Source organism: Pempheris klunzingeri, chromosome 17 (genome assembly GCF_042242105.1).
Source record: "Pempheris klunzingeri isolate RE-2024b chromosome 17, fPemKlu1.hap1, whole genome shotgun sequence".
In the NCBI taxonomy this organism is placed as follows: domain Eukaryota; kingdom Metazoa; phylum Chordata; class Actinopteri; order Acropomatiformes; family Pempheridae; genus Pempheris; species Pempheris klunzingeri.
In genome coordinates, this window is record NC_092028.1 from 11770572 (window position 1) to 11842660 (window position 72089).

A 72089-nucleotide genomic window follows, 5' to 3' on the forward strand; every position below is an offset into this window, starting at 1 on the left:
CTTTTAACTCATGAACGTGTAAATCTGACGTGCTTGTTAAAGTGCGTTTTGCTATACTTTTGCGAGGGTTATGCTTTATTATTTATACCACTATAATATTTGAGTTGATTAGCTCCACCCTGCAATACATGACATGTTTTCTGAACGGTGCTCCAGCTGGTGAGGACACTGGCTTTATACCTGGGGCATGTGGCTGTGCGTTCAGCTTTTTAGCATTAGCCTACACCATATAGACAGGCATATGTGAAACCCTGCCTGGAAACAGGGGAAAGGTGGAGATAAGAGGTTTCAAGAGTTAGCGTTAGCTGTGCTAAATCTGCTAATGATATTTTGCCATCATTACAATTTCATTGTAATACTTGATTTTTATATCCATATGCCTATGAGCAAATTCCTTGATTTTGTGTGTGTGTGTGTCAGTCGGGGATGATTACCTTTCCTCCCTGAGTAGTCACAGGCTGATTATGTAATGTGTTGTGGCAATGTTTTTTTTTTTTTTCTTTACACAGCAGCTCATTGGCCCCATCGTTCCAGCAGCTCCCCCAGTTTATGGTGAGTTGCCATAACAACAGAGTTGCAGACCCATTGTCAACCTTGGGTGTCTGTTACCTCTACTATGTCTTCACAGTTAACCACAGGCTCATATAACTAGAAATGAGCCATTTAGACGGAGAGAGGGAGAGCTGGAGGGAAAGATAGAAGGTGGTGTAAGTGACGGGTGCGGAGCAGGGAGGTATGGAGGAAGGGATAAAGGGGACACGGAGGAGAGCGAGCATTAAAAGAGGCAGAACTAAATTGGGGCATAATGCTTTAAGCCATGAGGTAATGCAGTTTTTATGGGTGTTGGTGCTACATTTTGCCGTGAAACTCAGCCCCATTCAAAGCGTGTGTGTTAATGTCGTTCTTCACCTCCCAGGTCTGTCTACGAGCCTCGCTCTGAATCCCCGGTAACCATGGAGACCAAGTTTGGAGAGAGACCAAATACAGATGCCTCCATCTGGGGATGCCACCCCAGCCCTCAGAGTGAAGCGGTGGCCAATGAGCTGAGCGAGCTGTCCCTGCAGCCTGACCCCAACCTGCTGCCGGTCAGAGAGAGGAGGAACAGTAAGTGGCAGTTTTTACACTTGAACTAAACGACGCAGCTTTTACGTAAGCAGAGACACGCTCTGTCCATCAAATGGCAAAATAACTACAACAGAGGAGCAAGAAAAACTCACACTTGGATGCAAACATGCAAATAAAACCAGATCATGGTCCCATTTGACTGAATTTATCTGTTGAACACGACTGGGGACTATTTTCTTTGTGCGTCAAGCTGTTTAAAGATGCAAAGAGGCAAACATTGCTAGAGGGAGAGAGGGTGTTTGCGCGTCACGGTTTTTCCAGTATTTGCAGAGCCGCTAGCTGCTGCTGGAGTTTACATTTCTGACATACTAGGTCTCCCCTCGCATTACCCCATTATAAACAGCGAGCGTCACCTTCCAAATGCGCAGACCCTAAAACCAGTGCAAAATATTTCAGTCAAGTGCACTTCTCAAACAACAAAGCTGACTTTAGACTTGTCCCAAGCACTAAACTTGCGTTGGAAGTTTGGGTGGAAGTTTAAACACATCATTTACTTGAGGAGGTTCTTAAAGGCACAGCTCGTAGGATGATGCTTTTTTCTGTCTGCTCCTGCTGTGTCTCTAAGACAGGCTGTGCAGAACATCTGGTTGGTGGGTTTTGCATGATGACATAAGGTAACCATAGTTACATATCGACTTTCATGTCTTTTTATATATAAACTATATATCATGTCTGTATTTCTCACCTATATACATACAGATAGATCAGAAGGTTCCCCTGGTTAGCTGGAGACAAGCCAGAAGAAGAACATACATTATCACTAATAAGACTGCTTTCAACTCCCGACAAAGACGATGTAGTCATGTGGAGTTACATACATCCATACCATGTAGCAGATGTATTCACATTGCACTTCTGAAACACAAACACAAAACACAAGATCCCTTTGCTGTGTCCCTCTGAGGAAAAGAGAAGGAGAGAAAGAGGGTGTTTTTCTTGTGGATAAAGCTTTATCCGTTCAGTGGAAAATGATTTACACTTAAGGCACCGTGACCTTTGTCTTTTTATCATGATTTATCTGGATCTCTCAGCATAAATTAAATATTTATTTCGGCTGCAGAGTTTACTTTAATTGGTCAAATGCTCACATGTAAAACTGAATGGAAAAAGCAGAAGAACGGAGCTATAAATATCACAAAGACTCTTGCGTCTAACTCATTTCTTGCTACCTAACATGGGGCTACTTTTTCATCAATTTCAATATAGATGCATCAGTCAGGACTCCAAATAACGGAACAGTTTCGATCTTAAAAGCGACTCGCGTTTAAATATACACAGTGTTTTTGATGGCACTCATCTGTAGCTCAGTTGCAAATGTAATACCCAGCATTCTCTGCAGTACTGCACCGCGTCAAATCCAAGCACCCACAACAAGACACTCAGCTAAATGCCTCCAGCTAGAGAAATCTGCATTTCATCTGTGAAAACAGCACAGCAACCATAGCTTCTACGTTTAGGATGCCAACATTTTTGTGGAGTTACAGCAATCATGCCAGTGGCAAATGTGCAAATACTGTACATATCATATGTACCATTCCAATGTGCAAAAACATCTCATATTAGATGCATATCATTTAGCTGGGTACTGGTTGAGTTCTCTAAAGCTTAAACATTCACAGAGATTCAAAGACCAACACTGTCATAAACACCAAAACTTTATTTGCTCTACTGTTTGCAGCAGAATCCGACAAACAGTCGGCGATTTGGTTTTGGACGGTATGTGCTGGCTCTAAGGGCGCAAATACTGTCTGATGGCTCTACTTGTCAACTCCCAATGGCTCTGTCTTTCTTCTCCTGATGGAAAAATATTATAGTCAAGTTAGTTGCAAGTCATTCGGGCTGAACGCTGCTTCTGAACGTGTGGCTGAGATTCCAGGAAGAGAAAGGCTATGGGTTCAATTAGACCGTCTGTTTACACCTGCGTAACTGCATTGTGATCAGACTGTGATCGGATCAGACAGACCACATCTGGATACCTTTTGATTCCAGGTGTGAATGACTCCTTACATCTGAGCCCAATTTTTCATAATCACGACTGTTCAAAGAGAGACTTTTACCCAGAGTAGAAGAAGAATTAAATTCAGAATCTGCCCTGACACACCCAGCTTATTAGGGATATATTTGGGTGAAAATGTTCAGTATGGGCCTTTGGGTCAGCACATATGTGTACCCAAGTATTGTTCTGACTACTGCACATGCACACACATGCCACAGATAGTTTGCTGGTAGCCCATCGTCATAGTTATGGGGAACATAAACCAGATCTTTAACATCTTCCAGCATCGTGAAAAGTCTCTTGTGTGGGAAAATTGTGGTTTCTCAGCTAACTACAACGACGACAGGCTAAGACAGGCGAATCAGACGAAGGCAATGTGCTGCTTGCCACCCGATGCCATGTCTCGCTTACAATTTAGGCCGAGCCAAAGCAACAACAAACTCCTTTTGGTGGCTTTGTAGCTGCGGATATGCAGTCAAACTCCGTTGTAGAGAACACAACTTGTAAATACATGTTGAAAGAAATAGCCGCGTTACAAAGTTCCCGCTCGTCCGCATTTTTCTGCCAGCAAGTCATACCAGCTCTTTCTAAACAAGCACAAGCTATTGTCTTCCATGACTACAAAACAGTTAAAGTACTACTAATTTGCTAACTTTCTTGAATGAATATTCATTTTGCCACACTTTTTATTTGTTATAGAGAATATTTATTTTGATTTACTTTTAGATAACTTTTACTTTTTTATTTTTAGTAGATTGCAGCCAGTAGAAAGAGCCATAGTTTGATCTGTAAACCATCGTTAAATTTACAAAAAAAAAAAGAAGCAATTTTATATTTATTTTTTTCCCTGCTGTCCCGAAAACATACCGACCATAAGCCTAAAAGCTGTGATACGTATTGAGCCATATTTTTTTCCTGTAGTGTGACACCCCAGTCTGCTACAGTGAGTAAACAGCTGAGTCAGTAATGTGATAAATAGGAATGCATGATGCAGCCCTCTATTTTAAAATTCTGCATGTCCCCACCTTCTGGCTAATACAAGTACTTCAACTAGACTAAAGTGAACCCCCCACGTCTGGTTATAACAATTCATGCCATCTGATGGACTCAAGTTCAGTTTCAAATCTCATTAATCAGCCATGAATAACCCCTCTGTATATGTGTGTGTGTGTGTGTGTGTGTGAGGCGTGTGCAGCCTTCGCCCCAGTGTGCACAGATAAAGAGGTTCTGGATTTAGCGATGTGGCCACCTGGTCCTGCTACTTAAACCAGTTGGAGTGTGTACAGAGGTTAAGAGGAAAGAGAGATGTAATATCAGAGGAGGGTCGGCTGGTTGGGTGGGGGTTGATTCTGAAGCGAAGAAAAGGGAACGGCTGCGGAAATGGAGAAACTGCAGGGAATAAAATAGAAGGTTAAAAGAAGAGTTCAAATGAAGGCCAAAGGCAGAGAGGCTCATGGGACAAAGCACACGGTTAAAATCTATTGAATAAACTTTGGGTTTTTTTGACACACAGTAACCCAGAACACATGAATTGTGCTTCCGCTGCTGCAGAGGAATCAAAATATAGTCCCATTATTTTTAATAGTTTGCAGGCAAAGTGAGACCTAACTCACTCTGGCTTTGGTTTTCACGCTGACTTCAGTTTGGCTGACACGCCAATCAATAGTTAATAACTTAGTTAATGATAGTTAATAACATTTTTTAAGTGGCCTGTTGGGGAAAAAAAGATGATGTGAAGGGGATAGTGAGGAGATGATTGAGTCAACAGCTAATCTAAAAGAACTGTGCTCTCTGTATGGAGCCTGAACATAGTGAATGCCACAGTCCCAATAGCTTTAAAAAAAATAGTGATATGCTTTCTTAGATGGAGATTTTATGTTGAAATAAGGAGAAAATAAAGAGGACAGAGACATGATTTTTTTTTAATATGATATATATAAGTAGTTGTTGCAAAGGGGGCGTTATGTTGTGCATGTGTTTGTGTGTGTGTAAGTGTGCATGTCTGATAATGAAACAATAAGAGAAAGTGAAAGAGGGAGGACTGGGCAAATAAAAACAAATCAATAAAATAATAGGCGCAGTTATGACAGCATTGAGGTTAGCATCCGCCACGGACACCATCCACGGCCCCAGGGTGGCGGGTGGTGGTGCCTTACAGTTACATGCAGGGCAACTCCACCAGGGGGAGGAGGAGATAGGTCTGCAGTTAATTTGACACTTGTTTACAGCTTTGTCTTGTTTTAGGAAGAGCTAAGGTGATGAAACTGAAGATGAGGCTGCTGTGTAGCAATAAACAACAATGAGAATGAATGAAAATAACATGCACTGCCATAGCTTAGTCATTAGAAAATGAAATGCACTGGGGCTAATTTTAATGCTTTACCCATTGAAAAAAAAAAAGTTATTTGTGACACAAAACATAAAGTCTAAAAAACCTTAATGAATTTTCAAACTGTTTCTCCTCTAACATTAGATCTGTGGTCTTGACATAGTAAATAAAGTGTATCCAGCTCCCAGTGGCATTAGCTTAATGTTTTGATGCTGTGTAACCATTCCTCCTCATACTGCTGCCTTGCTTTGATTTCCTGCGTATCGCTGAGCAGAGGGTCGTTGGGGCTCTCTCTGAAGTATTGAGTCAAGTTTTTAATGAACACACACTGACACATTAGTTTACAGCAGCTACTTTTGGCAATGACTTTTGACCTCTAGTCTCATCATTCTGTCTCAGTGACATAACAGCAAATCCTTTTAATAGATCCACTGACTCACTCCTCGGAGATGACAGTGAGACAGCGATGAACACAGAGCCAGACGCTCTGCAGGCTAAAGAGGTCAAGCCCAAGTGTCAAGCAGAAAATGATTCAGAATTTAAACCTGGTCCTTGAAGTTTCAAAGCTCCAATTTGGTCCAGGCTGAAATATCTCAGCATCTATTGGATGGATCGCTGTGAAATTCGATGCAGACATTCAAGGATGAATCTTGCTGACTTTAGTGATACCCTGACTTTTCCTCAAGTGCCACCATGACATTGATATTTTGGTAATTAGCAAAGTGTCTCGACAAATATGGGATAGGTGTCAGTTTTTAAGTTTTGCAGAGCTCTCACTCACGTTCATCGCTCTGCTGGCTCCCTGTGTACAAACACCTGTTTTCAGGTGGTAGTGAAGGCTGGGTTAGCTGTGCCTCCCCCAACGCCATCCCCCCTCCTCTGTCATATAGCAGCTGAAGAGAAATTTAAGTAGTTGTACAGATATGAGAGGAAATACCACTTTCACCTGCTCAGGACCAGAGCAACCGCACCTGAAAACAGAAGGCGATTTGGAAGTTCAGCATTTAACTACAGTATTGACCTTAAAGGTCCCCTATTATGCAAAATTCAACAGACACATATGTCCCTGGTCTGCCTGGATTGCCAACCTCTGAGAAAAGACCATTTGCTCTGCTCCATTTTTCAGTAAATGTGTGCGAAAACATGTTGTTTAGATTTTGCTCCTCTTATGATGTTGATCATGTGACCTCCTCCAGGCCTTCAGCAGGCCGACTGTCGCTGCAACTGTAAACCTCCCGACTCCACCTCCCTGTCCGCCATTGACCCCCCCCCTCCCCCCCGCTAACTCCAGAGCAAAACGCGCAGATTGTTCTGTTGTTCTAAAACGGAGCGTTCAGACTGACAGCTGCAGCAGCCATGTTTGCTATGGCAAAAACAGTGTGTCTCTAACATTACACCATGCAAACCTGTTCCAGTAGGACCTCCGAACACAAATACAAGCTTTAAAATGAGCAGAATATGGGACCTTTTGAATAATCCAAACCTTTTGATGGCTTCTGAAGCGTTACTGCTACAACCTGCAACTTCCTTTTTGTTTATTAATAAACTGTGATTAATATCTGCCTCAGCTGATACAGCAAGACCGAGCTCTGTGTGTGGGAGAGAGACAGAGAGAGAGAGAGACAGAGAGAGATTTACAGTCCACTTGGAGCTTTTAGCAATTTGTGGGCTTTTATCTCAGCATTTACGACTGATATGAGCCCACATTTTATGAGGCTTAAGTGAGTCAGATACATACAAATAAAGACGTGCGAACACATCTTTAGATACATTGATACTCTCGCTGATGCATAAATGAAACAGATATGCTAGTGATGCACAGAGGTGAACACATTGTCACACGTTGATGTGCTGTTTCTGAGAATAAACAACCGCACACATGCACACAAATATACACACACACACACACACACACACACACACACCCAGCAAAGTGGGATTATCCCTGCCAGCGTTTTGGTTGGGGCCTTATCTGGAGTAATGGCGGATCAGAGTCCTGATTCGTTTTCCCCTCTCTTGTCAGACTGAAGAGTTCTTTGCCTGGGGACACCACATTTGCATATTAACACCCTCTGATATACAAAATGCGCCCACAGACACGGCATCCTGCATATTTAACACGTGCACACAAACACACAGACTCTTGTTTGTGTGCATCAGCTCACTTAACAATCCGTTATGCCCCTAATAGAGTCACTGATAACCAAATAATTTACAAAAGCATGCACTTCACCGTGAGCTCACCACTTTTTTTGTTTTGTTTTTGAAGCACTGCCACCGCTACACCATGTGTTTTCATCACCACAATGTGAACATGACAGGCACCGCTGGTTCATTGTGAAGCTAAGCGACAGATGAGAGGAGAGCGCTTAGTTTTTTTTTCACCTTGAAAGGGCCCTCTCACCTTTAATGTCATGTCATATAATCTGATGTCATCAGGGACAGAGGCTTAATAATGGAGATGAATGAAACTGTCACTGGACGAGAGCAGGTGTTTTATACCGACACACAGGCAGGGAGAGGAGAAGACAGTGAAGCTGAAAGAGAGAGATAAAGGCAGGTGTATTTTATTGACCTGCAGAGAGAGGACAGATCAGCTGGTAAATACAGTTATACCTTTTCTTTTTTTTGTTCAAAACCACAATGGCTAAGTACAGCAGTGACCTGTGGTCTTTCTCAAAAAAGGCTCTTAATATTGAATTTAATTTCTTCTTATGTGTGTACCCTACATTAAAAATCATTGTACCATTTTGAAGGAATAAAGACTTAAACTTTATACGTTAGGGCGTGTTTGCTTCGTTCTGATCTTCTGGCTCTCGTTACGAATGTTTCTTTTAGAAGACAGTAGGTGATAGACGGGGAAAAAAATTATTATGACAGGTTGAATGGAAGTAAAAAGGTGCTGAAAGTCTATAAAAAAAACATCCATTTCATTTGCTAATGAGCATGCGTACATGGTGCAAACTGCTGACATGCTGCTTTCACTTTGTCACCTCTTAGCGTCATTTCTTAGTAATATTGGTTCTCATAATGAACCACGGCACAGTTTGCTCGACAGAAGGTGAATGTCTGCATTTCAGAAGGCCTGACAGCCTTTGGTGCTGCCCAAGTTGTAACAACAGTGTGCTAAACTGCACGAGACCAGTCTGAACAGCCTCCTGCGAACATTGTACAAGAAGCAGGTGGAAAAAAAAAAAAAAAAAAAAGAGGCAGACAGTTTGGCAGAAAGACAGCCAAACGAAAAAAGTAGAAAGCGCACAGAAAACATTGTGGGCATGCAGAGTGGCAGCATGTGTTTGTTTGTGTGTAATGATTTTAGGCCTGAGGGCATAACGGCAGAGAGGTGCTCTCGCAGGTGTATATCACTGACACCACACTGAGCTCAGATCAGAAGTGCTAAGTGGGAGGAAATTGGTGAGAAGGAAAGGGGGCTGTGCTTAAAACGTGTGTGTGTGTGTGTGTCCTCGTGTGCGCCTGTTTGTGTCTGTCAGCGGCTGAATGACTGAGTACAACAACAGCTGTGACAGTGTGACAGCTGTGCTTGATCACGGATTCGCTGACATTTGACACACACATGAACACACACACACACGTCTCAGTCAGTCCTGTAGCTGCAGCAAATGCAGCAGAGGCTCTTCTAAAGCCGTGCAGTAGCTCTCACACAGCAGCTTTGCACACACTTTTGTTTTTTCATCTCACTACTTTGATGCATTTAAGGAGAACTTTTTTTCAAAACAAGCGATGGGAAATTTTGTTTTTCATAGTCTCTGATTTGAGAAATTTTGCACATTATTTCTTTTCATAACTATATCCAGCAACTTGTCAAAGAGGATTAAGTCCTCTTTTTTTTTTGTGGATGTACAGACGTGTGACCGCTGCACAAATCCAACACCTGGACTACTAAGCTGTAGCTGACCTCCCGCTCCTTGTTTTCTTTGAGCCTGTTTCACGGAGCCTCATTCAGACTAATTAGTTTGACTGATTACAGTTTAGTCCGCCATGCTGGAACACCTGCCTTGTGTCCGCATTGACCCTGCCCCTCTCAGGCCTCCGCCAATCAGCAGGAACATGGATGAGACGGCCATACGGTTTGAATTAAAACGCCAGGCCTGTCAGAGTCTCAGACAAGGTGGGACACCTGTTATGTTTCCAGTGTGCGTACAGAACGTGCAGATTTATATGTGCACCACATGCAGTGCTTTGAAAATATAGCTAGCTTCCTGGCTTAATGCTTTGATGTCATTGGTTGTTGCAAAATGCAGTAATAGGTGAAAAATGTCCACTCTGGCAATATTTGCAAGTGTCTGTCCATTTAAAAGACTGTGTCGGCTGTTTTAAGTGCGCAGGCCTGGTTTATTTTTTAGGCTCAGGTGTTAAGTGGATCAAATACTCCTCAAGCGGCTGGATTACAGTTGGGGCTCAGCCAGGCCGGGCACTGCACACACACTTTGGCTTGAGTACATTGAACTCAGCAACCTGTTGACTGTAGCGGCGTGGGTTAAAGTGGCTGGACTGAGAGCAGTCTGGGCTGATTTAGGAAAGGGCAAACTCTGCGAACCCCAAGAAACTTCCAGAGAAGTCTAACTGTTTAATGACAGATTGATCCAAAATAAGATTTAAAGGTTTTTTTTTAATTCCGTTTGTTAAAGCTGACATTTATACTTTTTGTGGTAATATGCCTGAAATAGGTGCTTGTCAAACAGGATTTTGATTGTTACAGATACAGTATGTACTACACTGTGATTTTCTTTTAACTTCTTTCCACAGAGAGACACATTAGAGTGAATAATGCAATAAGAATTAGCGTAATGACAGAATTACACCTCTCACATCTCCTCTGTGTGTGTGTGTGTGTGTGTGTGTGTGTGTGTGTGTGTGTGTGTGTGTGTGTGTGTGTGTGTGTGTGTGTGTGTGTGTGTGTGTTATGGCAATTTACAGTAATGTTCATTTTAATTCAGCTGGCCATCTAGAGGGATTGGGTTCCAAAAGGTTACAACCAGGACTCAAATAGAAAGCTGAGTGAGCGAGTGAGGGGCAAGAGTAATGAGTATCACAGGTGAGGGATAGAAATAGAGGCCATAGAGTACAGGAAGTGCTCCACTACAGCGTGAGGTGAGAACTGAAACGCTGACACAAAACAAAAAAAAAAATCCAACACAGAAACAGGCAGCAAAGGAAGTACATTTGACTTTTATAGCACTTTTATAGCATGATTTAAATAATGGGACCATGAAAATTTAAACTAACAGATTCAGTAAATCCACATGGGTCAGAGGAGATGTGACAAATTCTAGTCCACAGAAAAGTGCTTAAAATCCATTTGAAGCAGTGTTTTGAAAGACGGCACTGATATCACCAGGCTCAGCTCATCGTGCGTCTCCCAGGAGAGGAGGGGGAAAGGAAACTAAAGGAAAAACTGCAGCCACAGAGAGATGCAGCTGAGAGAAAGACGTCAGTGATGAGGATGAAAAGAGTCGAAGCTTGAAAAGATGGAGCCTGAACATGGAGGCGAGTTGAAATATTGCTTGAGGGAGGAAAACATTTTGAACAGTTCACGGAAGAGATTTTCAGTTCAGTTGTCTAAAACACGTCTGTGCACACTCTTGTGCAACATGTGTTTCATAGCAGTAAGCCTGGTGTGTCGACCCAATACATGCTGTATACACCTGTCTTATCCCCGCTTGGTAGTTTTCAGCATAAGACCAGTGTCGGACCTTTTATTAATGCATTTTGTCAAGGTGATTTACTGCGTCCTGTATGAAAGAAATGTGTAGGATTAAAGAAATCGCTGCCAAGCTAATTAAACTAACGCTAACTTCAGGAGTTGGTTGAAAACGTGGTGGCTGGGCCGACTGTTACTGATGGTCGTAGTAAAACGAGAAGAAGTTTTGAATATGCACGCGATGGGTAAATGATTTCTCGGGCAGAAAGTCAGCATTTCACTAGCCGATGATCCAGAGAAGACACGGAAATAAAAGTTCTTGATCTGCAGCGTGGAGTTATTTAGTCCTAGTGTCAAAAATATGACGAGGAAAAACGTGGCGGTCTCATTCATACCTCCCTGCTCAGCTGCCTGGCTCTGAAAATAAAGAATCAGTAAAGCATAAATCTTGCTTTGTCCATGTATCTAACACCATGTCTCACGTTTAATGTTGATTATAATAACACTGTCTCAGAAAAACAAGATTACATCACGAGACGGAATGACACAGAGCCGCTAAAGCGTAAGGTGTGGATGTGGATGTGCTAGTTTAATGGAACCTGTGACCCAACAAAACAACACTAATGTAATATGGGATGCTCCTTGGCCTTGGAGGTAAAGCTTGCTCACTATTGGAGGAAGTATGCAGCTTGTAGATGTTGGCCTGCAGTTTAGCCACAAATCAAAGCGCCTAAGAATAAGAATTTTTAGCTGCTTTGAAATGAATTTTTCCATTCAGCTCAATGTTATCCAGTAATTGTTATTGTGGATTCAATTGATATACTTTTTCACATTCTTACATTGTTTTTTTTTTTTTAAACTTCTGTGCATGCAATCTAAGATTCCTGTATGTAGGACAATTATGGTCTTAGATGTGTGCATTAAACTGTTGTTGAGTGAACCTTCACTTGCTGTTATGCAGAGGCATTTGAGCAATGAGCACACTTTCCCAGAATAGATTCTGTATCAGCACATTGCATCACTTGCCTGTCATCTGTTGGCACAAATCATCTGAGCGTGCGTGGGCCTGTTTTTAATAATTTCGTTTGCGTGTTCACACCACGCAGCTGTAAGTGGAGGCATTAAGATATGTGTGTTTATTTGTGCGCCTTTTAATGTGAACCCCTGTGTCTGTTTGCAAATATTGTGCATGCTTGTAATGACTATCCGTGCTAGTGTTTGTTTTGTTAGTCTGCCCGTGTTTGCCTGCAGAAGCCAGTTAAATCTTTCCTGCTGCCAACGGGAGAAACCGCACCATCCTGCGTCAGCCACGTCCTCATCACAGAAATCAAAGGAGTATGAATGTTTTTATCTCGGGCTACTGTAGGACACACTGAGCGACTGTCTGAGGATTCTGCCTGCAGTTGGTCACAGCGGCAGAGCCCGCTCTCATTATTACCAACTTGAAGTACGCAGTGCTGAAACACCAAAAGACACAGATCTTTTCTACTGTGCAGAAAAACACACATTTGAAATACAGAGTGTATAGTTATGCAGACTTGAGATAACAGAAAAAGAGGAACAAGAAGGGCAGATGCACGAGAGAGATAAGTGCTCTTCATGCTGTTGTGCGAGTAAGTGAGATTTAAGGGGCATGTGGGGAGAAATTAATGAAAGAGCAGGCCAGCTTTTTTTTTTAGTTGACTTGACAGCAAAGAAGAGAGTCATGCTTTTGCTATCTGAGAGGTGATATCTCTTTGTGTAAAGATGGAAAGAGGACCAGAGGATGAAATAAGAAGATGAGAAGTTCAAGTGCAGGTTCTCAGAAAAAAAAAAAAAGAGTCAAATTGAGATTTTGCTCAGTTCCACACATACTGCCGAGTGCATTCATAGTATCAGTTTAATATAATTCCAACTTTGGGACTCACCGGGCAATCAGCTTGTCTCATCCTTAATGTGGACAATTAAGAAATTATAAGCTCATTAGTAATTATTAACTGAGCTGTTAATACCCAAACATGACCTCGAAGCGATGAACAGTATTTTGGGCAATGGATAATAGGAGACAGAAAATTGTAACTCAGCTCAACAGAGCTTTAGTGTATCTTTCAGGTTATTCTGTTGGTTTTCCAAAAGAATGCAAAATGCTTTAATCAGAGTTTCTGGTCGTAGCTGTTCTCAGCTAAAAAGCTCTGAAAGACCCACTGCTCAGTACCTGTCCAGCACAAAACAGCAAACAAATTTAGCGACTGAAAAGTGGAGTATTTAGCTGATTAAGAGTATATATATCAATATATATATATATATATTGCTTTAGGAACTGGTGGAGACCAAAACAGAGCTACAAGAGAGCGAATGTTGGACTCACAACTACAATGAATGCCAGTGTTGCTCCCAAGTTGCCAAAACGGGTTGGTAGATCATGCTAGATCACACAGAAGCACTGCTTAAAAAGAATGTAATAACGGTGCCTTTGTATGCATATATGTTGTCTTTTATAAAAATGTAATTCTAGAACAGTTTTTGGTTTAATGAAGTTGACTGCTGATCAGGTGTCCCACTGTGGGGTTTCAGCCCACGGTGTAGAAACGCTGTGCCGAGGAAAGCTGATCTACAGTTTGAATGTCACCGGGGAGGTTGACTTCTGCCCAGACGGGGCAGCAGTAAATTTTGACTTTATGGATTTGTCCTTTCGCATCAGCTCTGATCAGACTGAAATGACCTGGCTTATGACGCGACGTGAGACATAAAAACATAAAGGTCCTTACAACAGAGTCAGAAATTGGCCCACTTAGCTGTGCATGAGTACAAAATTAGTATCTGTAATGTTGTTGAATATAAAAATATATATATAAACATGCAACATACGGTTTACACCCTGAGGAAGGTCATCAGATTCTTATTACTGGTAGTTGTCACAACATGTAACCTGCTGTGCCACAACTCGGCCCTGCGGTGCTGTGGTGTGAGCTAATTTCTAACTGCGGATGGGTGTTAAAAAAAAACAAAAAAAAAAACAACCTCTACCAAAAACAGTTTTTTGCTTTTTTGTTACACTTCAGTGCTGATTTCATGACCCAGATGTACAGCCGTTGCTGATCTGCAGAAGATAATTTCCTGGCAATTCTTATTTTCATCTTGGGAGTTCGGTCCTGACAACTTTTTGCAGTTATGTTTTTCATCTGAGAAAATGGCGAATCAGAACAAGTTTGATTGCTTTTCTGAGCGCACGAACATGGAGGCATGACCTCAAAATGTAAATACTCTCAGGAGCTCAGTGATGCTTCTGTGTTGAACCCTGCCGGTTGAAGGTACAATAAACGTATGAATGTAGAATGCTCTGTGGTAATGGCATGAGAAACGCAGCAGTAAAGTGTGCGCGCTGCTATTTAATCAAACAGGAAACTGTTGGTGTGGTTGTTCCTGTTTGTGTGTGCTCACGTATGTGTGCTTCTTTTCCCTTTGTAGTGTTTGACACAACGGTTGTACATCTTGTCACAGAGGATCATCAGCAGCTAACAGATAAAAACCTCTGTAGAGCACATAAGATGTAACCGTATACCATTACATACATTCATGAATAGAAACCCTTTTTATTTCATGTTTTCTTGAGCTTGAGTGTGAGTAATGTTGCTACTTTGTGGTTTTCTGTGGGCTGGGAAGTGAGGTAGAAGGTGATGTAAGAGGATTTGACGATGCTATCTATTCATTCTGCAGTGACAGACTTTTGTTTCATCTTCTTCTTCTTCTTCCTTTTGCCTTGTCTCTGTCTTGATGTTCAGTTCTCCAGCTGAAGCTACAGCAGAGACGGTCCAGAGAAGAGTTGGTCAACCAGGGGATCATGCCGCGTAAGTAGACAGCAATTTATTTTGGAGGACAATGTTGGTTCATGCTTTGAAAAAGTCATTATTTCCATTTTTGAGTACATTAAGAGTCACAAATAACTGTTCACATTGTCACCCTTGCATGGCTCATTAATAGATTTTGTTTGTAAAATGTTACTAAATAGTAAGAAATGCCTGTAAAGTGGTGCTTGTTCAATTCAACACACACAATATTCAGTTTACTATGACAAACTAAACCATCAAATCCTCATGTGTATGACTCCTGAACAAGGGAATGTTTAATTTTTTTGCGCAAAAATTCACTCAGATTATCAGCAATAATTGCAGATGTCCATCCATCCACTAGTGGACAATAAAATACAACTTTATTGTCCATCAGAATGAGCCAAATAAATAATCTTTGGCTCATTAGAACATGAAAACAGCACAAAAGCTTGTAACTAACATGGTACAAGTGTAGAGCAAATGTGACTGATCATGTAACCCTCCTGAAGGCCGGATTGTATTAGACTGCATTGGTTTTAGCTAAAAAAAAACAACTATCCATCCATCCATCCATCGTCTATACCGCTTATCCTTAAGGGTCGTGGGGGGGCTGGAGCCAATCCCAGCTGACTTTGGGCGAGAGGCGGGGTACAGCCTGGTCTGGTCGCCAGCCAATCACAGGGACACACAGACAACCATTCACGCTCACACATACGAGCAATTTAGAGTCCCCAACTAACCTAACCTGCATGTCTTTGGACTGTGGGTGGAAAAACCCATGCAAACACTGGGAGAAGATGCAAACTCCCCACAGAAACGCCCCAGGGTAAAAGAAAAAAAATAGTCACTGATATATACAATTCCTTTTCATTCAGTCGGCACTTTAGTCGCTTTAGTTTTAGCCTCATTGCTTTCCACACAGCAGTTCTCTGAACTGATTTGGATTGTGGTTACGACGGTGCCATAGTTTCCTGACAGACAGCAGTTTCAGTCATCAAAGTAAGGTAAATAAAGGTCATACTTTAACTGCCACCACGAACATCCGCCTGCTGTCGTTTATCTGCTTTTCATCAAATTAAGAGATTTCCCATGCACCGTCAAACTCAGAATGTTTAGATGCTTTCAATTGCAGCTTGTTAGTGCCGCCTATGTGCTTTTGGCTCCTCTTTTTAGATTCATTCAATAGAACATGCTTAAAAACCATCATTTTTCTTCAGGCAGCGTATCAGACTGCATCCCTTTTATACTGCTGTTCAACACACGTATGAATAGCAGTGTGTCCTGATGTTAATAATCACTAGGAACATACATTTCTGTATAAAAGAATAACCTAAAGAACCTGCACATCAAGGCTAATAATTCCATTTCACCTTGTGCTCGAGGCAGCTAGCTAGTAGAGATTATTTTCACAGACACTGAAGTTCATGCTCTTCCTTTTGACAGCGAATTTCATAGTAATCTAACACGTTGCCACACAGGAAGTGTGTTGCAGAGTGTGTCTTATCCGCTAGCTCATCTGGTAAATGCTTGAATTAGCTGCCTGAAAACTATTCATTTGCACCATTGTATGCATTCACCTTGCTGTTGCAGGGAAGATATTCTGTTCTGCGCCACAAAAACATGCACACACTATTTCCCCTTTATTATACTATATATAGCCGTTACAACACAATAACCAGTTCTTATCTTTGTAGACAGACAGCATGAATAATGAGCATGGCTCATAGTAGCACTCCACCAGCTCTCCACAATTATTATTCGAATTAGGATTTAGCATTTTTAATAACGAGAGGACAAACGATGCCGTTGGGTTTCTTATTGTCTGCGTTGCGAGCGTCTTCGTTTAAAAAGCGAGAGACACACAAAGTGTGACCTGAAGAGTTTGCGCTATCACAGCTATTGTCTGTCTTGACTTGCAGTTTCTTCCTCCCTGATTGGCTGGGACGAAGGTCACAATGCCTTCTTTTTCCACACGGTTTCTTCCAATTAGCACCCAGCCTCTCTGTGCTCCTTGACCCGAGGCCCGTTGCTTGATGAGGTTCTTGTTTCGTCCCCGTGTCATGTCACAAATAAGGCCTGCCGTTAGTTTTTGGAATCTGAACAGAACAGAGATGCTTATGTGGAGACGCTACAAGGGTTAATACGATGACTAGCAAAGGCTTTATTTGATTAAGAAAGTACTGTGGCTGCTGGACCCTGTGGTATGATGGCTGTTTTTATGTTGTCAGTGACCTCAGGTTTGAATGACAACCCACTTCTTCTATATTAGGCTTTTTTTTTAAAACTCGTTTCCTCTTTTTTGCTCTTTTTTTGACTGACCTTTCTTCAAAAAGAAAGCTACCAAACACCCTCATGTTTGAGCTCTTTCCTTTTGTCCATTTCATAAAACATCAGATTCGACCTCAGAGTAAGCTTTCCTCTCTAATCCCGGGTTAATGGTCAACAAACAGCCACTTGATCTTTCAGCAGCTGTGGTCGTTCCCTCTCTCTCTCCGTCCAGCCTCAGTCTTCAAAATCTCTCAATCATTCACTCTCTCTTCATTCTCCCTCCCACTATCCCACCAGCCAAAAATAAGCTTTGTGTATAGAAAACTTCTTTTTCTGCCAAACACAACAATGTCTGAATACTCTGAGTTTGAATACTCCTTGCCTGGGGAGTGACAGCACTGTGGGGCATTTGTTCATTTGCTTTTTCATTTGCATTTTGCCTTCTTTTTTAGTGTTTTTTTATTTGTTTATAATAATCATGCAGAATAAGAATTGCATGAATCCAACGAATGTAGCTTTATTGATCAGAGCAGGCCTAATATGTGTCATATTAGTGCTTCCACTTTTTATTTTAACTCTGAACCTTCGTTCGTATGTGGGGGAAATTAAATATTCAAACTTTAAGGACCTGTTTGAAGACTGTTTGAAGTAGTTTATCTAACGGTCCAGCAGAGGACGCTCTTTAAATTCAATATTACATTCCCTATTATCAACCTGTCACTGAGCTAAGCCAATAGATAAAAATGGAGGAAGACACTAGCGAGCAAAGCAACTCATAAAAAGCAGCTCAACAACAACAACAACAAATCAGACCTGACCTACTAGCTTCCCATTCAGGCGAGGCAGAACCAGAAATAATAGGAGCAACATCAACTGTACAACCTCGTCTGACTGCCTGCTTTTCACCACATTCAGGACCCCTGCCAAACGCTTGGCTCATAAAAAGGCAGCAAGATTTTTATGAAAGAATGTGCCACTTATTGCACTCATATCAGATCACAGTATGAAATTCCAAGTTGCTCCACAGTCTGAAGACACAGTGAAGCTGTATGACACCACACAGGAAAATATATGTATTGGCCCCTGGTGTATAGACTTTCTGAAAAAGTGGCAGCCCTTGTGGGTGCATGTGTTGCATGTTTGCGTCGCTTGAAACCGCAGCGTGTGATACGCTGAGCTCGTTTGAGCTTCTTTAATAAGCCTACAATGTGCCCCCCCCACACACACACACCTAGCATGTTATTTATACACTTCTCAGATGTGTCAAACTGCTTCTCGGTTCACGCTCATCTATACCTGCCGCTAAAGCTAAACCTGAATTCGCTGGTGAAGATTTTATTATAGCAATAATGAATATATAGCAATAAAAAGACAAAGCCGGTAGTTAGATATAGCAAATATACAGAGTTTCTTAAGCACAAGCCAACCGGTTAACACAGAAGGAAAAACAAGAACTAGTCAGCAGCAGACTCAACATAAAAAGACAGCCACCGCCAGGGGAGGTGACGCTGCTCCATGTTCTCACAGTTTAAAGACCGGGGAATGCTGCTTAGCTTTAGTGGGGTGGCAAGAAGCCACCATGCAGCCACTCGTGCACATAATGGGGTCTTTTCTCTCTGACCTCACCCCACCACTCTCTATTTCCTCCTCCTCATTTGCCCTTCGGTCTGTTGCTCCATTTTCCCTTACACCTGCCTCTCTACATTTATCTCCCCTCCTCGTCTTCCCTGTGTCCGTTCTCCGCCTTCTTCCTATCTATTTCCATCCCTTTCACTTCAGTCCCCGCTACGCAACCTCACTTTGGGTTCATCCATCCATCCTGCCTCCCATCCCACCACTCATTTGCCATGTAGCTGACTGACAGGCAGGTTCATACACCCTCAAGGCAGCCACATAACCCCCTTATGGATGGGTGAGAGGTCTAAGAGTGTTGATGTCCCCAGGGTGTGCAGGAGTGAGTGTGTACAAGCAGTGTGACAGTGCTCAGCGACGTGAACTGAGGCTTGAGCAGGTACCAGCAGTCTTTCCTCAGGGTTGCTAATCTAGCCACACCACTCGCCTCTGCATGTGCGTGTGTGTGTGTGTGCGCGTACAGTGCAGTCAGAAAGTATTAGGACAATGACACATTTTCTGTTGTATTAGCTCCAGCACATTGGATTCCAAATGAAAGTGTGACTATGAAAGTAGTGCCGACTTGCAGCTTTAATTTGAGTGCGTTTGCGTTCTGATCTATCCTGGTCAGACATGTATTTTAGCCATGTTAAAGATACAAACAAGGAGTCCTTCTAGTAGTATAGTCCCATCATTTCATTCTGCATGCATATAACCTTATATTTCTATAAGGTATATATTCATAATATACTTCCTGACCCACAAGAATTGTTTCAACATACACTACTTATTATTGTTTTGGTGATAATCGCCTCACAAGTGCTGATTTCATGCACATTTTTGCTGCAGTGTTCTCCCTTTGCTACGAAGAGAGTGGCAAGGCCTTTCAAAGCAAGGAAAAAAAGCAAGGCAACTTAAGATGTCTAGTTTGATTGTGTGTGTGTGTGTGTGTGTGTGGGAGGGAGGCTCAATAATTAGCCTTAAAAGAAGTAAGTGCTGACAGCCCCATACCTAAACAGTTCACTCATTAATCCAACCACATAGTGGTTAAAATGTCCATTTACACCAACAGTTAATCTACAGTATGTTCAGCACTAATAATAACTAATAAATGTATCCTCATTCATCACTGGCTGGTATCTGTCTTATCTAACAGCCTCCTCCTCATTCATAGGTGCGTTTGATTGGTCAACAAATAAACATTTGCCAGATATAAAAATGTGCAACTCTGATGTGTACAAGTTGTGCATCTGAGAAGTGTCATTTATCAAATAAAATGATCAGTGTGTGTACCTTGCTACTCACTAACCTGCCTTCATATTTATTCTTATATAACGTATTATTATTTTATAGTTTAAGGCTTAAATTCTTGTTTTAGAAGCCAAATCATAATTCCTGAAATGATATGCCACATTTAGTTCAGCATTTTGGTGTCATGTCAACCCTTTAGGGTGTTAGGTTTCTAGCACCAATAATCCCTGGGTTTTTGCATAATCATAGGCCTAAAGGAAGTCTTGCTTGAGTCATTTGTAAATGCTTTTATAAATTCCACCGCTGTAGTGGGGATCGGTGGACTGGAAACCTCCCGAGTCCGTTTCTCCCAGTACCCTGAGATTTTTGGCCTTTCACAGAGCCTTTTAATGGGACCGCTCTGGCTATCATGGATTTTATTCTGTCATGGCTTCTGAACATGTGAGCCTGTACAGTGAAAGCAGGCATTTACTACACTGACTTGGCTCTCCAAATGTGAGAAAGGAAAAGCTTTGGCAATATAAGAGCAATAATCTTCACTATCAGTAAACCTATTCAAGCTGAACTGAGGAAGTAAAGAGCCATTCAAAGCCATTTTGCTCTCCATTTCCCCTCTGTGGCATGAATGTACACACTGCCATGTTAATGTCCTCTCTCTCTCTCTCTCTCTCTCTCTCTCTCTCTCCACTTTTGCTCTGCTTTCCTTCTTTTATTCTTAAAGCACTGAAAAGTTCAGCTGCCTTCCACGAACAGAGACGGAGCTTGGAACGAGCACGGGTGAGTATGTCATCCTCGAATCAATCACTAGAGTTAAAACTGGCCTGTTTCGAGCACATATTCACTCTCTCTCTATGCTCTGTAACATCTGACCTCATTACAGCGTGTCTTGAATAATCATGTAATACAGAGAGGATGGAAATGACAAACAAGAGCTGAGATAAGGCCATCTGCACAGAAAACGAATGCTTTTATTGGGCTGCGAGTTGCAGTTTAACCAAAGCATCCACTAAATCAGAGATTGACAACCAGAGGTACTTGTACGTCTGCATTTAACTGGGGGTATGTGGAACATTGTGTAGCAGCTCAACTAATTTGAAAAAAATAGAAATTCCAACTTGCATAAGAAACACCACATGTTAACAATATCTGAAAACATAGAAAGCAAGCAGAAACATATAAATGATTTGGTAAAAGTAAATTAAATAATTATAGTAACAGATAAATAGTTTGCTTATGTTAAAGTAATGGATAATCAGTTGAAATACTTGGAGGAAATAGTAACGTAACGTAAACATTTTAAACAGTTGATTTGTTTTCTTTCTTACTACAAGTGATGCTTAAATGGAGAAAAGCTAAAAAATAATCCATAACATTTTGTTAAAATGAGTAATAGACAGCTTAAATGAATGGATAACTATAGGTCGTTGAAATCCAGCTAAAAGTAATGGCTACATTGACAATGAAGGGTCTAAACCTAATAAAGGAAGGTGTACTTAATAGTCTACCATGTAGCACCTAGTGTATCGGCTAGCTATGGACTTCAGAGGTCACTAGCAGATGTAATGTTACTGAGACAAAGTTTGAAAATGATAAGCATGAGCAGAAATCCAAAAGTGAGTAATTGCCTCATTTCTCTCTCTCTCTCTCCAGACTGAGGACTATCTTAAGAGGAAGATCAAGTGCCGACCAGAGCAGTCTGAGCTGATCAGGATGCACATCCTGGAGGGTGAGTGCCACTTAAGGGCTCCTTTCTGTCTAGAGTCTATGAAAGTCTGATAAATAACTTCGAAGCATCCCGGCACACTGGCAAAACATGCTCATCGTTTGCCGTCTCTGTCAGACACGTCAGCAGAGCCGTCACTTCAGGCCAAGCAGCTGCAGCTGAAGAGGGCTCGCCTTGCCGATGATTTGAACGATAAGATCTCCCACCGGCCGGGGCCCATGGAGCTGATCCATAAAAACATCCTACCTGTTAACTCCAGCATAAAACAGGCAATCATAGGTAAGCCGGGACGGGTTTCGGACTGATTCCATCGGTCATTTACACTCCCACAGTGTGTCTAAATTACACGTGGAAGCTCTCCAAGTCAAATCTGTGTTTCTACAGTTAATTTTTTACCAAATGAACTGTTGTGTGGACTGTTGCCATCTTCAGCTGGCCCACAGCTACTCCTCTCACAATTACCTCTGGCTAGTGGGGCTAATTATAAGCGTTGAATTGTTTACGGTCAATTAAGCAGGATTTTACCCGGAAGAAGCAGAACTACAGGTGGAATAATGGAGGCTTGGTTTCTGGCTGGGTGTGTAACTAGGCGAACGCTCCCTAACGTGTTAGCTATAACAACTTTAGCCTTATAAGAGGCTCTACATCCGTCTGCTCATTTGATTGTTTTTCTTCCCCCTAGTGGCCAAGAAATACTGAATTCACCTTTAAATACAATATGCCCTGCATATATGTGGAGGTGATGAATGTGATACGTGAGGGGGGAGGTGTAATAGAAAGTTGTGATAGATCACAACACACCTAATCTTTCAGGCTGCTGACAGGATGTCCCTCCTGGTTCCCCTCATCCAGCTATCACGAACAGACTGATGCTTCCTCTCAGATGCCCCTCTATCCATCACACACACACACACACACACACAGATGTCAGCTGACACACACTTGAAACAAATTGCACATTCAGGCCGAGTATGTACACAACTACTGCATCACACCACCCACCTGAGTATTCATGCTTCACAGGCCGGTGCTGTGGGTTAAGACATATTAAACTAGGATGTCTTCACTAGGAGGTGAAGAAGTCTCTTCCTTCTCTGCTGTCAGCTTTAAATAGCCACAGTGTCTGTTAATAAAACCCATTATCTTTTATTAGGAGAATTAAATGCTAATTGAAGAGTTAGGACTCTAAATGAATGAATCTGATTTCGCTGCGTTGCAATTTAGGCATTGTGACAGTTATAATGACCCCAATTTCACCCTTTTCCATTACAACATCAACAAAAAAAGGAGCAGTGCTATCTACCTTTGTTGTATATCATTAGTTTGGTGCCTCTGCTGTCAGACATTAGATGATGGGATCAGGGACAGTGGGTCCAGTGGCTTGATTGATGTGCGGAGGGAAGGATGCAGAAATTCAATAATGTACAGCATCAGCGGATCATTCATCTCTGTCATCGCCACACAATAAACACAATTGCATTACCGCCACTTACTGTCGGAGCGCTGGGAACACCGGAGTTACACAGAGTTGACATGCAAAGATACGAACATACAAAGTACGACGCACAGACACACACTGGCACAGCGCAGCAGTAGGGAAGTCATCACATTATTGGATCAGAGGGTATTAAATCAGCCCCATGTTGTCTTTTCATCATCACCTGCTGATGGTGAATTAATGGCCGGCGGTTTATTTTACATAGCTGTCTGCTTCAGCTCATAGCAGCTCCTTTAATTGAATAACGCACATCCACTAGCAAAAGAAAAGTCTCTGTCCTAGTCCAGGGGATCTTAGCAGGTGCCTATATCCCTTAAATCCCTGTAAAGACTCAAAAGTCTGCATAATAATGACATGATTATAAGCTAACCCTGAGGGAAAATTGGGTGGAGGAAGACAGTTTGGACTTATTCCTGCTCTGGAAGACGTGCCAACCTGATGCTTACACTGGCTCATGTGGAAACATTTGTCCTTTGGTTGACAAGTTTGAATGGTTTTTACATACTTTCCCTGATTTACATGTCCATTTTTTTAAATATTATTCATCTATGTTTATTTGTTGACTGGAAAACATTTTTTTTAAAGAGAATATGATTAGTAGCACAAAAGGCTGGCATCAGATCATTACAAACAGTTAATGCATTCATAGCATAAATTACGCAACTGATCCTCCAGAATTCTCAGCATAACGTCATTCCTCAGAGAGTTGCCATCTGTTACATAAAACCAGCGTGAATGAGGTGGCCAGCCTCATTTGGCTGAACTGAAAATGAACTTAGATGAATGAAAACTATAACTGGGACAAAGCATGACTCATCCTGACCACACCGTGAACGAAGCATTTATTTCTCTGAAGATGTCATCTAAAAGTGCCTTTTAAAGACAAAATGTGCAGGCAGAGAAGACAAGCATTTAGGTTAGTCTGCAGCAGCCAACACATAAATGCGCTGGTTGACAGTTCTGGAGCAGACACTGGAGAAGAAGCACGGGTGATAATTTTGGCTGACTTTAGGGATGCTCACATGGTGTTAGTGCATTGGCAGTAAGTTTGGATTGTAGTGAGGAATCGACTTGGCTCAAACCCTGTACATGAAGGCGATGAAAGCGTGTCGTGTGGCCTGTCGTTGTACACAAGCAAGACACACACACACACACTCCGGCAAGGAGGGAGATGCAGTAGCTCGGTCTGTCTAAAAATCCAAGCGCTCTTTTTTTGAACTTGCATTTATGTTTTCGTCTGCCTGAATATCAATCCTTCCCGCGCAAATCCTCTCCTCTCTCCCTCTCAGAGACAACCTTTCCGAAGGTTTCTGGTGACAACTCGTCATGTGATGAGGACAGCAATTACAGTCTGTCTCCGGAGCAGCCGGTGAGCCAGGGGTCTCCTCTGGACCTGCTACCTCTTCCCTCACCACCAGAGACACTGGCTGGGAGCAGGATCCCATCTCCCTCACAGGTGGGAGAGAGTGTGACTGTGTTGTGCGTTTAGGATGCAAAATTGTAAAACATGAGTTACAAGAGCAAACTTTATTTTTGATGATGATCTCTTACATGATACCAAAGTACATACTAATTCTTACATTTTAAAGTTGAATAAATCAACCTGCTAATACTGTAGTGGATATGTCTTTAATACAATACGTAATAGGACACAACACTTTCTTAATTACATCAAACCTAATTTGGCATTACTGTTCTTCAATTTCTTGTAACTTTAGGGATGAAATACACCAATTCCAATATGTCTGCAATAAGCTAATATCAGGCAATATATTGGTCTGGCTGATTTATTGGTCTGGCTCCAGGTGAGGTTATGGTGTAGCCTTAAAATATGTTTTCATCAATCAGGTCCCTCAACATGCTCCCCTTCTCCCGCCAATCTCTGGATCCTCCCCCTCATTGAATCTGACCAATGGGACGGCAGCAGCATCTTCCCTGAGGACAGGTGCGGCCTCACAGATCAAGGTAAATGACATCCATCAAGGCCAACCAAGCAGTAAAGGTTTATTTTCTGTTAACTGTGGTTGGATTCGCTCCTGTTTTCACAGGTGGTGCTCCAATTTAAGTTTAACAATGAAACAAATGGCAATGTGTAATGAGACAGGGGTCACTTGTAGTGAGGAACGCAGCTTTAAACACGGGCATCAAATACAGAACATGAATAAAAAAATGACCCTCTGCTCTTTAGACCAATATAGCACCATTTAGCTTATTGTTTTGGTTTTATAGTCAACCTGTTTCAAGCAGCAGCAGGCAGCTGAAACGTCCTTAAACCCACTTTATGCTACCTATCCAACGCCAAACGGTGGTCAGACAAAGTGAGTGAGTAGCTGGTGAACATTATGGGGTATTATGAGGAGAGTGAATACTGCGCTCACATTCATCGGATGGCCAGAAAGTCACCTCCAAGTTTACAGTTTCTTTTTATTTTGACATCAAATTGAAAACGAGGTATATTGTTGTAGAAATCTCCACAGTATAAACTTACCAGCATCCCTCCTCCTTTTTTCTGTCCCAGCCTAAGCCAAACTCTGACCGCTCTGCACAGAGACACAAGAAACCTAAGGACAACAAGCCAAAGGTAGATTTTCGTATCTGTATTAACTGGACGTGCAGACAATACTGTTGCTAATACGAAGTAAATACTAATGCTCGTATGTTAATATACCAGTCCATATAAACCTGAGAGCAAACAAATGAAATTCTTATTTGTTAATTTGTTCTCTTCTAGATTAAGAAGTTAAAGTACCACCAGTACATCCCTCCCGACCAGAAGGGAGATAAAGAGCCTCCTCCCCATCTGGACTCATCTTATGCCAAAATCCTCCAGCAGCAGCAGCTCTTCCTTCAGCTCCAGATCCTCAATCAGCAGCAGCAGCAGCACTACAACTACCACGCCATCCTGCCTGCACCGCCCAAGTACGTTTTTTATGTGGATGGTCAAGCTTTTAGTGGACAGTAACGCTTGGGACAGAGGCAGTAGGCAATATGTTACATCTTTTGCACACACAAGTTCATTATTTTCAATGGAGACAAAACAGGTTGGCACATTGTGGATATACCTGAAAAACTTGTTTGATTGAAGGTGGTGCTTAAAACTGAGGAGCTGGTATGTTGTGTAAACAATTACTTGCATTTAATTGTCTAAAGATCGCTTCTTTTTTCCTCTTTCTCTCCAGCAGACCTCAGACAGATCAGCAGCCATCTTCCACTTCCTCCTCCAATTCCACCACCACCACCTCATCCCCACCTCGACCTGTCGATACCACTTCCACAGCCCCGTCTGACCAGTGCAGCCACAGCGGCCTGACTTTTGCTCCTTCAGGTGGGACAAAGCCGGCGTCTGTGCCTCCAAACCTGGATGAAATGAAGGTCAGCTCCATTACAGCATATAAATCTAAAAGAAAACCGCATGGTTAGTTCATGATCCACATCTTATGTCTTATCCTCATGATGTGAGCAGCGTCGGTGCACCTCGTCGATGCTGTAGTGCATTTTCAGTCTAGAATCAGCACAATGAAGACCAGAAGCACTCTGTTCTGTCTACAAGCTATGAGGCTACGGAGTAACTGGTGGATAGAAGTTGACATATATAAAGAATTCACTGTTAACTAAATTTTTGTCACTGAAAAGTAGCGTGCCAACTCAGAGCTGACAAAGAAACGGACAGTGATGGATGACTCTGTCTTCTTGTTTTCTCTTTTCTTTTTCCTCTGATCCTTTTCAATTTTCCTCTGATATTTATCCTCATCTCTTCTCTCTTGCCCGCCACCCCCAATTTGTCTTTTGTTCCATCATCTGTCAGGTCGCAGAACTGAAGTCCGAGTTGAAGCTGCGCAGCTTGCCGGTGTCCGGCACCAAAAACGACCTCATTGAGAGGCTGAGAACCTACCAGGAACTGAACGGAGGCTGTGACACTACCTCCTCTCCAACAGCAGGGGGTACCACAGGGCCAGGGGCTGAAAGAGCAGAAAAATCCTCCAACAGTGCTGCAACCGCCACCAACAACAACAACAACACATCACAACAACAGCAACAGTTTCAGTTCCAGTGCCGTCAGACATCATCTCTGACTGCGCAGTCAGGTGATTGAATTTTATCACAAATCACATTCATCTGAACTTCCACTGAGATGGGATTCGTTGTGAGATGAGTCGCCCCTCCTCACAGAATTATGGGCTCAAGTGTAAACATAAGGAGGAAAACAATGTATTACCTTTGCACTGTCTGCCTAATGTCACCATATCACCCTGTCTGCTCCTCTGTATAGCTGATGCAGGTAGCAGTGCCACCCCAGCTACAACTGTCTCTCAGCAGCTCATCAACTGTTGTGGCAACGTCTCCCCCCCAGCCGTCTCGCTCACCCCCTCTGACCGCTCGGCATGCGCCGTGAGCCCAGAAGATACCAGCTTAAACGGCGACCCTTTGGGGGAAATGGTAATACATTATAATTCATTGCAGAAATATATTGAAATTACACATTTGATTATAGCTATTGACTTGCAGCTTATATCAGATTTTGATGTTGAGTAACTGTCGTGCCAAAACAATAACTTAAATAACACTCTTAAATGTACAAAAACTTAGATACTGATGATTCTTCATGCGTCTTCATGAGTAATGATGATCTTTGAGTGCTAGTATTCTACTGAGCATATTAATATATAATCGGAACAAACACTGTGCTGATTTTCAACCGGCTTTGTGTTATTACAGTGTTGATAGTATGAGCACTGAGAGCACCCCACGGCCCCCTGCTCTCAGTCAAATAACAGCAATAACAACAGTAATCATTTTATTGTTAATGTCCGCCAGGTGACGCATTTAGAGGAGGGAGTTCTGGGTGCAGGCAACATGGTGGAGAGCGGAGCATCCCTTTAATTCCAACAGGAGACTTCCTTAAGTTGTAATTAAACTTAACTGTTGGATGGATTGCTATAAAGTTTGCCATAACGTTATTGTTTCTCGCGAATATTAGCATGCTGTATGATGGTGCAGCATGTTAAAGTTGATATTATGACCTTGTCAGCATACAGATAGTATTAGTAGTGGGTGTGGACTTTGATTACATTCTAAAATCAATCAATCAATCACCAATTGGCAAGCAACAATTCATAACAGTGTTATCTCAAAAGAGCAGGACTAGACCCAACGATTCAGGAATTCAAAATGAAGGATTCAAGAATCCCCACATGAGCAAGCATCAGATGTTATATTAGGCGACAGTGGTGAGGAAAAACCCCTCGAAGAAACCTCGAACAGAATCAGGCTCAGAGGTGGGTGGCTTTCTGCAGGGGTCCCTGCTGGGTGGAGAGAAAGAAAGGTGATTTTAGGCATCCTGAGCTCTTTCACTTATGTTCATTGATTCTGAGGTTTCCCACTGTATGTTTACATGTTTTTATTTTCTCTCTTCCTGTCTAGATGAGTTCACCTCTCACCCAGCAGAGCCTTCAGCCGCGTTCAGCTGCTCAGCCTCCGGTAAACATTAAAGACGAGCCAAAGTGCCCCACACCAGCACCTTGTCAGTTCTCTTTAAAACCAGCCTCTCTGCAGAAACATCGCCAGGTCTCATCAGCTGCTCCCACCACTACAAACACTTCTGTAGTTGTGACTATGGACAAAGACAAGATGCTGCAGGAGAAGGACAAGCAGATAGAGGAGCTGACCAGGATGCTGAGGCAGAAACAGAGGCTGGTGGAGGTGCTGAGGATGCAGCTGGAGCACGGGAAGAAGGGACGAGCTCCAGAGCCACTTGTTTTTGTAAGAGTTAAACAAGAACCTCCTGATAAGCCTTGTGTCTCTGACTCATTAGCCCCTCCACCATCTTCCGTTTCGTGTGAGATGGATGTTACCAAGGTAACTGTCAAACAGGAAGCCATCGAGGCGGAGGAAGTTGCGTCTGAGACAGCTATGCGATTACCGGACGCTGATGAGTCAACGAGTCCTTCGACCCAAACTCAGGAGGCGGAATTCAAGCCAGGGCAGATGAACATGCACGTATGTCTCCAGCAAACCACTCTGCATTTGGCCCAGCAGCAGGCCATACAGAAACTTTTGCTACAGCAGCAGCACAACATTCAGAACCAGCAGCAGACAATTCAGATGCCGGAGAATCAGCAGAATCTGCAGAAACCCTCTCAGCACAGAAAGAGGAAATCTCACAAGCAGCAGCTCAAACAGCAGCAGCAACTGTTGCAGTCACAACAGCAGCAGCATCAAGTGTCACAACAACAGCAGCAGCAGCAGCAGCATCAGCAGCAGATGCACCTGAAGCAACAGATTCTACTGAAGCAGCAAAAGTTGTTTTCACAGCAGCAAAACAAGCAGCAGCAGACTAAGCAGCTGCAACAAATCCAGGTACAGACCAAGATACATCTGAAGCAACAACAGGTGCTGATACAGCAGAAACAGCAGGCGCAACAGAAGTCACCACAGGTCAGGAACAGGTTTTACATCATCATTTACAGACTTTCATCGTTCCATCCTCTAAAAGTTATGGTCTGTTTTGTACAGGTGTCTCAAGCGTACCTCAGCCAGCAGTCAGGCTCAGCCTCCTCTTTCCCACTGGACGTCCTTAAGAGCAACTCCACCCCAACTCTGGTCACGGATAGCAACGGCAACCACTTCCTGATTGCCTTGACCAGTCACTTCGCTGAGAACCAAAGAACTGATGCACCTGGGAGCAAAGAAACCAATCAAATCACGCTGCAGGTAGGTGAGACACTCTCAGCGGTCCACTTGTTGAATGCAAAGGTTGATTCATAAAAAAAAGCTTATTTTCTGATGCACTCTTGTTGTTATTATATTCAACAATTTACAATACTAATACTAAGTGCACTGTTTTCCACCAGCGAATGCAGTCTACTCCAGCCAAGCTCCCTGGCAACAACCCAGTTCAGCTCCCTAAAGCTGATAATCAAGCCAAACAGAGCCTGCACGTGGGATTTCTGAAACAGCAAAAGACAAAGGTGAGGATTAAATCAAGACATAAATGATTTGAATATTCAGCAAGATGCCTAGTAGCTGGAGTAGCATTGAATTATGGGAAAACATTTCTGTACAGATTTAACAAATTTCAGTTTACCAATCATGCTACACACTGTTCTAATTGGGACTATTTCTTCAAGAAGTGCCTGCATGAAAATTGTCCACAATGCATTTATTGTCTGCATTGACAAGGACATTGTTTCTGTACTCAAATGTAGCTTTGAGTGCAATAAACAAAGTTTTATTCACCTCCATTGTGTTCAGGCGGTAGCACGAATATCACAGAGCAGCATCAGCATCAGCTTGGTTAGCTGTGACCAGGAGTAAGTGAGAAAGGATGTTCTTCCACCACAAGTAGTCGAAAATATTTTGAATGTTCACACAACTTTTTAACACCTTTTCATTGATCCCCGTTCATACCACTCAACATACAGATTGATAGACATTGATTGTGAGCTCCAAAGCCTCTTTCTCCCGTCACTGGAGCTTTAACAGAACAGAACAGTTATTTCTTCATAAAGGGAGAGCGAAACATGAGGGTGAGAGAGAAACTGCTCCAATGAGTCCAAGAGCAGGGGAAATTAACGATGTACGCCGTTTGAGACGGTGACAGCCGTCCTTGATAAGAGTGTCTGACACTGGCACAGTGCTGATTGTTGTTGCTTTGCTAATTACTCTAACGACGTCCTCCATTACTATGATTTATGTTGTTAACGGAGGAGGAACAGAGACTCCATCGCGTCTTGACTAATTAAGGCGTACAGTATGTCTGGTCGAGTGCAGGTGTGGGGAGGGTGGCGGGGGGGCGGCCTCGATTTCAGAAGTGACTTTATACAGCTGCGTCTTAACACTGCTCCGCTCTTTCTAACGATTTGAAGGCACAGAATGGGGGACTAGAGCAGCTTCAGCATCACGTTGCTCAGAGTTTGTCTGCGCCTCCCAGTCTGCAGCCTTTCTTTGCGGACCAGGAGACCGCTCCCTCGGGGAGAGACGCCTTATCACCTTCCGCTCATTTTGTAAGTAATCTCCAAATGACTCAAGGTGACTGGTATCACTCAGAAAATCTAATTTCTCCCATGTCTGGCTTTGGAAAGTGACCAGAAGCTTTCTTTTTTTATTATTCCTCACTCTTTCTTTCACCTCATTCTCCTGCTCCTCTAGGAGGTGTCCCCTAGTCTGGATGTCATGTTAAGTCCTCCGTCTCCAGTTTCCATTAAGACAGCTGCCTCATCGCCTGATAATAAAGTATGAAGCACATCATGACTGAACTGAATGTTCATAATCTGAAATATGTGATTTCTTTACTCTCCTCCTGGCATTTTCTAGCCTGTATAAGCTAATCTGAGTTGCTCTGCATTCCAGTTTGATATGTTGTTTTGCATTGCATCATGCCATCTCACATCAAATGCTCATATTATACATGCTATGTGAACTTTAGACAGAGTTTGAAGGGTTCTGTTCTTCCCTCTGTGCGTTTGTCTGTAGGATACAGAACATGAAGATGATTTAATTGACATCATTTTGCAGACAGGAGGTAAGATGCAACAACATCGTCTGTTCTGTTTGTTGTGCAATAACATTTGTTTGATGCCTTGTTGTATTGGATGTTTTTTTTTTTTTATTTAATTCTGCCTTTTTCCCTTCAGAAATGTCGACCACCTTCAAACCAGCACCAGACCCTTCTCTGGAGCATCTAAATCCAAACTCCTCTGCCCCTTCCGCTCCTCCCTCCCCACTCCAGCTATTGCTGTCCCCGCCTGTCCCACCCAGCTGCGACACCCCACAGCCAGCCCACTCTGTTCAGTCTGAGCCTCAGATTTTTGCCGCCACTCCGGAAGAGAAACAGCACCTCAGTAACGCTGGAAGGGGACGCCTGGAGGACTTCCTCGAAAGCACCACCGGTAAGCCTCTCCTAGGGGTGGAGCCTGGTGGCCTGCTGACTTTGATTGATGACCTCCACAGTCAAATGTTGTGCACGCCCAGCATCCTGGACCATCCCCCGTCTCCCATAGATACCTTCGACATGGAAGCAGAGGGGGAGCACGGGCTGGACAGCATGGATTGGTTGGACCTCACGATGGGAGGAGTGAGGGTCGAGGAGACGCCCACACTGGCACCCCTAGGCCCCCCTAGTGTCTTTTCCACAGACTTCCTGGACAGTTTTGACCTGCAAGAACACTGTGACTCTTATCTATAGCCTACAAAGCTAACTTGTGATATGGGGCTCAGTTGCAGCTGCAGCTGTTGGGTGTACACTAACCCTGACCCATGCACAAAACCATGAAATTGACTGCTGAGGTTTTAGTATCTGATTACAGCACTTTCTCACTCGCTGGTATATTGAATCTTCAAGCACTTTGACCTTTATTTATTTGATTTACACGCTGTAGTATTGATTTTTGTGCAGACAGTTATTAGGCAGGTCCTATATCTGTTCTTGCTTCTTAACAGCAACAGTTTTGTCAACACCTTAGAGGGACTTTTGTGGATTTGGACCCGGTGGTTGACAAGACACTTTTAACTGAGCCATGAACCTGTTGCTTGCATTTTAATTAATCTTTTCTTTGTCACAAACACCATGTTACCGTGGAGAATTATATATATATATATATATATATATATATATATATAATCGACTTATTTGACCTCTATCTGTTAAATGGCAAGTCCTTGGTTGCCTTATGTAGTAAAGACAATCAACAGTTTAACACAACAGGAAAATACATACAGACAGCAGACCCCAAATACGGCACATAAGTGCCAACAAAATACAAAAATGCGTGACGTTTGTTAAGGAAAGTAAAAAGGTTCTACCTAAAAAGTGAAAGTTTAACTGAAAATTAAAAAAATTCAAAGATTGCATAGAGATTTTCAGTACAACAACATTATACAATAGACAGTAAGTGAGGTGTAAAACCTCCTCAGCACTCCGGCTACAGCTAAATCGAAGGTTATAGTTTTTCCAGCGTTTCCTAGAAGAAAAACTGAACTGTTCGAGAAGGCGTTCCAAGATAATTTGATGCACAAGTAAACAAATAAGAGATTTATTAAGGGAAATCTTAAGTTGAAATACTTTATGGAGATATTTCCTTCTTGTCTGTAAACTGATGCAGTATCTATATCAGGTACTGCACAGCGAGATGGTGCCTCCTGCATATAATGATAACAAAATAAACCCAATTGAAAGGGTTAATATTGAATAGATATTCAATATTTTGTCTTTAGAGTGTCACACGTGAAACCCAGCGTCTTATTCTTTTATTCTGCACAATGCTACTTCATAGCATGTACATTATAAAAGTGTTTGTGTTCATATTTCAGGTGTTGAATGTAAATTATTTGGCAGTAATGTCCATCCTACATGAACTTCACAGCTCTACACACACACACACACACACACACACACACACACACACACGCGCTCACAATGCTTCATGTTTACATACACTATGGCACCAGCAGGTTATTGTGGTCATTTTGGGCACGTTAATCTCGAAAACTGCCATATTGTAGTAGTGCTATAAATGTAAAGGGAAGTTCCTTCAGCAGATTCTCTAGCAGGATGAATTGCCTTCGTTTTTTGCGTTCATGGTTATACTTGGCTGTCTTGTACTGTATCAGTACTTTCGCCAAAAGACATTTGACTTAAGTCCTTCCCCTCTTTGAGACTTTACAGTGCAGTGTATTATATAACACGTGTGTTTGTATAGTCACACTCTGGTAAATACAGGTTTATGAGTACTGTGAAAAATGTCTGTATTGTGAATCCAAAACCTTTTTTTGAGAAAACCTTGCAGGCTTGCTTGCTACTGCACACACAAACAAGTTCATTAGTTATTCACCCCATCTTCCGACATGATCATTTTACACTTGAATGCATTTGTCACCACAACCATACTGCACCTTTGTAAGCATATTTTATCATTGATGGGTTTGGAGATTTGTTTGCGTTTTCCTGAAAGTACGGTCGAGTTTTCAAATCAGTCTGAGAATTAAATTCAGAGGAGTTTGCCGCTAAGATTTGAGATTTAAGCGGTGCCTGATTGGTGATGAGTTGTGTCAGCCATTTGCAGGCTTCTCTGACGATCTCTTTATTTGACGGGGATGCAAAATGTTTCATTTGATATTGTTCTATAATTCAGTCTCTGGAATAGTGGTTACTTCAGGGTTTTTTGTTTGTCCAGTACAATTTCCTCGGTTTTCTGACTTTGCTTTTAGAGTCTGGAGGACAGCTTCACATTTTTTTTCAATCCTGTCTTAAAACAATAGTCAGTTGAAACAGGTTTTGCTTGTTGTTGTTCTCAGTAATTCTGTTCATAATTCTGGCCATAATGAGGTCCCTTCCTAATGTATTTTTAATGGAGGGTAATGGGGGACGATGTGAACCTGTCCTTTAAATTTAAATTGACCCTTTAAAATGTAAAATATTTGATAAGGTACCATTGTGCAACAACTCTTAGCAGTTATATGGAAGAAATGCAAACAGAAACTGCTGTGTTCCTTTGATTTAAATAGTAAATATAATGTTTTACGGGATCCTCATGTGGGTTTTTGTAGAACTTTTTTGTACAAATTTGAAGTGCCTGGCATGACGTATCAAACACTCCTCAGCTCTCCTGTAAGTGCTGAGCCGTCTTCATGTAAATGATTGCGAACGCATTAGGAAAAAGTCCTTGGACAACTATTTTTCTGCAAATTGTTTGAGCTTTTTGTGTATTTTAATTGTAATTATTTCTTTTTCTAAAAACAAAAGGGGATTTAGTAATTAAAGATAAGGTGATTAAATGTGGTGTGGTAAGCTCTGATCATTTCAATAATCAGATAGACATGTCTGGTAAGTGCTCTGCTACTATACATGCCAATTTTTACCTGCAAAGTGGAGATATAGTCTGGTATCCACTCTGTGCATCACCCTAAATACAGTTGCAAGAAAAAGTATGTGAACCCTTTGGGATTACTTGGATTTCTGCATAAATTGGTCATAAAATATGCTCTGATCTTCATCTAAGTCACATCACTGGACAAACACAGTCTGCTTAAACAAAAAATTATAAGTTTTCATTGAACACAACATGTAAACATTCCCAGTGCAGGGTGGAAAAAGTATGTGAACCCCTTTAACGAGAGTTAGGCGAGATGATTGTACCCATCCTCATGTCTGTACTGAAAATTGAAGCGTCAACTCACGCAGATTCCAACACTGGTCCCTGTCAAGAAATCGTGTGGCACGTCACCTGTTGCAAGATGGCGAATGGACGTTTTGACAAGGATTAAACATACAACACAACATGTTCAATCATTAGCTGACAGGTGGATTTGGTCACCGTTGGACAGAGCCAGGCGACCTGTTTCCCCCTGTTTGCAGTCTTTGTGCTAAGTTAACTGCTGGCTATAGCTTCATATAATATATAAACAATAGAGACATGAGACTGGTATTAATCTTCTCATCTAACTCTGTATTTAGTAAGGAAATAAGCATACTTTCCCAAAGTGTTCCCCAAAGCTTTGATTTAAAGAAAATAGAACAAAATAATTTGTTCGTGAGGCTTTTAGTTGTTTGATGTTCCCCGACTTTCTCTGATCTTAAAAAAATGTAATGACATTGAACTACATAGCTAAATATAGTTATATATGCACAGTTATGTTTATCATCACACCCACAATCCTGCTGTTTATCTCTGAAGATCCACATTATCACAGACAAACAAGCAAACTTACACCACCTATGACCCTATGTGAGAGCAGGCAATGCAACACTGTCTTCATGCACATGCTGTCGCTGCAGAATGATACACACAAGCTTCCATCACACACACACACACACACACACACTTGGCCGGTTAAAATGTGCTATGAGCAAGAGGATGACAGAGCTGTAGTGTTGTAAAAAAAAAGTGAGTCACAAGAGGGCGGAAAACTAGATGACTGCATGGGGACTGTTCTGGGGAGGATAAGCGCGCGCACACACACACACACACACACACGCAAGTATAAACACGGACATGTTTTCCCATATGAAAAGTAACACACACACCCTTGCCAGATCAGGATATGGGTGGGCATGTGAGGGAGGAGGATGATTGGCTGATAACAACTCTCTAGCTGCTAATGGAGGGGAGCAGAGGATGCCAGGCTAACATCTACTCCACAGTGGGCATCCCAGGCCTCCTACTGAGGCATGTAACAAAAGTCTGCATGTGTGAATACAACTCCCAAATCTACATTTTTGCACCACCACAGATGTCCAATAAGTAAGGTCAAATATCTGATCTTGCAGATAATCATAAGCTGTTCAAAACAAAATCCATTTGGTACTTAAGGTATCTTACTGTCACTTCCCACTTCAGTTAATGGCGCAGTATTTACTGTAATGCTGAAAAACTTCTGTGGCTTAATTGGCTGCTTTGAAATGCACTTCAGGCAAAGTGGTGTTAAATCTTGGTTCAAGTTTTCATCCATGTAGATTGACACTGACATCTGCGTAATTGAGCAGTTTGTGTTTTTCCAGCAGGTCAGAAAAACAAACTTCCTTCTGCAGATGTTTACGAGAGCCTTTTTTTTTTTTTTTTTTAATAATAAAAAAAAAAAAAAAACCTTCTGCTCTGCTACGTCCTGTTATCCTACTTTTTCTAACATGCATAGCTTTACCTCTGGCATGAGCCAGAAGTGCAACACAGAGACACACACACACACAAATTCATTAACACAGACGCATACACCCCTAAATCCAATGCTATAATGTTGGAGTGGGCTTAGAGGGAGTTTTGCCATCAGGCGGCCTGAAGTAATTCTGCAGATGCTTTGATGCATCTCAGCACAGCAGTAGGGGGGCTGCTTGTGATGTGGAAGTATGTTAGTATTCGTAAACACACTCAAACACAGATGCGCGCACAAATATACACAAAAAGTAAAGAGGGGTTTACTCTTAAACACGGGCTTGCACAAATACACACACGTATTTATACAACTCCAACAGCGGAAAACCAGCTAAGTCTGAAGGATGACGCATGTACAGCGTGTGATTAGGGAACCATTACTTTAAGATTATAAAAGTATTATAAAATATAGTGACGTAGATTTGAAGTCATGGCATTGTAGTAGTCACATTTCAACTCGTTTTAAGCAGTATTATAACCTGTCATCTCTATTGGCTTATCCCATTGGAAGCAGGTAAACAAGTCCTCAAAATTCAATTGCAAAATACAGTATTTGTCTATTCTGTCAATTTTGGGTTAAAGTACCTACTAGTTCATACTTTTACTGCAAGACTGGACTTTGAACCTGAACCTCTACTTTCTTCTTCCATTTATTCAGAATACAGTGGTATTGCTGCCCAGGAAACACTTGTGACACCAGGAAACTCAAAGCTTTCACAAGCTATATGAAATCCTTTACAGCCAGGATAGAGAGTAGCAAAGCAACATTATGAACATTACAGTGCAGGCATTCTGAGGGGAATATTGCCTGATTCACTAATTTGGTTATTTCATTTAGATTAATGTGAAAATTATTAATAAGACTCTGGTCTGGACCTACACAACTTGAGTGTAACTGACAACACACTAGCAACATTTTCCATCTATGGAGCCAAACAAACTACTGATGTGAAAGCCCCCACAGTCACAAACCAAAATGCTATGAGACCGGGTGTGGAGCTGCTGTTGTTCTTTATTAGATGTGACAGTCGTTGGAAAGCTCAGGTTATTTCAGACCAAACATCAGGACACCTACACAATGGATGAAAGTGTGAAATGAATTCATTGTTTGCAACGGGGTCAAAGAATATCTGCTCATTGAATCAACATCCTTTCAAGCCGGAGGACGAAACACATAGATGCAGAAAAAGGGGGACCGGTTGGAGGATACTGTACAAAATGTATTCTTAGTACCGTAAGATCCTCAAGGTCAAAGCAGTCTCACTCCAGATGACAGATAATATTCTAAATCTGGAGCGCTCTAATGGAAACCTGCTGTGATGAAATGTTCATACCGACGTACACACACACACACACACACAGACACACAGACACACACTGAAGTGGCAGATTTCAGCTCCAGCTGCATGTACAGACAAAAATGCTGACAGTGGCTGTCAGATACACATGCGAATGAGTAAAACATCGCTACAAGGGCATGGGCACACACACACACACACGACAAACTATGAGACATACAGGCGTGCATGTGTATTCTTGCACGCCATATTAATGGGCGGAAGCAATGCTCTGTGGTCATAAACGAGAATAGCTGATTCATTGTATTTTAATGAATCAGTTAATTAAATGGCTTTAATTTCCATTCACTGACCACCTGTCTCACTTTAGCTTTATAGCACTACAGGGATACGATCATAGCATATAGGAATTACATTCATGTGGCGATTACGTTGCCCCTGCTCATGACACAAAAAATTACAGGATGTACATGAAAGCTCAGTTAACTCCACTGGTGACAAGTGGATGTAGTGATATAATATAACAAGATATCCCCCCCTACACTGCAGAGGTGATAAAAAAGAAATTAGAGCTAAATCAAATTTATAATGACATGTCACCATCTCCCATCCATATTAGAGGAGGTCAGGTGCAACCCTTGCAAATAGGCCTGTCTGTTTCTTAATTAGCCTAATTAGCTAAATAGCTAAAACAACACATCTAGCTGCAGGCTTCATTTGACCACAGTATGGCTGAAGTGTCAAAGGGACCAGCCAAATGTGCAGTTACACTAATATTGTATGAGGATCAGTGATGATATAAACCCATCTTGTGTACAAAAACCCTAACTCGTGCTATTTAGTTCAGTTTAGTTCAACTTCATTAGTAGTCTAAGTTTCCACGGTCATTACGTTACTATCTTTAAAAAATCTGTTTCTCAATAAATATCTAGTTAAAGCTGCTCTAATTGATATTTTTACACAAACAATGGATCAAATGAGGATGTGTAATGCGAAAAGGTTCACTTGTTGTGGCAAACCCACAGCGAATTATCACACAACTCTTTCGGGTTTTCGGCCAACAACTTTATTGTTTTGATTCACTTTCACCACTCTAAGAAGCAACTGTGCACTTCTTGTCCATTACCAATCAGCAGACAGACAAAGCAACAATCAACTAGCTGGTGAACATTTAGCTGCTAAATCGCCAGGTATTTCCCTTAGGAAATGGTGGAGACCAAAAACAGAGCTAAAAGAAGGGTGCATATGGGACAATTGTCAGGTGGCACAAACACAAACTCCAAATTGATGCAGGTTTTATGAAATGCTAGACGTGTTTATTAAAGCCTCTTGTATTCTTTGAGTTACAAACTTTAAATGAATTTCACCAAAACAATGGTCATTTTTTTCCACCATTATGGGCTTTTTATCATTTGTCATATTCAGTACTGTGGAGAAATTGAAGCATGTTTAGGTTTGGTAAGTCTTACATTAATTTTTATGCATCTGCCATAGAGGAAATTTAGGAAATTCTCATGTATTCGCTTGTATCACCGTAGTCTTTTTGCTAGCTAGCTTATTTTCTGCCTACAAGTATAGGCTGTGGTATCACCGTCACAGTAAAACCCCTCAAATCCTGTAGGGGACCATTATTGTGTTTTTTAAACTGTGCATTTTAACTCGTGCCTACATTCCCCTCTCTGCAACATGGATGCACTGACTGAAGAATGTAATGATGCCGGAGGAAACGCTGACATCATGCCAGTTCAACACACAAAGGGAACAAAGAAAAAGCAGTTTCGAAAAAAATGAAACAGTGACAGATAAGGTGCGAGGGGACTCAGGAAGAGGGGAAGGGGGAGGGGGGTGAGGGAAGAGATGTGTCGGGAGTGTGTACGAGCGTGTGTGTTTATGCACGTGTGCAGGAACATTTCAGGTCCACCCGGACCAGAGTTGGGTATTTGATAGTGAGAAAATATGTGAGCAGGAGGGAGACTGAGAGAGAGAGAAGACAGAGAGGTGAAGAGCAAGAGAGTGGAGAACAGAAATAGCTGCGGCCCATTATCATCACCTCTACCTGTCTGGCTGTCGCACCTCTAATTACTGCTGCCACATTGCTCCAAATAGCGCACAATGAGGGAAATGTGTGTGTGCATGTGTCTGTCTTTGTGTAGATGTATTTGTGTACAGTATATATTCATGTACGGGATGTGATTTTCCTCAATTTTTGTGCCTTTACAAGACAGTTTCTGCACGTTGAATTGCTATATTTGTGTGCCTCTAATTCTTTTTGTGTTCTTGTCACTGTGTGTGCGTGCTTGTGTGTGTGTGTGTGTGTGTGGTTGTCGAGATTATACCTCTCCTGTTAACCACCTGGAGAGAAGCAGCCTGGTGAGAGAAGCTTCAGGAGAATTTAATCCTTGCCTTAATGTGACAGCAGCATTTTCTGTGAAACTACCATCATTACTAAACTGTTGAGCCTTAGTATGTGTGTGTGTGTGTGTGTGTGTGTGTGTGTGTGTGTGTGTGTGTGTGTGTGTGTGTGTGTGTGTGTGTGTGTGTATACGTGCATTTTCCTATCCTTATTGGTGCATCTTACGGGATAAACACCAGCCTTGTTGGAACCAGTGGTCCTTATGGGGACCAAAGCCTGGTCCTAATGAGGCAAAATGACATTTCTAAGGTTCTGGTTAAAGTATGGGGTTAGGCAGGAATTGGTTATGGTTAAGGTTAGGGTTAGTGTTGGGTTTGGCTGTCCATAATGAATCAAAGTCAATGCAATGTCCTAACAAGGATAGTTACACAAACTTTTGTGTGTGTCTTTAAGCAGACCATGCACACACACACACACACACGACCCTGAAAGCAGGCTTTTTGCAGGAAGATAGAATAAGTATGACTTCATGTGTCGTCTTAAGCACACTGTGAGCAGCCGATGTAGGTCAGGCGTATTGCAAACTGAGTCCCTGACTGTTCTCTGACTTATACTTGAAACCAAATGCTACCAGGGGGATTATACAGAGACAGTGGCAGGCCACCCACCCACATACACACACACACACACACACAAATGTGCACACCACCACACAAACACATAAAAGGGCCTTTTGAATCTAGGTCACCCAAGCGGTGGAGACATTACTGACCTTTACCGCACACAGCACACATTACGTGACAAATACTACAGGTATGTAGAGTAAACACACAGGGGTTAAAGAGTATCCACATGAGTTTCACTTGTCTTTGTGTCTTTTATGTCTACCTTAAACCTTAATGTATGAGACTCACTGTCCTCTGGGTGCCTCCACGTCCTTGCCATCAATCCCTCTTTCTGTCTCCATGTGTAAAATGCAGAGGCAGCATCATATGGCCCCTGACAGCTTCCATACTTTCTCCCTCTGCTCAACAAAACTGCTGAACTCCTGCCAAAGAGAGAGGGAGAGCGAGAGAGACACACATGGAGGAAGGCAGCTCTGCATCCAGGGCTCCCATCTGTTTATGGTGATGCAGTTTTTCTTGTCAGGGTGTCTGTCAGGTTTATATGTTTGTTCTCATAAGTGGGCACGTCCATCTGTCTGTGTTTATGTCCATCTGTCCTTTGACTGTGGAGTCAGTGCCTTCAGCCATCTCTCTCTCTCTCTGTGTGTATTGGAAACCACTGGTCTGTATCTACCTGTGTGCTGCATGACTCTTCTTTGTATTGGATTGGATGCTAAGGAATCTGTCTCAGGCTGAACACAGGCCAGTTTCAGACCAAATGCCCAACAGCGAACAGTTTGCATGAGGTAGATCATCAAATGAAGGGCAGCGAGTAATCCCACAAACCAGCTAACATGTTACGGACTACAGCAGAACGTATGAAATCATACTAATGCTAATTTTCCAAACTGGTATCCTCGTCCTCTCTGATTTTCTGCGCTTGAGAATTTTTCCCTTAAGTCCTGACAGAGTTAGAGTTGAGTTATATAACTGCGGAACTTGACATTTGCGCAAACCTTTTCACAGCCCTCTTTATTAGTATTTGTAACATTATTAACACTTAGGTCAGCCTGGTTAGGCGTCAAAGTTCATACTCAAAACTCCAGGGAAAGGGAAAGCTCCACGGCTAAACACGTCTTGAAAAACTTCACATAAAAGAACCATTAGTCAATTTTCATTTTCATGTTCTGTTTTTCTTTTATTCTGCCACTAACTCTCAGACCCTGTCACTCCCTTCCAGTCCTCTAATTACTTCGTTCCCTTTACCTGAGCACCCACACCCATCCACTCACCTGCATCCCATCCCCTCATTATTCCCCATGCACATATACTGGTCCGGTTCCAGCCGTCCACTGCTAGATTGTGTGTTTTGTCTAGTCCTCCAGTATGCTGTTCCCTGGGTGCGTTTCATCATGCTAACTTATGCTTCCTCGTGTCCTCCCTCCTCCCGTGACCTGGAAATCGCTCCCCCTCTGCCATATTTCAAATGCAGCGTGAGGAGATGCTTCCTGGACTTGTTTGTGTTTTGTGTTCCAGTCTGACTTTTGCTACTTAAACTTTGCCCACATAAAAACTTATCAGAAAATTTGGGGGAACATGAAAATGAACGAATCAGATCTGCAGTGCGACCATTTATGGAACATTTTTTTCTTTTTGGGAGCCCTACTTTGTGATTTATGATAAGTAGTGTCCCCTTATACGAAAATCCAGTCTGGAGCAGTTTTAAATTTAAAATTTAAAAAAATGGATGCTACCCCCAGACTGTATTAGATAATGCAGGTATGCAGTCCTCCTGTTACCTCTCTCCATTTTAACCTTGTTAGAGCCTCTGTATTCTCTCCACCCTATCTGTCATTTAAGGACGGGTTACAGTTGTAAGATGTATGACTCTGATGCAGGTGTTACGTGACCTGCCTTTGTTTAAAGTGGAACATGTGGCCCTCACAATTACTGAAGAAGTGCAGAGGAAAATATAAATTACTACAATGAGCTGTGTTGTGGATACTTTAACACTACCTGTGTGAAATGGCACATTACAATACGGTAATACGGTTCTAACCATAACCCCAGGCCTTAATCTGCAATTTTAATATCTTGTTGTCCACGTTCTTCCTCATTCCCAGTACTTAATCTTAAATGAACACAGATGCCAAAGCACAGTATGATAAGAGTTCCTGTTTTACCTTCAGCCTGCCCACACTCTCTGAAAACCCTCCGGCACGATCAATGAGTCAGTTATTTTTTCCCCCTGTATTCTCAGTCAAGCATATTAGGAGGCATTTGTGATATTCCAAAAGAGTGAAGATCAAGGCAAAGAGCTTATCCACCTCCTGTTCAGCAACCACACATTTCCCATGACAGCTGGCGGAAGGTTGAGTTTAAATCTTATTATTCTCTCTCTGATCTTTTCGTTCTCCTACAGGCCAAAGTTTTATGTCCTACCAACAGTGCAGCTAGCGGTATTGCTACTATGGTTGTTGATACTGTAGTAAAGCTGTTTGTAGCTGTCAGTTCTCCCAGTCTATCTCTATGTGTGTGTATGGGTGTTAGCTGATGCAAATGTATGCAAAATGTCTATCTGTAAACCTCCTTTTTTAAATTATAGATACTTTGGCTTCAGTGTGTGTGTGTGTGTGTGTGTGTGTGTGTGTGCTTGACTCATCATAAGCCCATACTCCTCTCAGGATAACACAAACATCTTAATTTTCTATCTTTAAACTGTCTAATTTCAACATTTGGAGTCAAACCTGCACTTCGTACCTGCCCTCTGTTCCATCCCCTCAGGCTCTCCCTCACACTTATCCTTTCAATGTGTGTGTGTGTGTGTGTGCGTCTCACTGTTCCACCCCCTTAGCCAATCAAATTCAGACATCCTCTCCGTTCCCTCCGCCTGTCTCACTCAGTCGTCTAAACCTCTTTCCACACACAGGCCAAAGAGGATTCTGTTACAGGAAGTGCCGCTCAAAGATTAGAGGCTGTGACCGAAACAGAACAACACGACGCACACCTCACCGCAGCTTGTTCTCGGCTCTTAACGCTCATGCTAATTCTCACTTTGCTGAGAGGTGAAAACAAAGTAACACACCATCTGTCTGATGTGCTCACCTGTTTGCTTTCCTTTTTAAAACTGTCAGATATTTGAATCGCTTCCCATCTCGCAGAGTGACACTGCAGTATATTTATGTTAAATAAAATGAAGGGACTTGACACCAAACATACATTTTTTTATATTATTTTTCTAAAAAACGCCTTTTTTGTCACAAGTTCACAGCTCACGTCTGCAGAGTCCAACACCTCCCCAACAACACACTGAGAGGATTTTATACTTAGAGGATTTTATTAAGAGGTGGAAAAATGTGGAATATAAGGAAGTGGGTACAAGTTGCAGTGATGAGGGAGATGAGGATGACATTATGGTGCATAACTCATCTTTTTCCATTGTTACAGGACATTTTGAAGGAAAAGACACACACAGACACACACACACACACAGATCAAAGCTTCTCCTTACACAAACCACAGGTGGTTTTGCAGGAGATGATACTTAATATTTTGTTGACACTCAAAGACGCTTGCTGCACTTGTTCTCATTACACTGGATCCGGATGACAGCTCGGATAGTTTTGCAAGTCTTCTTTAATGTCTGCACCGGTTCTAAAACTGTCAGACTACAAATTATTCTTTTCTTCTCCGCAACTTTTTTTTCTTTTTCTTTCAACTGTAGATGATCACATCTGAAGTTAACAGTCAAAACTCCCGGTCAGCATAGCCTACTTAGATCCCTTTGTTGGAGATAAGACAGAATACTGTCAGAGCTGGGAACAAACAGCCTGTTTGAGGATGGAAAAGAGCATTAAAGAGTCAAAAAGAGCAGGGCCAGTGTCGTGGCGCTTCTTCATGTCAGAGGAAAGGCAGTGAAATCACTTATCGGGAAATTGAGTCATCTAATTAGAGACTGAGAAGATTTGAAGTTATTCTATGTCTGTAGAAACCTCTTACACACACACACACACACACACACACACACACACACAGAGTAATCGACTTTTTTTGCTCTCTCAGCGTTTCTTTCACATGATGCATGTTTGTGCTTAAGTCCTAATAATGAATAATCAGAGAAGCTGCTGCATGTATCATTGTCATGTCATTCTAGGACGCAGAGAAGGAAAAAAAAAGTGGTAAAGCCATAGACATTGCATCATCTCAGTAAATGTGTTCCTAATGATTTTATGTCGCTCTGTTGCTACTTTCAAGTCCCCTTCAGTACAGCGTCATGTTCATTTTGTGAATGTCGGTCACATTTAACATGCTCCAAGAAGCTCTTAACCAAGATGGTGATTCTGAAAATGCTAACCTTGAGGCTTCAGAATGAATTAAATTAAGTAAATGTATGTATCTTATGATGATAATGAATGCATCAATAAAATGTTCATTGGAAATGTATTTGTATTTGCTTTCCACCAACATAAACAGCTTTGTAATAAAATATCCACTTGCAGAGACAATTATCAAAGTTGTTATGGTAACTTAACCAGCACAAGGTTAAGTTTAGGAAAAGATTGTAGTCTTGGTTGAATACAGAAAAATACCGTGCAGTGACTTGAAACACAAGGTGCCTTGACCTCATTACAAAGGTCGGCAAAGGAGGCTCCACATTTTGCCATTAAAGAATGAGACTTAAAAATTCACTCGTGCATCGTAACCACGGCTGAAAATAGTCTCCAACAAATACACTATTTGCTCCTGTCTGAATTACATTTTAGGAAATCATTTAGCCTTAAAAAATGATACATTAAAGATTCCCGTTACAGACAGACTGAGGATTTTGGGAATATTCTGGGGATATTGAGAGACAAACTAATGTATTGTTGCTTCTTGTTCTTTTCATGGGATTTGTTGGCAGTCACAAAACTATAGAATATCTGCTGCTTTATCCTTTAACCCTTTGATGCACAACATATGCACACCCCTTCTAATACACAACATGGGTCCAAAATGACCCACATTCATTTTCTATGTGATTTCATGCTGGGTGAGTGTCTCTTTGCTGTATCTTTTGAAATCAATTTATTTTATGATTGAATATTCCAAGTATTCTTTTAATATTTTGAGTAATACAGGTCATTATTATCAATTTTCCTTTCTTATTTTATGAACAAAAATAGGTTTTTGTATTTTTACATCAAGTTTACGCACATGGGTCAAAAAGGACCCCTTTATCTAAGTATGATTTTAAATCAAATGACTTCATACTATAACAATAATTTGCTTTAAATAATCACTTTAGCAGTGGTTTGGGCCAAGCAATCATGCATTTAACGTTTTAAACATGTTTATTTGTCATTTTGTCACACATACACATACCACTGATGGCTATGGCTGTGGTGAATGTGACCAAACACAGGTGTGCCTTAGGCTGGCCACAACAAAAGGCCACTCTGAAATGTGCAGTTTTGCTTTATGGGGGGGGGGTCTGGGGGGGTCAGAAAACCAGTCAGTATCTGGTGTGACCACCATTTGCCTTACGCAGTTGTAGCGGAGTTGGTGATTCCACTTGCCATCAGCTGTCATTACAGCAATTAACATCTGATTTATGATGCATTAGTTTCCCACGGGGACTGGATATAAAGCCAGCGCCCCCTGTTGGGCTGCTGCAGACTTGAGGCGTGCGCCCCACATTACGTCCTCAGTCTGCTGTATCCTGTCTCCGTGGTAAGTTGATCGGTAGACAGCTCTGCTAAAAATGCTAATCAACAGTTAGCCACATGATTTCTTTTGTGTTTTAGTGTTTTCTGGAGCTTGTTACCACGAGGGTGGCCGTGAGAGTTCTAACGCCAGTGTATTTTACCAGGTAAACGGTTTAATAGTGTTAATATGCAACATTACGCGCTCAGTCTGCTGTATCCTGTCTCCGTGTGTTTTCTGGAGCTTGTTACCACGAGGGTGGCCGTGAAAGTTCTAACGCCAGTGTATTTTACCAGCCCTGCTCCTGCGAATAAACGGCGGATTGATGCCAAAAAGTGAACGGGTCTAACTTCGATTCTTCACACAACGCAAGAGAGGGAGTACACAACCGCTGCAATGGTGCCGTGCACCCATTTCTTCCTGGAATTCTGTCGTTTCGTCGCGGGAGTGCTTCGGCTTTCTCCGTGTCAAGGCCAGCCGCCATACAGCGCCGTGAGTCGGCTCTGTGGATCGCGGTTCACGAGGAGACATCTACGATGTGTATATTTTATGTACGGTGGACTAAAAAAAAAAAAAAAAATGAACGGGAGATTTTGAACGGTGGAACATTAAGGTAAAGGACAATATAGTGAATTTATAGCCTGGAATTTGTACATGCAGCTATTCATTTAGTACAGTGGATAGATTATTAGGATAGGTTACGATTTTGTGTATGTGTTTGCTGCATTATTCCTCATCCTACATCTTTAGGTTTTGAGTTTCATGTTTTTCAGTAACAATGGATGTATCTAACTTGTCTAATGTTGGCAGGGGTCAGAAATTGTGGTTTAGCCCATCACTTCAGTCAGTTGGGGGACTTGGTGAGGGAATACCTATGACATCCACCCCTCATAGTGCAAAAGTGACAGGCAGTACGACTGTTAATGTTTGTGACACTGCTGATGATAGATCTGGCAATACAGCTTCACCTGCTGTGGACCAGGATGTAGAGCATGTCGTTGTGGATGCTCTCAGTGATTTGGTGAGGCAGATAGGGACCAGTATTGGTGAAAATATTGTCTCATGCCTTAAATCTATGCCCGCTGGTGATGCCGGTCTGCCTCATTCTACCATTGCTGACCTTTCCGGGGTCAACCTAACAGTTAGACATGACAGTTATGAGCCCCAGCCTTTCCGGGGAGACGACATTGACAGAATCTCATTTTCTGAGTGGGAGGAGTCTGTTAAAGTGTATTTAAATAAGAGGGACATTCAGTTATGTGACCAGGCGGAAGAAGTTTTGAGCAAGTTGCGAGGGAGAGCATGTGATGTTGTGAAAATTGGGCTACGTAGCAATCCCACTTTGAGCTTAAAGCTGGGCCCCAGCCCCATTTTTGATATACTCAAACAGCACTTTAGTGACTCTGTGACATATTTCATGCCCTTGGCTGACTTTTATGACACTAAACCCTCCTCCTCCGAGACTGCTGTTGACTATTGGATTAGGCTTAATAAAGCCATAGACACTGCTGTTGAGGGACTGACAAGACAGGGCAAGACTCTTGACAACCCCCCCCAGAGAAGTGACGGTGATGTTCATCACCCACTGCCCTGACCCTGAACTATCTCTAGTCTTCAGTTGCAGGCCGCTTGTGGAGTGGTCGGCCTCTGATGTTCAAGTGCGGCTAGATGAACACCATCGGAGAAAAAGGCTCCAGCAACGTCAATCTACACGCCCAGCTGAAAACTTGTGTCCTGCCCAGACTGTAGAGGTTCTACACAGCCATGTTCAGACTGCAGTGAGCCCTGCTGCTCAACAACCAGCTGCTGTGGGTAGACCTGTGTCGAGTGAGGGTCAGTCTCTTGAACATGTTATCACACTGCTGGAGCGATTACTGCACCAGGACTCGTCTCTACGCTCCAGACCACTCGGACCTAGACATGGTGCTCGCACAAGGTTTCGGGGCCCATGTGTGATTTGTGGTAATGGGAACCATGACACTGTGACCCACTGTCGAAATGAACGTCTGTGCTTCCGCTGCCATACTGCTGGTCATCAGGCTGTGAATTGTACTGCTGCTCCACTTCCTGATTCACCAGCTGTTCGATCTGGTGCCCCTACCCAGCAGGAAAACTAGGTGGCCCACACGAGGAGGGGACTAGTGAAGGGCCAGATTGCATGTCCCCATGTGATGATGTTGACCTTGAATCTGTTTATTCACAATTTTGTGCTTCTGAGGGAAGTGAATCTACAGTTATATTGCAGAACACACAAAGACTATCAGCAACCGATAACCTTTTCTATACTGATGTATTGGTTCACGGTGCTGTGGAGCTGCATGCCATGTTGGACAGTGGTTCGATGGCCTGTTCTCTGAGTTCTCGCACGCTCCCTCTACTGGAAAAGGCCAATATTGTTTCTGCTGACTCTATTTCTCCAACATCGGTCGTACTGATCGGTTGTGGAGGGTTGAAGACGAGCCCTGTGGGTGTCTGTGAGATTCAGATGAAAGTGCTTGGCTGTAACATCTCAGTGCCCACACTCATTGTGGATGGTCAAAGTGATGATCTGATTCTTGGGAGCAATGTTATAAAGCACATTGTACATGTGATGAAGACTTCTGGGAAATCCTCCATGTTAGATCGGTTGCCTGGTGAAGAACATACCCTGCTGCAGTTGTTGGACGGTGTGGAGAAGTGGAGAGGAAGTGAGATCCCTGACAAAGTGGGCACAGTGAAATTGAAACATGCTGTGACTTTGGAACCCATGAAAGAACATTTGGTGTGGGGTCGCCTACCAAACCATAAATGTCTCTCTGCTGGCAGTACAGTCGTTGTAGAGCCAAGTGAGTCTCGAACAGTGCCGAGGACGGTTATGGTGGGACGGACAGTGACACCATTGTGGGGTGATGGTTGGATCCCAGTGAGGGTCATTAACCCTTCACATAAACCAGTGACTCTAAGACGCAACTGCAAGATCGCGGACGTGTCTCCTTGTGTAGCGCTCGAGGACTTTGACATTGACTATCTGTATGAAAAGGAAAAGGCTGATGTTGTGAAATGCAATGTGTCTAAGACAGTTGACCAGACTGACACAGGCAGTGAGAAGAGTTTGACCATTGACTCTGAATGCCATCTATGTAGACCTACCAATTCAACTCTCCGTGACTTGGGACTGCAGGACATTGATATTGACTCGAGCGACCTGTCTCCATTCTGGAAGTCGAAGTTGGTGGATCTGTTAACCAAGTATGAATCCATCTTCTCCCGCCACAGTCTGGACTGTGGGAGGGCTAAAGACTTTGTTCACCGCATTCGGCTGAGTGACAGCAGACCATTCAGACTACCTTATCGACGGCTGTCCCCTTCTCACTACGAGAAGCTGCGTTTGGCTTTGAATGAAATGGAGGAGCAGGAAATTATAAGGAAGTCTTCGAGTGAGTACGCGTCACCGCTAGTACTGGTTTGGAGGAAGAAGAACGGAGATCTGCGGCTTTGTACTGATTTCCGTTGGTTGAATGCACGCACGTTCAAGGATGCATATCCCCTGCCTCACCAGGCCGATGCTTTGGCAGCCCTTGGAGGGAATGCATTATTTTCAACCATGGACTTGACCTCTGGATACTACATTGTAGAGGTCCACGAAGAGGACAAGAAGTTCACCGCGTTCACCTCTCCTTTTGGGTTGTTTGAGTACAACAGGCTTCCTCAGGGCCTTTCTAACAGCCCAGCAACATTCATGAGGATGATGATGAGCATCTTTGGAGATCAGAACTTCTTGAGCCTCCTTTGCTACCTTGATGACATTCTTGTTTTTGCTCCTGATGAACAGGTGGCTCTGCAAAGGTTGGAGATGGTGTTTGAGAGGCTAAAGGCGAACAACCTGAAGCTTGCTCCCAAAAAGTGCCACTTCATGCGGTCTTCGGTGAAGTTTTTGGGGCACGTTGTGACCAAAGATGGCATCTCCACTGATCCAGAGAAAGTCAAGGCCATTGTAGACCTCAGTGAGAATGATTTGATGGTCGAGAACACTGGCGTCCCATCTCCCTCCAAGATAAGATCATTCCTTGGCATGGTTGGGTTTTATCAGCAATTCTTCGAGGGTTACTCACACATCAGTAAGCCCCTCTTTGCTCTGACATCCGGTATGAAGAGGCCACGGCATGCTAAAGAAAAAAAGTGCTTACCTGTGACCAGGAAACTCACTTCTGCTGACTGGACGCCGGAATGCAGTGAGGCTTTTGGGAAGTTAAAGCAGGCTTTGCTGGATAATGCCACTCTAGCTCATCCTGATTTTGGTAGGCCCTTTTTGCTGTCTGTTGATGCGTCCTCTTGCGGCCTAGGAGCTGTGTTGTCTCAGCTAGCAGAGGGGGATGAGGTTGCTCGACCAATAGCATTCGCGAGCAAATCTCTAAACTATGCCCAGTCTCGCTATCCAGCCCACAGACTAGAGTTTTTAGCGCTTAAATGGGCTGTGTGTGACCAATTCAGTCACTGGTTGAGAGGTCATTCTTTCACTGTGTGGACGGACAATAATCCACTGACCTACATCCTCACTAAGCCAAAACTGGATGCCTGTGAACAGAGATGGGTTGCGAAACTCGCCCCTTTTGACTTCAACATTAAGTACATCCCAGGCCCTAAGAATGTAGTCGCTGATGCCCTCAGCCGTGAACCTTTTGCACGTCCAAGTATGCTCCATCGCCTCACAAAGGTCCCTTATGGTACACTCATGGAGGAAGCAGACGCCTTGAACTCTGACTGTGTGCGTGATGATGCCTGTTTGAATCATATGCTTCAGTTTGTGGAGCGTCAGAGGCGCCCGTCACGACGTGCACTTGCACCAGTTGATGCTCTGCGACTCCTCAGACACTGGGAAAAACTTACAGTCAGATCAGGCGTGCTGTATCGTGTCACGAAGGACGTTGTTACAGGACAAAAAACATACCAGTATGTCGTGCCTTGTGCACTTAAAGAAAGGGTTCTGGAGGGTGTACATGATGAGGCGGGTCACCAAGGTCAAAGACGGACACTGTACTTGTGTAGGCAAAGGTTCTACTGGCATGGGATGGAGAGAGATGTGAGAGACTATGTGCGCTGCTGTCGTCGCTGTGTGTTCAGCAAATCCCCTGAACTAGAAGCCAGAGCTCCTCTCGAGAGCGTTACAACCTCCAGGCCCCTCGAGTTAGTCTGCATCGACTTTTGGTCAGCCGAGGATTCCTCCAACAAGTCTCGTGATGTGCTCGTGGTTACTGATCATTTTACTAAGCTATCTCAGGCCTATCTTTGCCCCAACCAGTCAGCAAAGGCTGTTGCTCAACAACTCTGGAATAACTTCTTTTGCGTGTATGGCTTTCCTGAACGTGTGCATTCAGACCAAGGTGCCAACTTTGAAAGCAGTCTGATCAAGGAGATGCTCCTAGTTGCTGGTGTTCGTAAGTCACATACGACGCCTTACCACCCTATGGGCAATGGAGTTGTTGAGAGATTTAACCGAACCCTTGGGAACATGATCAGAGCCCTTCCACCTAGAGCCAAACACCGATGGCCCCAGTTGCTGAGATCTCTGACCTTCTCGTACAACGCCACGGTGCATGAGACAACGGGTTTTGCCCCGTTTCAGCTGATGTTTGGCAGGACCCCCAGGCTGCCTGTCGACTTGATGTTTGGATCTGTCCTTCTTGATGACCAGGTAGTGGACTATGATGCCTATGTGCAGTGCCTTAGGCGTGATTTGGCCGAGGCTTTGAAAGTTGCTCAGGTATCTGCCACGAAACAGCAGCAGAAACAAACTGACCTCTACAACAGACGGGTTAAGGGTGCCCTTGTGGATGTTGGAGACAGAGTCCTGTTAGCTAACAAGGGGGAATGAGGAAAAAAGAAGCTGGCAGATCGCTGGGAGAACAACCTCTACACTGTTGTGGAGAGGCATGGTGACACTCATACCTTCAGAATTAGGAACTGTGCTACTGCGCAGGAAAAGGTGGTTCACAGGAACCTGATATTGCCAGTTAACTTCCTGCCTGTTTCCACTGAGCCTGAGGATGGAGGTTCGTGTGTCAGTGATCTGGCCACTGGAGCTTCGGATGACTCCCTGCTGGATGATGGTGTCGCAGACTCTGTTATGCTGCCTGAGGGTGACCCGGTGGACAGAACTGCCTCGTGGATTTCTCAAATCCCAGCTGCCACTGGAGAGCAATTGACTGCTTCATGTGATGTTGCTGTGGCTGATGTCTCCGAGGAGACCACTGACAGATCTGACTGGACTATTTCCTGTGACTTACCTGCAGAGACTGTATGCCCTGCCGACCTAGCTGATACTCAACCAGTTGCTTCTGTGACAGCACTTGGTGCGCAGCCTTCTGTTGAGGGTTCTGTGGCCAGATCTGGTGTTGGACACACTGTGCTTGACTCTGCTTGCAGGGAAAGGACATTGGGCACAACCAGGTGTGGGAGAGTTGTTAGACCTGTTGTGAGGTTTATTCAACAAATGCCCCAGAAGGTTATTGCTGGTATGTAGTTATTTTGTGTTCTGTGACTTTGAAATGTATTCTTGTAGAAAAAAAAAAATAATAATTTTTTTTTGTTTGCATCAATCCTGTACTGGGGTGATTAGTTTTCTTATGATATGAGAGCATTTCTGTGACTTAAGATATCAGTAGAGTCCAGGTGGTTTGTGATTGTACTGTATTTGTTATGAGATATCTGGTAGCCTGACATGTATATGGGCATGTTTTTCCTATGAGTGTTGAGAGGATTCGTGACCCTTTTCTCATTCTAATTCTTCAGGAATGGTCATTGACTGGAATGCTTGGTATCTATAATGTGAGCAGTACTGTTCGAAATTTTTTTTCCTCTCTCTTCTTTGTTTCCATGCATTGTTGTATGTGGTTGTTGTTACCTGGTATGTGTCTATGGTGTGGGACTCTCACAGTGCCTGTTTATTTTATTTTTTTGTTTTTACAGTGATTTTTGGTGTACTTGGGATGGGCAAGTGGAGTTCAGCAGGGGGGAGTGTAGCGGAGTTGGTGATTCCACTTGCCATCAGCTGTCATTACAGCAATTAACATCTGATTTATGATGCATTAGTTTCCCACGGGGACTGGATGTAAAGCCAGCGCCCCCTGTTGGGCTGCTGCAGACTTGAGGCATGCGCCCCACATTACGTCCTCAGTCTGCTGTATCCTGTCTCCGTGGTAAGTTGATCGGTAGACAGCTCTGCTAAAAATGCTAATCAACAGTTAGCCACATGATTTCTTTTGTGTTTTAGTGTTTTCTGGAGCTTGTTACCACGAGGGTGGCCGTGAAAGTTCTAACGCCAGTGTATTTTACCAGGTAAACGGTTTAATAGTGTTAATATGCAACATTACGCGCTCAGTCTGCTGTATCCTGTCTCCGTGTGTTTTCTGGAGCTTGTTACCACGAGGGTGGCCGTGAAAGTTCTAACGCCAGTGTATTTTACCAGCCCTGCTCCTGCGAATAAACGGCGGATTGATGCCAAAAAGTGAACGGGTTTAACTTCGATTCTTCACACAACACAAGAGAGGGAGTACACAACCGCTACACAGTGCAACACATCTCCTTTGCATAGAGTTGATCAGGTTGTTGATTGTGGCCTGTGGAATGTTGGTCCACTTCTCTTCAATGGCTGTGCCAAGTTGCTGGATATTGGCAGGAACTGGAACATGCTGTCATAAAAAAAGAGGCAGTTTTGCGTCGGCTCCCAAAACGGCCATTTCCTTGACCCCGGGGTCAGCGTTTTTGGCCAATCCCCCCTCCTCCACTGTTTTGGCTGCCACTTGTTTTCTGGCCGACTTACCACATTAAAAGTGATCAGTAACTGTTTCCCAACAGGTCTGGAGGTGGATGAGGCAAAAAAGAGGCAGTTTTGCGTCGGCTCCCAAAACGGCCATTTCCTTGACCCCGGGGTCAGCGTTTTTGGCCAATCCCCCCTCCTCCACTGTTTTGGCTGCCACTTGTTTTCTGGCCGACTTACCACATTAAAAGTGATCAGTAACTGTTTCCCAACAGGTCTGGAGGTGGATGAGGCAGTTTTGCGTCGGCTCCCAAAACGGCCATTTCCTTGACCCCGGGGTCAGCGTTTTTGGCCAATCCCCCCTCCTCCACTGTTTTGGCTGCCACTTGTTTTCTGGCCGACTTACCACATTAAAAGTGATCAGTAACTGTTTCCCAACAGGTCTGGAGGTGGATGAGGCAAAATAGAGGCAGTTTTGCGTCGGCTCCCAAAACGGCCATTTCCTTGACCCCGGGGTCAGCGTTTTTGGCCAATCCCCCCTCCTCCACTGTTTTGGCTGCCACTTGTTTTCTGGCCGACTTACCACATTAAAAGTGATCAGTAACTGTTTCCCAACAGGTCTGGAGGTGGATGAGGCAAAATAGAGGCAGTTTTGCGTCGGCTCCCAAAACGGCCATTTCCTTGACCCCGGGGTCAGCGTTTTTGGCCAATCCCCCCTCCTCCACTGTTTTGGCTGCCACTTGTTTTCTGGCCGACTTACCACATTAAAAGTGATCAGTAACTGTTTCCCAACAGGTCTGGAGGTGGATGAGGCAGTTTTGCGTCGGCTCCCAAAACGGCCATTTCCTTGACCCCGGGGTCAGCGTTTTTGGCCAATCCCCCCTCCTCCACTGTTTTGGCTGCCACTTGTTTTCTGGCCGACTTACCACATTAAAAGTGATCAGTAACTGTTTCCCAACAGGTCTGGAGGTGGATGAGGCAAAAAAGAGGCAGTTTTGCGTCGGCTCCCAAAACGGCCATTTCCTTGACCCCGGGGTCAGCGTTTTTGGCCAATCCCCCCTCCTCCACTGTTTTGGCTGCCACTTGTTTTCTGGCCGACTTACCACATTAAAAGTGATCAGTAACTGTTTCCCAACTCAGCGTTTTTGGCCAATCCCCCCTCCTCCACTGTTTTGGCTGCCACTTGTTTTCTGGCCGACTTACCACATTAAAAGTGATCAGTAACTGTTTCCCAACAGGTCTGGAGGTGGATGAGGCAAAAAAGAGGCAGTTTTGCGTCGGCTCCCAAAACGGCCATTTCCTTGACCCCGGGGTCAGCGTTTTTGGCCAATCCCCCCTCCTCCACTGTTTTGGCTGCCACTTGTTTTCTGGCCGACTTACCACATTAAAAGTGATCAGTAACTGTTTCCCAACAGGTCTGGAGGTGGATGAGGCAAAAAAGAGGCAGTTTTGCGTCGGCTCCCAAAACGGCCATTTCCTTGACCCCGGGGTCAGCGTTTTTGGCCAATCCCCCCTCCTCCACTGTTTTGGCTGCCACTTGTTTTCTGGCCGACTTACCACATTAAAAGTGATCAGTAACTGTTTCCCAACAGGTCTGGAGGTGGATGAGGCAAAAAAGAGGCAGTTTTGCGTCGGCTCCCAAAACGGCCATTTCCTTGACCCCGGGGTCAGCGTTTTTGGCCAATCCCCCCTCCTCCACTGTTTTGGCTGCCACTTGTTTTCTGGCCGACTTACCACATTAAAAGTGATCAGTAACTGTTTCCCAACAGGTCTGGAGGTGGATGAGGCAAAAAAGAGGCAGTTTTGCGTCGGCTCCCAAAACGGCCATTTCCTTGACCCCGGGGTCAGCGTTTTTGGCCAATCCCCCCTCCTCCACTGTTTTGGCTGCCACTTGTTTTCTGGCCGACTTACCACATTAAAAGTGATCAGTAACTGTTTCCCAACAGGTCTGGAGGTGGATGAGGCAAAAAAGAGGCAGTTTTGCGTCGGCTCCCAAAACGGCCATTTCCTTGACCCCGGGGTCAGCGTTTTTGGCCAATCCCCCCTCCTCCACTGTTTTGGCTGCCACTTGTTTTCTGGCCGACTTACCACATTAAAAGTGATCAGTAACTGTTTCCCAACAGGTCTGGAGGTGGATGAGGCAAAAAAGAGGCAGTTTTGCGTCGGCTCCCAAAACGGCCATTTCCTTGACCCCGGGGTCAGCGTTTTTGGCCAATCCCCCCTCCTCCACTGTTTTGGCTGCCACTTGTTTTCTGGCCGACTTACCACATTAAAAGTGATCAGTAACTGTTTCCCAACAGGTCTGGAGGTGGATGAGGCAAAAAAGAGGCAGTTTTGCGTCGGCTCCCAAAACGGCCATTTCCTTGACCCCGGGGTCAGCGTTTTTGGCCAATCCCCCCTCCTCCACTGTTTTGGCTGCCACTTGTTTTCTGGCCGACTTACCACATTAAAAGTGATCAGTAACTGTTTCCCAACAGGTCTGGAGGTGGATGAGGCAAAAAAGAGGCAGTTTTGCGTCGGCTCCCAAAACGGCCATTTCCTTGACCCCGGGGTCAGCGTTTTTGGCCAATCCCCCCTCCTCCACTGTTTTGGCTGCCACTTGTTTTCTGGCCGACTTACCACATTAAAAGTGATCAGTAACTGTTTCCCAACAGGTCTGGAGGTGGATGAGGCAAAAAAGAGGCAGTTTTGCGTCGGCTCCCAAAACGGCCATTTCCTTGACCCCGGGGTCAGCGTTTTTGGCCAATCCCCCCTCCTCCACTGTTTTGGCTGCCACTTGTTTTCTGGCCGACTTACCACATTAAAAGTGATCAGTAACTGTTTCCCAACAGGTCTGGAGGTGGATGAGGCAAAAAAGAGGCAGTTTTGCGTCGGCTCCCAAAACGGCCATTTCCTTGACCCCGGGGTCAGCGTTTTTGGCCAATCCCCCCTCCTCCACTGTTTTGGCTGCCACTTGTTTTCTGGCCGACTTACCACATTAAAAGTGATCAGTAACTGTTTCCCAACAGGTCTGGAGGTGGATGAGGCAAAAAAGAGGCAGTTTTGCGTCGGCTCCCAAAACGGCCATTTCCTTGACCCCGGGGTCAGCGTTTTTGGCCAATCCCCCCTCCTCCACTGTTTTGGCTGCCACTTGTTTTCTGGCCGACTTACCACATTAAAAGTGATCAGTAACTGTTTCCCAACAGGTCTGGAGGTGGATGAGGCAAAAAAGAGGCAGTTTTGCGTCGGCTCCCAAAACGGCCATTTCCTTGACCCCGGGGTCAGCGTTTTTGGCCAATCCCCCCTCCTCCACTGTTTTGGCTGCCACTTGTTTTCTGGCCGACTTACCACATTAAAAGTGATCAGTAACTGTTTCCCAACAGGTCTGGAGGTGGATGAGGCAAAAAAGAGGCAGTTTTGCGTCGGCTCCCAAAACGGCCATTTCCTTGACCCCGGGGTCAGCGTTTTTGGCCAATCCCCCCTCCTCCACTGTTTTGGCTGCCACTTGTTTTCTGGCCGACTTACCACATTAAAAGTGATCAGTAACTGTTTCCCAACAGGTCTGGAGGTGGATGAGGCAAAAAAGAGGCAGTTTTGCGTCGGCTCCCAAAACGGCCATTTCCTTGACCCCGGGGTCAGCGTTTTTGGCCAATCCCCCCTCCTCCACTGTTTTGGCTGCCACTTGTTTTCTGGCCGACTTACCACATTAAAAGTGATCAGTAACTGTTTCCCAACAGGTCTGGAGGTGGATGAGGCAAAAAAGAGGCAGTTTTGCGTCGGCTCCCAAAACGGCCATTTCCTTGACCCCGGGGTCAGCGTTTTTGGCCAATCCCCCCTCCTCCACTGTTTTGGCTGCCACTTGTTTTCTGGCCGACTTACCACATTAAAAGTGATCAGTAACTGTTTCCCAACAGGTCTGGAGGTGGATGAGGCAAAAAAGAGGCAGTTTTGCGTCGGCTCCCAAAACGGCCATTTCCTTGACCCCGGGGTCAGCGTTTTTGGCCAATCCCCCCTCCTCCACTGTTTTGGCTGCCACTTGTTTTCTGGCCGACTTACCACATTAAAAGTGATCAGTAACTGTTTCCCAACAGGTCTGGAGGTGGATGAGGCAAAAAAGAGGCAGTTTTGCGTCGGCTCCCAAAACGGCCATTTCCTTGACCCCGGGGTCAGCGTTTTTGGCCAATCCCCCCTCCTCCACTGTTTTGGCTGCCACTTGTTTTCTGGCCGACTTACCACATTAAAAGTGATCAGTAACTGTTTCCCAACAGGTCTGGAGGTGGATGAGGCAAAAAAGAGGCAGTTTTGCGTCGGCTCCCAAAACGGCCATTTCCTTGACCCCGGGGTCAGCGTTTTTGGCCAATCCCCCCTCCTCCACTGTTTTGGCTGCCACTTGTTTTCTGGCCGACTTACCACATTAAAAGTGATCAGTAACTGTTTCCCAACAGGTCTGGAGGTGGATGAGGCAAAAAAGAGGCAGTTTTGCGTCGGCTCCCAAAACGGCCATTTCCTTGACCCCGGGGTCAGCGTTTTTGGCCAATCCCCCCTCCTCCACTGTTTTGGCTGCCACTTGTTTTCTGGCCGACTTACCACATTAAAAGTGATCAGTAACTGTTTCCCAACAGGTCTGGAGGTGGATGAGGCAAAAAAGAGGCAGTTTTGCGTCGGCTCCCAAAACGGCCATTTCCTTGACCCCGGGGTCAGCGTTTTTGGCCAATCCCCCCTCCTCCACTGTTTTGGCTGCCACTTGTTTTCTGGCCGACTTACCACATTAAAAGTGATCAGTAACTGTTTCCCAACAGGTCTGGAGGTGGATGAGGCAAAAAAGAGGCAGTTTTGCGTCGGCTCCCAAAACGGCCATTTCCTTGACCCCGGGGTCAGCGTTTTTGGCCAATCCCCCCTCCTCCACTGTTTTGGCTGCCACTTGTTTTCTGGCCGACTTACCACATTAAAAGTGATCAGTAACTGTTTCCCAACAGGTCTGGAGGTGGATGAGGCAAAAAAGAGGCAGTTTTGCGTCGGCTCCCAAAACGGCCATTTCCTTGACCCCGGGGTCAGCGTTTTTGGCCAATCCCCCCTCCTCCACTGTTTTGGCTGCCACTTGTTTTCTGGCCGACTTACCACATTAAAAGTGATCAGTAACTGTTTCCCAACAGGTCTGGAGGTGGATGAGGCAAAAAAGAGGCAGTTTTGCGTCGGCTCCCAAAACGGCCATTTCCTTGACCCCGGGGTCAGCGTTTTTGGCCAATCCCCCCTCCTCCACTGTTTTGGCTGCCACTTGTTTTCTGGCCGACTTACCACATTAAAAGTGATCAGTAACTGTTTCCCAACAGGTCTGGAGGTGGATGAGGCAAAAAAGAGGCAGTTTTGCGTCGGCTCCCAAAACGGCCATTTCCTTGACCCCGGGGTCAGCGTTTTTGGCCAATCCCCCCTCCTCCACTGTTTTGGCTGCCACTTGTTTTCTGGCCGACTTACCACATTAAAAGTGATCAGTAACTGTTTCCCAACAGGTCTGGAGGTGGATGAGGCAAAAAAGAGGCAGTTTTGCGTCGGCTCCCAAAACGGCCATTTCCTTGACCCCGGGGTCAGCGTTTTTGGCCAATCCCCCCTCCTCCACTGTTTTGGCTGCCACTTGTTTTCTGGCCGACTTACCACATTAAAAGTGATCAGTAACTGTTTCCCAACAGGTCTGGAGGTGGATGAGGCAAAAAAGAGGCAGTTTTGCGTCGGCTCCCAAAACGGCCATTTCCTTGACCCCGGGGTCAGCGTTTTTGGCCAATCCCCCCTCCTCCACTGTTTTGGCTGCCACTTGTTTTCTGGCCGACTTACCACATTAAAAGTGATCAGTAACTGTTTCCCAACAGGTCTGGAGGTGGATGAGGCAGTTTTGCGTCGGCTCCCAAAACGGCCATTTCCTTGACCCCGGGGTCAGCGTTTTTGGCCAATCCCCCCTCCTCCACTGTTTTGGCTGCCACTTGTTTTCTGGCCGACTTACCACATTAAAAGTGATCAGTAACTGTTTCCCAACAGGTCTGGAGGTGGATGAGGCAAAAAAGAGGCAGTTTTGCGTCGGCTCCCAAAACGGCCATTTCCTTGACCCCGGGGTCAGCGTTTTTGGCCAATCCCCCCTCCTCCACTGTTTTGGCTGCCACTTGTTTTCTGGCCGACTTACCACATTAAAAGTGATCAGTAACTGTTTCCCAACAGGTCTGGAGGTGGATGAGGCAGAGCAGTTTTGCGTCGGCTCCCAAAACGGCCATTTCCTTGACCCCGGGGTCAGCGTTTTTGGCCAATCCCCCCTCCTCCACTGTTTTGGCTGCCACTTGTTTTCTGGCCGACTTACCACATTAAAAGTGATCAGTAACTGTTTCCCAACAGGTCTGGAGGTGGATGAGGCAAAAAAGAGGCAGTTTTGCGTCGGCTCCCAAAACGGCCATTTCCTTGACCCCGGGGTCAGCGTTTTTGGCCAATCCCCCCTCCTCCACTGTTTTGGCTGCCACTTGTTTTCTGGCCGACTTACCACATTAAAAGTGATCAGTAACTGTTTCCCAACAGGTCTGGAGGTGGATGAGGCAAAAAAGAGGCAGTTTTGCGTCGGCTCCCAAAACGGCCATTTCCTTGACCCCGGGGTCAGCGTTTTTGGCCAATCCCCCCTCCTCCACTGTTTTGGCTGCCACTTGTTTTCTGGCCGACTTACCACATTAAAAGTGATCAGTAACTGTTTCCCAACAGGTCTGGAGGTGGATGAGGCAAAAAAGAGGCAGTTTTGCGTCGGCTCCCAAAACGGCCATTTCCTTGACCCCGGGGTCAGCGTTTTTGGCCAATCCCCCCTCCTCCACTGTTTTGGCTGCCACTTGTTTTCTGGCCGACTTACCACATTAAAAGTGATCAGTAACTGTTTCCCAACAGGTCTGGAGGTGGATGAGGCAAAAAAGAGGCAGTTTTGCGTCGGCTCCCAAAACGGCCATTTCCTTGACCCCGGGGTCAGCGTTTTTGGCCAATCCCCCCTCCTCCACTGTTTTGGCTGCCACTTGTTTTCTGGCCGACTTACCACATTAAAAGTGATCAGTAACTGTTTCCCAACAGGTCTGGAGGTGGATGAGGCAAAAAAGAGGCAGTTTTGCGTCGGCTCCCAAAACGGCCATTTCCTTGACCCCGGGGTCAGCGTTTTTGGCCAATCCCCCCTCCTCCACTGTTTTGGCTGCCACTTGTTTTCTGGCCGACTTACCACATTAAAAGTGATCAGTAACTGTTTCCCAACAGGTCTGGAGGTGGATGAGGCAAAAAAGAGGCAGTTTTGCGTCGGCTCCCAAAACGGCCATTTCCTTGACCCCGGGGTCAGCGTTTTTGGCCAATCCCCCCTCCTCCACTGTTTTGGCTGCCACTTGTTTTCTGGCCGACTTACCACATTAAAAGTGATCAGTAACTGTTTCCCAACAGGTCTGGAGGTGGATGAGGCAAAAAAGAGGCAGTTTTGCGTCGGCTCCCAAAACGGCCATTTCCTTGACCCCGGGGTCAGCGTTTTTGGCCAATCCCCCCTCCTCCACTGTTTTGGCTGCCACTTGTTTTCTGGCCGACTTACCACATTAAAAGTGATCAGTAACTGTTTCCCAACAGGTCTGGAGGTGGATGAGGCAAAAAAGAGGCAGTTTTGCGTCGGCTCCCAAAACGGCCATTTCCTTGACCCCGGGGTCAGCGTTTTTGGCCAATCCCCCCTCCTCCACTGTTTTGGCTGCCACTTGTTTTCTGGCCGACTTACCACATTAAAAGTGATCAGTAACTGTTTCCCAACAGGTCTGGAGGTGGATGAGGCAAAAAAGAGGCAGTTTTGCGTCGGCTCCCAAAACGGCCATTTCCTTGACCCCGGGGTCAGCGTTTTTGGCCAATCCCCCCTCCTCCACTGTTTTGGCTGCCACTTGTTTTCTGGCCGACTTACCACATTAAAAGTGATCAGTAACTGTTTCCCAACAGGTCTGGAGGTGGATGAGGCAAAAAAGAGGCAGTTTTGCGTCGGCTCCCAAAACGGCCATTTCCTTGACCCCGGGGTCAGCGTTTTTGGCCAATCCCCCCTCCTCCACTGTTTTGGCTGCCACTTGTTTTCTGGCCGACTTACCACATTAAAAGTGATCAGTAACTGTTTCCCAACAGGTCTGGAGGTGGATGAGGCAAAAAAGAGGCAGTTTTGCGTCGGCTCCCAAAACGGCCATTTCCTTGACCCCGGGGTCAGCGTTTTTGGCCAATCCCCCCTCCTCCACTGTTTTGGCTGCCACTTGTTTTCTGGCCGACTTACCACATTAAAAGTGATCAGTAACTGTTTCCCAACAGGTCTGGAGGTGGATGAGGCAAAAAAGAGGCAGTTTTGCGTCGGCTCCCAAAACGGCCATTTCCTTGACCCCGGGGTCAGCGTTTTTGGCCAATCCCCCCTCCTCCACTGTTTTGGCTGCCACTTGTTTTCTGGCCGACTTACCACATTAAAAGTGATCAGTAACTGTTTCCCAACAGGTCTGGAGGTGGATGAGGCAAAAAAGAGGCAGTTTTGCGTCGGCTCCCAAAACGGCCATTTCCTTGACCCCGGGGTCAGCGTTTTTGGCCAATCCCCCCTCCTCCACTGTTTTGGCTGCCACTTGTTTTCTGGCCGACTTACCACATTAAAAGTGATCAGTAACTGTTTCCCAACAGGTCTGGAGGTGGATGAGGCAAAAAAGAGGCAGTTTTGCGTCGGCTCCCAAAACGGCCATTTCCTTGACCCCGGGGTCAGCGTTTTTGGCCAATCCCCCCTCCTCCACTGTTTTGGCTGCCACTTGTTTTCTGGCCGACTTACCACATTAAAAGTGATCAGTAACTGTTTCCCAACAGGTCTGGAGGTGGATGAGGCAAAAAAGAGGCAGTTTTGCGTCGGCTCCCAAAACGGCCATTTCCTTGACCCCGGGGTCAGCGTTTTTGGCCAATCCCCCCTCCTCCACTGTTTTGGCTGCCACTTGTTTTCTGGCCGACTTACCACATTAAAAGTGATCAGTAACTGTTTCCCAACAGGTCTGGAGGTGGATGAGGCAAAAAAGAGGCAGTTTTGCGTCGGCTCCCAAAACGGCCATTTCCTTGACCCCGGGGTCAGCGTTTTTGGCCAATCCCCCCTCCTCCACTGTTTTGGCTGCCACTTGTTTTCTGGCCGACTTACCACATTAAAAGTGATCAGTAACTGTTTCCCAACAGGTCTGGAGGTGGATGAGGCAAAAAAGAGGCAGTTTTGCGTCGGCTCCCAAAACGGCCATTTCCTTGACCCCGGGGTCAGCGTTTTTGGCCAATCCCCCCTCCTCCACTGTTTTGGCTGCCACTTGTTTTCTGGCCGACTTACCACATTAAAAGTGATCAGTAACTGTTTCCCAACAGGTCTGGAGGTGGATGAGGCAAAAAAGAGGCAGTTTTGCGTCGGCTCCCAAAACGGCCATTTCCTTGACCCCGGGGTCAGCGTTTTTGGCCAATCCCCCCTCCTCCACTGTTTTGGCTGCCACTTGTTTTCTGGCCGACTTACCACATTAAAAGTGATCAGTAACTGTTTCCCAACAGGTCTGGAGGTGGATGAGGCAAAAAAGAGGCAGTTTTGCGTCGGCTCCCAAAACGGCCATTTCCTTGACCCCGGGGTCAGCGTTTTTGGCCAATCCCCCCTCCTCCACTGTTTTGGCTGCCACTTGTTTTCTGGCCGACTTACCACATTAAAAGTGATCAGTAACTGTTTCCCAACAGGTCTGGAGGTGGATGAGGCAAAAAAGAGGCAGTTTTGCGTCGGCTCCCAAAACGGCCATTTCCTTGACCCCGGGGTCAGCGTTTTTGGCCAATCCCCCCTCCTCCACTGTTTTGGCTGCCACTTGTTTTCTGGCCGACTTACCACATTAAAAGTGATCAGTAACTGTTTCCCAACAGGTCTGGAGGTGGATGAGGCAAAAAAGAGGCAGTTTTGCGTCGGCTCCCAAAACGGCCATTTCCTTGACCCCGGGGTCAGCGTTTTTGGCCAATCCCCCCTCCTCCACTGTTTTGGCTGCCACTTGTTTTCTGGCCGACTTACCACATTAAAAGTGATCAGTAACTGTTTCCCAACAGGTCTGGAGGTGGATGAGGCAAAAAAGAGGCAGTTTTGCGTCGGCTCCCAAAACGGCCATTTCCTTGACCCCGGGGTCAGCGTTTTTGGCCAATCCCCCCTCCTCCACTGTTTTGGCTGCCACTTGTTTTCTGGCCGACTTACCACATTAAAAGTGATCAGTAACTGTTTCCCAACAGGTCTGGAGGTGGATGAGGCAAAAAAGAGGCAGTTTTGCGTCGGCTCCCAAAACGGCCATTTCCTTGACCCCGGGGTCAGCGTTTTTGGCCAATCCCCCCTCCTCCACTGTTTTGGCTGCCACTTGTTTTCTGGCCGACTTACCACATTAAAAGTGATCAGTAACTGTTTCCCAACAGGTCTGGAGGTGGATGAGGCAAAAAAGAGGCAGTTTTGCGTCGGCTCCCAAAACGGCCATTTCCTTGACCCCGGGGTCAGCGTTTTTGGCCAATCCCCCCTCCTCCACTGTTTTGGCTGCCACTTGTTTTCTGGCCGACTTACCACATTAAAAGTGATCAGTAACTGTTTCCCAACAGGTCTGGAGGTGGATGAGGCAAAAAAGAGGCAGTTTTGCGTCGGCTCCCAAAACGGCCATTTCCTTGACCCCGGGGTCAGCGTTTTTGGCCAATCCCCCCTCCTCCACTGTTTTGGCTGCCACTTGTTTTCTGGCCGACTTACCACATTAAAAGTGATCAGTAACTGTTTCCCAACAGGTCTGGAGGTGGATGAGGCAAAAAAGAGGCAGTTTTGCGTCGGCTCCCAAAACGGCCATTTCCTTGACCCCGGGGTCAGCGTTTTTGGCCAATCCCCCCTCCTCCACTGTTTTGGCTGCCACTTGTTTTCTGGCCGACTTACCACATTAAAAGTGATCAGTAACTGTTTCCCAACAGGTCTGGAGGTGGATGAGGCAAAAAAGAGGCAGTTTTGCGTCGGCTCCCAAAACGGCCATTTCCTTGACCCCGGGGTCAGCGTTTTTGGCCAATCCCCCCTCCTCCACTGTTTTGGCTGCCACTTGTTTTCTGGCCGACTTACCACATTAAAAGTGATCAGTAACTGTTTCCCAACAGGTCTGGAGGTGGATGAGGCAAAAAAGAGGCAGTTTTGCGTCGGCTCCCAAAACGGCCATTTCCTTGACCCCGGGGTCAGCGTTTTTGGCCAATCCCCCCTCCTCCACTGTTTTGGCTGCCACTTGTTTTCTGGCCGACTTACCACATTAAAAGTGATCAGTAACTGTTTCCCAACAGGTCTGGAGGTGGATGAGGCAAAAAAGAGGCAGTTTTGCGTCGGCTCCCAAAACGGCCATTTCCTTGACCCCGGGGTCAGCGTTTTTGGCCAATCCCCCCTCCTCCACTGTTTTGGCTGCCACTTGTTTTCTGGCCGACTTACCACATTAAAAGTGATCAGTAACTGTTTCCCAACAGGTCTGGAGGTGGATGAGGCAAAAAAGAGGCAGTTTTGCGTCGGCTCCCAAAACGGCCATTTCCTTGACCCCGGGGTCAGCGTTTTTGGCCAATCCCCCCTCCTCCACTGTTTTGGCTGCCACTTGTTTTCTGGCCGACTTACCACATTAAAAGTGATCAGTAACTGTTTCCCAACAGGTCTGGAGGTGGATGAGGCAAAAAAGAGGCAGTTTTGCGTCGGCTCCCAAAACGGCCATTTCCTTGACCCCGGGGTCAGCGTTTTTGGCCAATCCCCCCTCCTCCACTGTTTTGGCTGCCACTTGTTTTCTGGCCGACTTACCACATTAAAAGTGATCAGTAACTGTTTCCCAACAGGTCTGGAGGTGGATGAGGCAAAAAAGAGGCAGTTTTGCGTCGGCTCCCAAAACGGCCATTTCCTTGACCCCGGGGTCAGCGTTTTTGGCCAATCCCCCCTCCTCCACTGTTTTGGCTGCCACTTGTTTTCTGGCCGACTTACCACATTAAAAGTGATCAGTAACTGTTTCCCAACAGGTCTGGAGGTGGATGAGGCAAAAAAGAGGCAGTTTTGCGTCGGCTCCCAAAACGGCCATTTCCTTGACCCCGGGGTCAGCGTTTTTGGCCAATCCCCCCTCCTCCACTGTTTTGGCTGCCACTTGTTTTCTGGCCGACTTACCACATTAAAAGTGATCAGTAACTGTTTCCCAACAGGTCTGGAGGTGGATGAGGCAAAAAAGAGGCAGTTTTGCGTCGGCTCCCAAAACGGCCATTTCCTTGACCCCGGGGTCAGCGTTTTTGGCCAATCCCCCCTCCTCCACTGTTTTGGCTGCCACTTGTTTTCTGGCCGACTTACCACATTAAAAGTGATCAGTAACTGTTTCCCAACAGGTCTGGAGGTGGATGAGGCAAAAAAGAGGCAGTTTTGCGTCGGCTCCCAAAACGGCCATTTCCTTGACCCCGGGGTCAGCGTTTTTGGCCAATCCCCCCTCCTCCACTGTTTTGGCTGCCACTTGTTTTCTGGCCGACTTACCACATTAAAAGTGATCAGTAACTGTTTCCCAACAGGTCTGGAGGTGGATGAGGCAAAAAAGAGGCAGTTTTGCGTCGGCTCCCAAAACGGCCATTTCCTTGACCCCGGGGTCAGCGTTTTTGGCCAATCCCCCCTCCTCCACTGTTTTGGCTGCCACTTGTTTTCTGGCCGACTTACCACATTAAAAGTGATCAGTAACTGTTTCCCAACAGGTCTGGAGGTGGATGAGGCAAAAAAGAGGCAGTTTTGCGTCGGCTCCCAAAACGGCCATTTCCTTGACCCCGGGGTCAGCGTTTTTGGCCAATCCCCCCTCCTCCACTGTTTTGGCTGCCACTTGTTTTCTGGCCGACTTACCACATTAAAAGTGATCAGTAACTGTTTCCCAACAGGTCTGGAGGTGGATGAGGCAAAAAAGAGGCAGTTTTGCGTCGGCTCCCAAAACGGCCATTTCCTTGACCCCGGGGTCAGCGTTTTTGGCCAATCCCCCCTCCTCCACTGTTTTGGCTGCCACTTGTTTTCTGGCCGACTTACCACATTAAAAGTGATCAGTAACTGTTTCCCAACAGGTCTGGAGGTGGATGAGGCAAAAAAGAGGCAGTTTTGCGTCGGCTCCCAAAACGGCCATTTCCTTGACCCCGGGGTCAGCGTTTTTGGCCAATCCCCCCTCCTCCACTGTTTTGGCTGCCACTTGTTTTCTGGCCGACTTACCACATTAAAAGTGATCAGTAACTGTTTCCCAACAGGTCTGGAGGTGGATGAGGCAAAAAAGAGGCAGTTTTGCGTCGGCTCCCAAAACGGCCATTTCCTTGACCCCGGGGTCAGCGTTTTTGGCCAATCCCCCCTCCTCCACTGTTTTGGCTGCCACTTGTTTTCTGGCCGACTTACCACATTAAAAGTGATCAGTAACTGTTTCCCAACAGGTCTGGAGGTGGATGAGGCAAAAAAGAGGCAGTTTTGCGTCGGCTCCCAAAACGGCCATTTCCTTGACCCCGGGGTCAGCGTTTTTGGCCAATCCCCCCTCCTCCACTGTTTTGGCTGCCACTTGTTTTCTGGCCGACTTACCACATTAAAAGTGATCAGTAACTGTTTCCCAACAGGTCTGGAGGTGGATGAGGCAAAAAAGAGGCAGTTTTGCGTCGGCTCCCAAAACGGCCATTTCCTTGACCCCGGGGTCAGCGTTTTTGGCCAATCCCCCCTCCTCCACTGTTTTGGCTGCCACTTGTTTTCTGGCCGACTTACCACATTAAAAGTGATCAGTAACTGTTTCCCAACAGGTCTGGAGGTGGATGAGGCAAAAAAGAGGCAGTTTTGCGTCGGCTCCCAAAACGGCCATTTCCTTGACCCCGGGGTCAGCGTTTTTGGCCAATCCCCCCTCCTCCACTGTTTTGGCTGCCACTTGTTTTCTGGCCGACTTACCACATTAAAAGTGATCAGTAACTGTTTCCCAACAGGTCTGGAGGTGGATGAGGCAAAAAAGAGGCAGTTTTGCGTCGGCTCCCAAAACGGCCATTTCCTTGACCCCGGGGTCAGCGTTTTTGGCCAATCCCCCCTCCTCCACTGTTTTGGCTGCCACTTGTTTTCTGGCCGACTTACCACATTAAAAGTGATCAGTAACTGTTTCCCAACAGGTCTGGAGGTGGATGAGGCAAAAAAGAGGCAGTTTTGCGTCGGCTCCCAAAACGGCCATTTCCTTGACCCCGGGGTCAGCGTTTTTGGCCAATCCCCCCTCCTCCACTGTTTTGGCTGCCACTTGTTTTCTGGCCGACTTACCACATTAAAAGTGATCAGTAACTGTTTCCCAACAGGTCTGGAGGTGGATGAGGCAAAAAAGAGGCAGTTTTGCGTCGGCTCCCAAAACGGCCATTTCCTTGACCCCGGGGTCAGCGTTTTTGGCCAATCCCCCCTCCTCCACTGTTTTGGCTGCCACTTGTTTTCTGGCCGACTTACCACATTAAAAGTGATCAGTAACTGTTTCCCAACAGGTCTGGAGGTGGATGAGGCAAAAAAGAGGCAGTTTTGCGTCGGCTCCCAAAACGGCCATTTCCTTGACCCCGGGGTCAGCGTTTTTGGCCAATCCCCCCTCCTCCACTGTTTTGGCTGCCACTTGTTTTCTGGCCGACTTACCACATTAAAAGTGATCAGTAACTGTTTCCCAACAGGTCTGGAGGTGGATGAGGCAAAAAAGAGGCAGTTTTGCGTCGGCTCCCAAAACGGCCATTTCCTTGACCCCGGGGTCAGCGTTTTTGGCCAATCCCCCCTCCTCCACTGTTTTGGCTGCCACTTGTTTTCTGGCCGACTTACCACATTAAAAGTGATCAGTAACTGTTTCCCAACAGGTCTGGAGGTGGATGAGGCAAAAAAGAGGCAGTTTTGCGTCGGCTCCCAAAACGGCCATTTCCTTGACCCCGGGGTCAGCGTTTTTGGCCAATCCCCCCTCCTCCACTGTTTTGGCTGCCACTTGTTTTCTGGCCGACTTACCACATTAAAAGTGATCAGTAACTGTTTCCCAACAGGTCTGGAGGTGGATGAGGCAAAAAAGAGGCAGTTTTGCGTCGGCTCCCAAAACGGCCATTTCCTTGACCCCGGGGTCAGCGTTTTTGGCCAATCCCCCCTCCTCCACTGTTTTGGCTGCCACTTGTTTTCTGGCCGACTTACCACATTAAAAGTGATCAGTAACTGTTTCCCAACAGGTCTGGAGGTGGATGAGGCAAAAAAGAGGCAGTTTTGCGTCGGCTCCCAAAACGGCCATTTCCTTGACCCCGGGGTCAGCGTTTTTGGCCAATCCCCCCTCCTCCACTGTTTTGGCTGCCACTTGTTTTCTGGCCGACTTACCACATTAAAAGTGATCAGTAACTGTTTCCCAACAGGTCTGGAGGTGGATGAGGCAAAAAAGAGGCAGTTTTGCGTCGGCTCCCAAAACGGCCATTTCCTTGACCCCGGGGTCAGCGTTTTTGGCCAATCCCCCCTCCTCCACTGTTTTGGCTGCCACTTGTTTTCTGGCCGACTTACCACATTAAAAGTGATCAGTAACTGTTTCCCAACAGGTCTGGAGGTGGATGAGGCAAAAAAGAGGCAGTTTTGCGTCGGCTCCCAAAACGGCCATTTCCTTGACCCCGGGGTCAGCGTTTTTGGCCAATCCCCCCTCCTCCACTGTTTTGGCTGCCACTTGTTTTCTGGCCGACTTACCACATTAAAAGTGATCAGTAACTGTTTCCCAACAGGTCTGGAGGTGGATGAGGCAAAAAAGAGGCAGTTTTGCGTCGGCTCCCAAAACGGCCATTTCCTTGACCCCGGGGTCAGCGTTTTTGGCCAATCCCCCCTCCTCCACTGTTTTGGCTGCCACTTGTTTTCTGGCCGACTTACCACATTAAAAGTGATCAGTAACTGTTTCCCAACAGGTCTGGAGGTGGATGAGGCAAAAAAGAGGCAGTTTTGCGTCGGCTCCCAAAACGGCCATTTCCTTGACCCCGGGGTCAGCGTTTTTGGCCAATCCCCCCTCCTCCACTGTTTTGGCTGCCACTTGTTTTCTGGCCGACTTACCACATTAAAAGTGATCAGTAACTGTTTCCCAACAGGTCTGGAGGTGGATGAGGCAAAAAAGAGGCAGTTTTGCGTCGGCTCCCAAAACGGCCATTTCCTTGACCCCGGGGTCAGCGTTTTTGGCCAATCCCCCCTCCTCCACTGTTTTGGCTGCCACTTGTTTTCTGGCCGACTTACCACATTAAAAGTGATCAGTAACTGTTTCCCAACAGGTCTGGAGGTGGATGAGGCAAGGCAGTTTTGCGTCGGCTCCCAAAACGGCCATTTCCTTGACCCCGGGGTCAGCGTTTTTGGCCAATCCCCCCTCCTCCACTGTTTTGGCTGCCACTTGTTTTCTGGCCGACTTACCACATTAAAAGTGATCAGTAACTGTTTCCCAACAGGTCTGGAGGTGGATGAGGCAAAAAAGAGGCAGTTTTGCGTCGGCTCCCAAAACGGCCATTTCCTTGACCCCGGGGTCAGCGTTTTTGGCCAATCCCCCCTCCTCCACTGTTTTGGCTGCCACTTGTTTTCTGGCCGACTTACCACATTAAAAGTGATCAGTAACTGTTTCCCAACAGGTCTGGAGGTGGATGAGGCAAAAAAGAGGCAGTTTTGCGTCGGCTCCCAAAACGGCCATTTCCTTGACCCCGGGGTCAGCGTTTTTGGCCAATCCCCCCTCCTCCACTGTTTTGGCTGCCACTTGTTTTCTGGCCGACTTACCACATTAAAAGTGATCAGTAACTGTTTCCCAACAGGTCTGGAGGTGGATGAGGCAAAAAAGAGGCAGTTTTGCGTCGGCTCCCAAAACGGCCATTTCCTTGACCCCGGGGTCAGCGTTTTTGGCCAATCCCCCCTCCTCCACTGTTTTGGCTGCCACTTGTTTTCTGGCCGACTTACCACATTAAAAGTGATCAGTAACTGTTTCCCAACAGGTCTGGAGGTGGATGAGGCAAAAAAGAGGCAGTTTTGCGTCGGCTCCCAAAACGGCCATTTCCTTGACCCCGGGGTCAGCGTTTTTGGCCAATCCCCCCTCCTCCACTGTTTTGGCTGCCACTTGTTTTCTGGCCGACTTACCACATTAAAAGTGATCAGTAACTGTTTCCCAACAGGTCTGGAGGTGGATGAGGCAAAAAAGAGGCAGTTTTGCGTCGGCTCCCAAAACGGCCATTTCCTTGACCCCGGGGTCAGCGTTTTTGGCCAATCCCCCCTCCTCCACTGTTTTGGCTGCCACTTGTTTTCTGGCCGACTTACCACATTAAAAGTGATCAGTAACTGTTTCCCAACAGGTCTGGAGGTGGATGAGGCAAAAAAGAGGCAGTTTTGCGTCGGCTCCCAAAACGGCCATTTCCTTGACCCCGGGGTCAGCGTTTTTGGCCAATCCCCCCTCCTCCACTGTTTTGGCTGCCACTTGTTTTCTGGCCGACTTACCACATTAAAAGTGATCAGTAACTGTTTCCCAACA

At 45.1% G+C, this 72089-nt stretch overlaps 1 protein-coding gene across 1 annotated transcript; it reads left to right on the forward strand.

The window, feature by feature from the left end:
- Nucleotides 1-817: 817 nt before the first annotated feature.
- On the forward strand, nucleotides 818-32823 carry LOC139216334 (myocardin-related transcription factor A-like). The gene is made up of 20 exons (XM_070847428.1): nucleotides 818-822; nucleotides 917-1085; nucleotides 9444-9579; nucleotides 14874-14939; nucleotides 20773-20828; nucleotides 21702-21777; nucleotides 21892-22053; nucleotides 24562-24728; nucleotides 25791-25853; nucleotides 26004-26191; nucleotides 26455-26644; nucleotides 27078-27357; nucleotides 27543-27709; nucleotides 28694-29707; nucleotides 29786-29983; nucleotides 30124-30240; nucleotides 31138-31275; nucleotides 31421-31504; nucleotides 31745-31793; nucleotides 31906-32823. Exons 1-20 carry the CDS (start codon nucleotides 818-820, stop codon nucleotides 32454-32456), a joined length of 3876 nt encoding a protein of 1291 aa, XP_070703529.1. The 3' UTR covers nucleotides 32457-32823.
- The last annotated feature ends 39266 nt before the right edge of the window (nucleotides 32824-72089 follow it).

Coding starts and splice junctions, on each gene's coding strand:
- LOC139216334 (XM_070847428.1), top strand. Junction 26,645..27,077: donor CAAACCTGGATGAAATGAAG/GTCAGCTCCATT, acceptor ATCATCTGTCAG/GTCGCAGAACTGAAGTCCGA. Junction 31,794..31,905: donor CATCATTTTGCAGACAGGAG/GTAAGATGCAAC, acceptor TTTTCCCTTCAG/AAATGTCGACCACCTTCAAA.